Here is a 63,866-nt window from a genome sequence, read left to right on the forward strand (position 1 = left end):
ATTTAACTTTTACATTCTGAATTGAAATGTTGATGAAATAAACCTCTCAATCACATTAGATTTTCAGTGTTAGGGATGCAACACACACTTGCTTAGAAGCAGATTGCAACTGACCAATCAAGTCAAGATACTGGGCTCCCAAGTCCAAATACGAAGAACATTCCATATATATATAATTGTTTATTTATATACCGCTTTTCCGGAGATCAAAGCGGTGTACAGCAGATAAAAATTACGACCAAATGTCATGATACAATATAAAACAGTTAAAAATAATATTACAATATAACAATCAAATACAGTTATCTAAAAACAGCATAATTCTTAAAATCAGAAAATAAATACATAGCTTAATCAATTGGGGAGTACTTTCACTACAAAGAGTTGGGAGGGTAAGCTTGTAGGAAGAGGTAGGTTTTTAAAGCCTTTTTGAAGGCTTCCAGTGTCCCACTGAGGCGGATCTCCTCCGGAAGCACATTCCAGAGAGTGGGTGCTATTGCTGTATAAGCTCTTTGGTGGGTAATCGCCAATCTCCCCTTAGGGTGTTCGAGTAGTAATTTCCCTGTAGTTCTGAGAGTGCGGGGTGGATTATGCAGGGAGAGGCGTTCCCTCAAGTAACCCGGGCCCAAGCCATCATATATATATGATACAAATCTTCTGTCTTTCTACAGCCATATGGGCACTGTCAATTGGAGTTTGGTATGCCATCATATCTCCCTTTAGGTGCAAAATATTTAATCTGCACATAGTTAAAAAGGTCTTAAAGTCATATGGGCCTTAAGGAAATGAAAAGGCTCAATAAGGGGACAATCTTGCAAGCTAAACTGTGAAATTCTTATACAATCCCTTCCCTTACACGGGGGTCCATTCCAGACACCCCCCTCCCCCGTGTAAGAAATAATACACAGATGCAAATAGTTAAAAGGGTCTTAAGATTGTATTCACTAGTTATCCACTAGTGCAGTATTTTCCTGGAAATCAGTACAGTATTAGCTGAGGGCCTTGCAATTTCTAGTTGAGCGCCGTTATAGGCTTTTGCAACACAGTAGTTTATTGAAAATCCCAAATTGGATACAAGATGACATATTGTTTTAGCCCATGAGTCTGGGCACATTTCTTCATATGCCACTATGCAGAGACGTAGCCGGGGGGGGGGGGTTCTTGGGGTCCAGACCCCCCCTTCCGTTAGATAAAATGAATGGTGTGTGCTGCTGCACCGCTGCACCCAAGTCCCATTATAATGGTGGCACTTAGTCTGGCCCCCCCTTCCCAAAATCCTGGGTACGTCCCTGCACTACGACTAAATGGAAAACCAACGGAAAAATGACTTTGAGCCAATAATAAATGGCTGTTCTCTGAGCCAACATTTTAACTGAGCAGCATGGAGATTCCATATATATATAACAGTTTTGGGGGAAGATTTGGGGGCTCTCAGAGCTCTTCTTAGAAATTTATGCTGTATTGAGTCAAAAACTGGCATGTCTGAGTGGATCCACACTTCAGCCCCATACAACAACTGGGGCAATAGCTTACTCTTGTAGAGCTCAAGGCTTGGCAACACAAACCAAATACAGTGTGCCTGTACCATATGCAGGTGCGATATATGTGGCTTTCAGCATACACTGAAAGCCGTGCTGAAACATGCGGCACAGCACACCAGAAAGAGCAAGTATCTTTAAAAAATGTAATAGAGGGCTATCTAATTACACTTTTCAAACAATAATTTTAAAACACCAGGTGAGAGAGCCTGAGAAAGTCCAATGGAAAAGGAATTCCTGACCACAGGCACAACCAAATAGAAGACCCTGTTGCTTGTCAAAGATTACCTTGGGAACACTATAGTATTACACTTGTCCCTCCAGATACAATGGGGTTAGGGGCACAGGATCCGTGTGAATGTGGAAAAACCTCAAAAAACAAAAACACTATGTTTTTACCTGAGAGAACACCTCTCTAGGAATCTCTAGGTCTTTCAGTGCAACTCTGTGGTCAATATCTGTCAGACACTGACCACAGAATTGTGCTGGAAGAGCTACAAATGCCTAGTGGAGGGTTCTCTCTGGGTACTTCAGTGTGACTTTTGGTTAAAGTTGACCACAGAGTTGTGCTGGAGGACCTAGATATTACTAGAGAGAACATATTAATAAAATCTGTGAATAATCAAACCCGCAAAAGTCAAACCTGCAAATGTGGATGGATGAGTTTAGGTTAGTTACCCTAAGACCAGGTTCCTGATCACCTCTCCATTTTTAATATCAATTTAATACTATAAAAGATGCTGAGGTCAGTGATCTGAAAAGGCAACCTCAAGGTGGAACCCTGGTCATATCATATTTGGAAATCCAGTTGGTTCTAGCAAGGGAGGAAGCAAAGGCACCCACCACAATGAGCTCACTCAAGGCATCAGCATATTCTCTTTTGTCTATGGAGGGCACTGTGGAGATTCTGGCTGAAGACGATGGCTGTGTAAGCACAGACAAAAGAAAGTTATCTAGGAGTAAAAGTTTCCCTTTGTCTGAGATATTCACACCAATCGTCTGAACATTTACTCTCATCTCCTGACTCTTTTTCTCTCCTGGAAAACCATTTAGCAATAAGTTAATCAATTCATTACTGTTAATCAATTCATCCAAAATTACTGCCCCAGGATATGATTTTGAGTATATAGCACAATCTAGACAGTAGCAATTTGATCTAGTTTGGGACTGAGCCGATACACTGTTTGTTCTACTTGACTCCTCAATAAGTTGGGCACCTCACTTGCCAAGGCGGCTATTGCACCATCTCCATTCTGGACACAGGGACGTAGCTAGGATTTTAGGAAGGGGGGGGGGGGGTCCAGACTAAGTGCCACCATTATAATGGGGCTTGAGTGTGGCGGCGCAGCAGCACACACCATTCATTTTTCTAATGGAAGGGGGGGGGTCCAGACCCCAAGAACCCCCCCCCCCCCTTGGCTACATCCCTGCTGGATAACCATCAATTGGAACCATACTTCAGTATTGGAACCATATCACTATTAGAAAAGCCTTTGCTTTTCCCTTCTCCCATCTCTCACTTCGCTAGTTCTTGTGTGTGTGCATGAGTGTGAGCATGTGTGTATGTGTTGCTTATTTTCTTAATACAGCTACAAAACCTATTTGGAATTGCCTCTGGAGTTCTGAATGATTTGGAAGCAGTATACAAAGGATTAAAATCTCAAGGCTGCCTGTTGCTCCATCAAAAATATAATTTCATTTGAGCTAGTAAAATTCCCCTAAACATATTAATTAGTGGGTGTGCTCCTGGGACCCTAGCATTTTGGATAACAAGTTCTTAGGAAGAGGGTGAGAAATGTGGAGCAAAGTATTCTTTTGGATTACTTGGACTTAGAGACCATTATGCCTTTTTGTAATGATTGAATTTGAATTTTGCCAGATAAACTGGTAGCCTGGCCCCTGGCTTCAGTGAGATGCAGGCTGCTGCCCTCAGCTATAGTTTCTGAATGTTGTTAAAGGGCTACCCACATACAGCCCATCGCTTTAGTCAATGCTACTACAACATGCTAGAGATTAACAATTTTCTAGAATTAACTACAGGTAATGATTGCACACAGGACTCCTATGGTTAAATTCCAAGAAATATTGGCAATCTGGTAATAATAAAGCAATCAAGATGGGAAAGGTGAATCAAACTGGAGATTAGTCACAGAATGAGTGGGTTTTGGAGAGGCGTTGAATGCGACTGAATATGTAAACTAGCTTGGAGTCCACCCACCATCCCACCCATAGCAAGAGATGCTTTTCTTGCTAAGAAGGAAACGGGATAAAGCGACTGGCTTCTTACCAGATTTTCTGCAGTTACAGGTCATCCTTTTCTGTTTGCCTGAAGAGTATTCAAGGACGCTCTGATTAAAACCCATAGACACAGGAATGGCAGGAATGTTCTGACAAATTGTTCTGAATATGAGTAGTTCACCATTCAGCATTAGGTTACATCCAGATTTAGTCATTCATTTCCATTTATTAATCTTAGGATTCTATCATGAGGTACATCAATTATTTGATAAAATAGAGTGGGTCCATAGCATCTGCTGAGGTTTGGTTCAAGGATGCCCCATGGGTACCAAAATCTGTGGATGCTCAAGTCCCATTATATACAATGGCATAATGAAATAGTATCCCTTTTATATATAAAAAAAGTCAAATCAAGGTTTGCTTTTTGGAATTTATACTTTTTGGAATATTTTCAACCCATGGATGGTTGAATCCATGGTTAAGGAATGTGTGGATATGAAGCCAGCTGTAATATCAAACAGCAATTTAAAACCACCAACAGAAGATCAAAACACACATACAATACAAAGTTTCTCTAGAATGAAAACACCGTTTTTCTCTTCAACCCCTTTCAAAGGCCTGAATAAAGAGCCTTGACTTGCCGACAAAGAGCATACAATGAATATGTTAGATGGACCACAGAATGGTGCAAATTCCATGGTTTCAGGACAACCACAAACAGGGCCCACTGATTTCAATAGGTCTACTCTGACTCCAAATCCAACCCAATTATGTCCAGTCCAAACAGGGATGTATGGGGAAAATATCTTCCAGATTCTGTTCAGCCTTGTAATCCCACCTATCCTCTTTTAAATGCACACCCTTAGGCTGAGTCTACATGAGGGTTGTATCCCAGCTCCACTTCATAATATCCCTGTCCTGGTTTGACTCCTTTATTGTCACACAAACCTTTTTTAATCCAGACTGAAATCAGTTTGGAAAGCTACATAGGAACCCCATATAGCCACATCAGAGCAAGTGGGTGCTTCTACTGTGTGCATATGGTCACTGTATCAGGTTATGTCTGGTCACATGCCCATATTACATGCAGTGGGGGTTATTCCTACAACACATGCACATATTTGCATATTTGCATAATCAAATAGCCTTTGTTTTTCCTTCATTTTGATTGCCCACCCTTAGGAGTATAAAGTGAAATCTGTAGAAAGAAGAGAGAGGTGAAATGCCAACCTACAAATGTGTCCAATGGTACATCTGCAAAGGTTCACATACAAACATCAGTCCAATTGGGGGGGGGGGGAGGAAAACCACCCTTTCTAGATTCAGATATAAATAAGGGAGTTATTGTTCCATGGCAGGAACGATTAGGTGACTTAAGTGAATACCTGACCTAGGTGACCACCCACTGACTTGGTCCCAATCTCCCCGATTCCCCACTCCAAATTTCACAGCAATCCCAATTCCCAAAAAAACAGAGTAAACTGGAGGTCTTTTACAATCCCCTTAAAGCCCCCAGATATCAAAACAAAGTGGTTTCACAACAGAAAGAGAGAAACATTGCATGTTTCAACAGGACTGGGAACAAGGTAAGAATGCATTATTTAGCATATGTAGATTCAGCCATAGTTCTTGTGAAATTACCTTTCTTTTTAACACAGTGGTCCCCAAACTTTTTCAGGCTACTGTCCCTTTTAATCTTGGGTGACAACCCTAGCGCCCCCCATGCTAGCTAGCCAACGCAAGGGGGAAAGGAGGAGAGCTTGTGCGCTCCTGCCCCCAAATTCACTTTTGACTTGGCTAGCTGGCTTGAGCTAGCTAGCCAAGGCAAGAGGGAAAATAAGAGATTGTGGCCGGTGTGCAACTACCCCCATTCCCTTTCATCTTGGCTAGCTGGCTTGAAACAGCTAGCCAGGGCAAAGAGGGTAGGAAAAGAGAGTGTGGGGCCAAACAGACAGGCCAAAATAAAGCTGCTTTGGGTCACTTTGGGGGTAAGGAGTTTAAATGATTCAAGCATCTTAAGAGGCCAGAAGCTGTGCCAAAGCTGCGCTCCAGTCCTTAGGCTACATGGCTTTGGCATAGCTTCCAGCCTCTTAGGCCACATGCAGCATTTAAACAGTATATCTCCAAAGTGACTCAAAGCAGCTTTATTTTGGCTTGACTGTTTAGGTCCATGTGCCTGCTCCTCCCTTCCCTTTTGTATTGGCTAGCTGGCTTGAGGTAGTAGCTAACCAAGGCAAGAAGGGAGGAGAGCTTTCACACACCTGCCTCCTCCCTTCCCTTTTGCCTTGGAACCAGCCCATGTCTTTCTTACCCAAAGAAGCTTTCCTCCTTGTAAGGAAAAGCCCAGCAGTTTCTGCAAAAAGGTGGCAAGTATTTTGGAGCGCAGAGATGGGAGGGACGGAGGAAAGGGAAAGGACAGGTCATTTGCTCTGTTTCAGGGCAAGGCAAAGCCGGAGAAGCCATGGTGGGTCTTTCGCCTCGCAGCCTAGCCTAGATGGACAGACACATGGACCTAGAATGCCCTGTCCCAGAATGGTGCACAAAAGAATTTTCATGCACCCCTCACCCCCAAAATTCCCCACCACCTTCCCTTTTTTCCTCACCACCCCTCTGCTGCCCTCTTTCCCCCTCAGTGCCCCCCTGGAGCTGTCTAATGCCCCCAGAATAACTTTAGGAATCACTGTTTTAACAAATCCCATATAATTCACAAATAGTTCCATGTCTTCACCAAAATACTGAAAATATGGTGTATGCTGCACAAGGAGACAGAGTGAGGTTGCTGCCCTAGGTCGCCAGTCTGGGTGCCATTAAAGGGTGGTAAATTCTTATTTTGTTATTTCAGGGTTTGAACTACCAGGGACGGGCATAAGGTGTTTTCTGTTGCAGGTACTAAAGTAATGGTGGTCAGTCTTTGGTATCATACATCTTGGCATGGGGGAGGGGAGACATTCTGTGCTTTGTTGCTGTGTGCCCTCAAGTCATTTCCAACTTATGGTGACCCTAAGACAACTCTATCACGGGGTTTTCTTAGCAAGATTTGTTCAGAGAAGGTTTGCCATTGCCTTCCCGTGAGGCTGAGAGCATGTGACTTGCCCAAGGGCACCCAGTGGGTTTCATGGAGTAGGGAATTGAACCCTGATCTCCAGAGTTGTAGTCCAACACTCAAACCTCTCTCCCTCTGGTAATAAAATGTCTTGGGTCAAACCTGTCATGGCACCTTAGTGTGTCCCGTTTTTCAGAACAGCAATAAGGGACAGTCAAAATTCATGGCATTCAGGAAACAGTTATTAATAAGTTTGTTTTCTACCAAACTACCAAATGAAAATATTGATTTTTAGCTAACTTGGTCATCTGTGTCTATATAAAATTAACAACTTGCTTACATTAATAAATTTCATGATGCAAACACTTCTGAAGGCTCCAAATGCCACAAAAATGATTTTTTTTTGGCCTCTTGTTCAGATTATTGGCATCTTGTTCAATCTATATAAAAGGAAAATTTTCCAAACCTCATATAAGAGGCTTCTCTTATAATAAGGGACACCTGACAATCTTATCCACCCTCCCCTAAATATGAGATTTCTTGGAATCTTGATCAGTCTATATAAAAGGGGGGGGGGATCCATCTCTCAAATGGGTCACATTCATTGCAAAAGGAGACATCTGCCACTGTTTTGAGGGACAAATTCACAGTTCAAATAACAAGCATCCCTTATAGTATAGGATATCTGGCAACCCTACATACCTGAAAGTAATTCTGATAACAGTGAAGGAATGGTGTGCTAGACCTCTCTCAACTGGGAAGACAAGAAGTTATGTGAGGCACCAGAATTTGAAGTTCTCTGTACCGATCATATTGGCCTTCTAGGGCAAAGGTGGGCAAAGTATAATCCCAAGAGTTTGGGAAGGTCTTTTTGCCATTTAACATCCTAAATTTAATTTCATCTGTTGAACCATACCTCACTGTTAACACCATTCTTTCCTTATCCTGCTGACTCAGGGTCCAATAGATGACACATATGGGAAAGGCACATTAACAGAACCATTTCGCCTCCTCCGTCCCTCGCTGGCTCACTGAACGCAACATGTGATTTGACATCAACAGTTGGTCCATTCCCCTGCTTCACATCACGGGATAGTGGGGCCAGGGCTAGTCACAGCATGATGGTGTCATGCAGCACCTTATGTTCAGCCAGATGTTGGGAAGGACACATGCCGATTGTTTTTATCCAGTCTTTCTTCCAAGAAGCACAAAACAGTTTATGATGGTACTCTCTGTTCTTCCCATCGTTTCCTCATATTTTTATATCTCTGGTTTAGGCCTAATAATTAGCCCTGTTCATTCATTTACAAAACTTTTTACATATGCATAGGGGAGCCTACCTCCTAACTAGCTAGTACATAGATTAGGTAAAATAAATAACTTGAGTCTTTAACTCACCATCTTGATGATCTTGAAATGTAGAGGGATAAGAGAAGAGGTGAAACTAAAAAGGGGGAGCCTCTTTGTGATGAATACCTCAAGGAAGTGTCCTGGGCCACATGGTCTATTTGCTTGGTTACAAAAGGTATTTGTGTCCATGCGCCTCAAAGGATAATAGGAGCAAATAGGAAGGTTTAGATGAAGGGAAGCAGAAGGATTTCATATGCAGGAAATGTTGTCGTATCTAAATCCTAATTGCTCTAAACAGCAGGGGCGGGGGGGGGGGGGCAGCGGGAAATGCTGGACTTTTGTCCAACAGGCATGAGCAAATCTCATGAGAGGAAGTCCTCTTGTATGACTCAAGGTGGGCTTTACATTGGTCAGCCTCACAAGTCTAAAAAGACACAACACAAAACGAGAAGGGCAATTGGCTATGGACGTGCTGGTTACCCTTAACCCTTCCCCCCTATCCTCAGTGGCCTTGATTTCTTCAAATGATCCCCCCGACAACACCCCCCCCACCACCAAAACTGGTACAGAATGGTGGCGACAGGACAAAAGAAAAAAACAACCAAGTAGGAGGGTCAATAGAAATGTCTATAGGAGGGGAGCAGGAAAAGAAACCTAGGTTTCCTAGAACAGGTCTAGAGAAAAATGTCTCACTGCCCCAATAGACTATCTTTTTTATCTCAAACTGAGGGGCTGTTTTCAAGTTTCCCCGGGAACAGAGGCATCATTAGGGGGTGCTGGTGGTGCAGACCACATTGGATGACACATCAGATGGGGGTGTACCCCTGATAAGGCGGTACACCTGGTGGGACTAGCATAAATGCTGAGTACATGAGAAAGGGCAGTGCCTCCCTTTTTTGCTCACCCAGCAGCTGTGCCAGTTTCTAAATGGACCCTCTGGAGACTGCGACACCAGTCCTTCAGCAGTGGCCATTGCTGGAGGGTGGGTGGGTATGCCTTTCTTCCAGAGCCTGGAGTGGCAGCCACACCAGCCTCTGAATGGGACCTCCAGAGGCCATGGCACCAGCCTCTCCCCAGCAGTAGTCTGGCTGGGCTGTGGGCTTGCTTGGCAGGGAAGTGAGGCAGAGGGAGAGGGAGAGAAAGACAGTTTCCCCCAGCATCTCGTTCTAGGACCCACACCAGATAACACCAAAGGGAGTAATGCCACTGCCTGGGGACAGATGTCCCATGCATCAATGAAGGTATCAGATATTTTATTGTGTGTTGGGTTGGACACAAGATTATTCATCCTACAGCTCTCCCTCCAAAAATTAAATGGCAGAATCAGGGAATGACTCAAAACAGGACAATAAGGATTGGGCAAGTTCATCGGGCACAAAATATTGCCTTTTGGAGGAAGAAAAGGGGGTTCAGAACTGAGTGTCGGGGAATCCTGAACAAGAGCACTCCATACATTGATGTTTACTTAGCCAATAATGATAAATAAATTAAACTTTGTAAGTATCAGGTGCACTAGACTAGCCATTTCCTCCACACTCTGTTTGTGACCCCTGAGATGCTGCTGACAAGTGAAAGGGCCGATTCAAAGGAGGGCAATTCTTATTATCTTAATTATTATATTTGAATGATTGATCTTTAAAATTATTGGTCCCTTTCTGGTACACTGAAGGAAAGATACAATAGATTCTCTTTACTAAATTGCAAGTTTCCAGTCACTGCTAGAAGGGAAACAGGGTGAAAATTTAGTATTTCACTACCTTTTACACTAAGTACACATCAAACATCTTGCCTTTAAAGTTTCAGTTTCTCTGGTTAAAATTGTCCCCTACATACTAAAATGGTTATGTGCTCATTAATCAGCTCAGGTTTAGGACAATTAATCTAACAATTAAACTGAGCAATAACTTAATTAGATGGATTATAGTTATAAGAATCTGATTATCTTTCTGGTCATTGAAAGCTCGGGGCAGAGGTCTCTTGGTCTCAAAATATAAATGCAGAACAAGGAAAATTAAAAGGTAGAAACTGCATGTTTGTTAATATTTTTAAATATGTGCCAGCCCATCTGTGGCTAAATTTTTTTTGAAAAAAAGATGTAAATAGATGACACATTGTTTACAGTATGCCATGTGAGTACTCCATCTGTCATAGGGAAAGTCAGTTCTCCTTAGTCCTTAAGATACTCATGGATCAGAGAGAGAAACATTTTCCAAAACTTTTGGTGGCTGTACTTTTTGGGAACAATCCTCCTTTATCTCCACAAAGATTCCCATATTGGCCAACTAATATCAGAGATGAAACAACTAGCATGACTCAAGGAGAAAGGAGTTTGTAATAGCAAGCTTTTTCCTCCCAGGGAAATGGTTCAGATTAATCTGCAAGTCATCCAGGAATAAGAAACTGAGTTGAGTGAATCAGGATTGGAGTAAGATGCTTGTCTCTAACAAGAGGCTTGATGTATAGGACTGGACTGTCGTTCAGTGGTAGAATACATGCCATGGATATGGAAAGTCCAGGATTTAATCCCGGGCATCTCCAGACAGGACTAAGGAAGATTACTCTCTGAAACAGAGTAACCAGACTCTATTTCCAGATTTGAAAACATACGATTCCAAAAAGCAAGCCTTGATTTTGCCATTAAGGGGCATGATTTTACTATGCAAAATGTATTTAATGGGATTTGAGCATGGTTTTGGTATCTATGGCAGATACCAAACCCCAGCAGATACTGAGGGCTCACTGTATATCATCACTATTATTGTTGTTGTTGTGTGCCTTCAAGTTGTTTCTGACTTGTGGCAACCCTAAAGCAATCATATCATAGGGTTTTCTTGGAAAGTTTGTACAGAAGGGATTTGCCATTGCCATCCTCTGAGACTGAGAGAGTGTGACTTGTCCAAGGTCACCCAGAGGGTTTAAATGACTGAGCCAGAATTTGAACCCTGGTCTCTAGAGTCGTGGTCCAACACTCAAAACACTACACCATGCTGGGTTCCATGTATATTCTACCAAAGAGAAATTCTCCTGCTCAGAATTCCTTCCAGTTAGTCCTTTCACTGAGATATTATAAACTGTTATGAAATAACCAACTGACTTTTCCCCATTAGTTTTCTGCTTATCTTTTCCAAATGATAGTCGACATTGCATGATTCTTGGCAGGTATGAGCATGCTTAGTCTTTATGGGGCTATTTATTAGAAGGGTTGACTCTGCTTTTTAAAATGTGGCTTCTGTAAACTTTGGGGTTACCCGAGCATTTTAATAGTTCCCATTTTTTCTGCATTTGTTGGCTCCATTTTAACTCTAGATTTGTGAGCATGACAGCACTGAATTTATTCTTGGTGAAGCCAGTGTAGGACATGTGACTGCCTCTCATGGAAACAAGAAATATGGAGACCTTATTTGTCTCTCGTTTATAAGGTACTGACGTGAAGTCATTATACCGTGCATATTCCTAACATCAGAGTTTTCAGAGAATCAATTTGGGGACTACAATTCCAAGAATCTCCCAGCCAGCATGGCCAATAATCTTGCTGGGGAGGTGGCTTGGAGTTTCCTCAAAAAAGTAATTTCACCAGTTTCTTCCCCTTTTTCACTTGACTGCCATTTAAAAGTGGTGGGAGACTAGGTAGATCTGAGATGTTCTAACATGCTTTTTTATTATCACATATTATCGAGGCTCATTCATTCATCAGAAGAGTGACTGCAATCAAGAAATCAGAAGTCTAGGACTTGGAAGGGCAGGTATGAAGGAACTAGACAAGATCCTGAAGTATCTATCACTGAATACTAAGGTCAGGATTGTCCGTGCCATGAGAGCTGAACAGTGAAGAAAGCCAATAGGAAGAAAGTAAACTCATTCGAAAAGTGGAGATGGAGCATTCTAGATATATCATCCAGTGGAAATATATGGATCCTAGAGAGCGAGTGTGATGCAGCTGTTTGAGTGTTGGACTGTGGAGACCAGGGTTCAAATCCTGTCTCAGCCATGTAAAACCACTGCATGACCTTGGGCAAGTCACACTATTTCAACCTCAGAGGATGGCAATGGCAAACCCCCTCTGAACAAATCTTTCCAATAAATCCCATGATAGGGTCGCCATAAATTGGAAATGACTTGAAGGCACACAACAACAGGGGAAATCAGGGCTGAATTCTTCCTAGAAGCCAAGATGACTAAAGTGAGACTGTGGTAATTTGGCCATATAATGAAAAGACATGACTCACTAGAAAAGACAATAATGCTTGCTAAATTGGAAGGCAGTAGGAAAAGAGGAAGACTACATTCCAGATGGTTAGACTCAACCAAGGAAGCCACAGACCTGAGTCTGCAAAACCTAAGTAGGGCTGATCATGATAGGATGACTTGGAAGTCTCTCATTCATAGTATCACCACAGGACAAAGTGACTTGACAGGCGCTAACTACAATAACAACCAGGGAAGAAAGGTAAATATGACATGGAACTTCAGCGCACCGTCCCTCTCTCCTGCAAAGTTTAGTAGTCACTTCAGATGGTTATAACCATAGGTCACCACAATATAAAACAGTGGTTCCTAACCTTTTCTATGTCCCAGACCCTTTGGAAATGTTAGATTAATGTTCGCACCCCCTACAAAAGCAAAGCTCAATTTCTTCACCCACAGTAATATATGTGTTTCAATTTGTGGTTCGAAAATTAGCAATTACACTTCTTCATCTTCAAATGTATTTTGTAGGGGTTGTGAACATTAATCAAACATTTCCAAAGGAGTGTGGGCCGTAGAAAAAGATGGGAACCACTGTTTTATATTGTGATGACTTATGGCTATAAGAAACTATAATGTGAACCGAAGAAAATATCCCATCTGAAGTTGAAGAGACTACTCAACATTGCAGGAGAAAGGGAACTTTAAAAAAATAAACTTTTAACTCAGTGCATTAAATGTAAATCTAAATAGAGAATTTAGATTCTAATTTATTAAGAAAAAAATTGAGTGATGACTTGTGACTCTCCATTCAAAGACACAGGCCATTCTTTGTCGCACCACCTGAAGCTCCATCTTGCACCCTTGGGGGTGCAAACACCCCAGTTTGGAACCCCTGATATAAAATAGATTATATGAATGTCAAATAACTAAGTTAAAATATAAAAATATAAGGTATAACATCGAATTTCCAACACCATTTTTAATGCTGCTAAATTTACCAGTAAGAATTAGGTATACAAAATGAAGCCATAAGGACAGTAAAACCTCAGACTTTGGTTAAATACCTTATAATAACTTGCAAGGGCTTTAGCTAATGCCATTTCAAAAAGCTGCCAGCTCTCCCAATAATACTAGAATCTTAATTAAAAAGCAAATATTATTTTTTGGGGCAGACAGACCAATTGTTTTTAATAGATAACAACCTTACAAGGTATTTTCTCTAATCTCCTTTGTCAAACGACAACTGAACAAATAGCAGAGAAGAACTTCAGTTTCATCCAGACAAAAACAACAGTAGCCAAAGATAAGGGAGTTTAGCGAATCAGCCATCTCAAAATTGTGGAAGGCATTAGCTGAAGCCTTGCTAACATTAGCTGCCTTGTGAAACAATATCTTTGGGACATTTTTCCATAAAGGTTAGGTCCAAATTAAATGTGATTTTGACAGTTGGTTCTAGCATGAGGCAAAGGGAAGGTCAAGCAAGTTTTCATTTAATTTGAAAATTTCTGCCATGTTGAAAGCCACTGGGACTTTTTGTGTCAGGCTTTAAAAGGTTTAGAGAAAGTTAAACCCATTCTGATCCAGTTAAACCCATTCTGATCCAGTAAAGTGGCAGACCATACCCGATCTAAACGGGCCTTTGCGGCACCCCGGTCACATGTTTGGGGTTGGCCAAGGGCGCACCGCCCATATTGGCCTCACCCCTAGCACATGACGGGGGCATCAAAATGGTGGTGCCCTGTACACATGGGCGCCGCCATTTTGACGTGATGGACGCTTAGCATCCGCACGTCCCAGCGTCATAAGGACATCACGAGTGCGCCATTGGCACACTGCGACGTCCTTATGGAGCCACAAGAAGGACCTGCTTTTTGCAGGTCCTTTTTGCTGTGCGAGGGAGCTGCGCGGTGTGTCCTCTGCGGCTCCCTCGCACAGCAAAACAAGGCGCGGATAGACCGCCCTTTTTGGGCGGTCTGTATCCTGATAGTTACCTGTTACAAGTTATCCTCTGAAGGGGAATGAGGGCATATTGAAGTTACATGTGTCAGGTAGCATAATGTAGGGAGAATGATGTAAATGTGGGGGGGGGGGGGGTGTGGAGAGAAATATTCTCTACTTTCTTTTTATGGCACCTTTCAAGGCATTTTGTGTGGAATCTTTTAATTTTTATTCCATTCTCGAATCAATCCTCTTCCCTCACTGCCAGAAATAACATATGAGTAATGAGAAATGCAATAACTTACCAAAAAAAGCAGCCATAATGGCAATGGGTCTCTTTTTGTAACCAGTTGCATAACTTACATTTTCAAAATGTTAATTTTTAAGCTCTGTCCCTTGGGTATAGTCAGCTAAGCTAAGTCTAATAATATTCAGTCGTTGACACTCTTTTAGGAAGAGTGGTAAACCAGATGGCGTTAATAGTGGTGCAATATTTTAGTAAATACAAGCAACCTCAGGAAAGAGATAGGGACAACTGGCACATGCTGAACCCCCTGAATCCTTTGTTATGAATTAACCAAGACCAAGGACATGTGATCTTTAAATGTTGGTAAACCAGATTTCCCATTTTACTTCATCATTGTCGAACTGGATGGTTACACATTCCCCATCCTGTCCAAAAAGGGTTTTTCTAGTTGTAGTTACGATATGGCCATACTCCAACATGCACTTCTAATTCTGTACATCTACTATAGATTTAACTCCAGCCAGCTATCTTGACAAATTACATACATTGGCAACGGCCAAATGGATCGAGCCCACAAAGTTATCTGAGCTTATGGATCGAGCTTATTCAGCGTAGCACCCTGACCAAATTAGAATCAAATATAATGAAAGCTTTCTAATTTTATCACAATGTTCTCATGCGCCACTCCAAAATGGAAAGGACCATTTGGAGAAAGCAGTTTTGCTTCAAACTGATGCTGGCCTAGTATCATCCAAGTGCATATGATCCATGTGTGAATCCCCATTGCAAGGTGATGGTGGCAGTTGTTATTATGGGCCTTCATATTGATTTCAACATATGAGAACCTTTATTCAGATTTGCATTGATTTCTTCTGAGATTAAAACAGTGTGACTTGCTCAAGGCTACCCAGTGGGCTTCCATGACTGAACAGGGATTTGAACCCTAGTTTCCCTGAAACCTAGCAAAAAACAACAAAAGGGGAATTAAAACCTAACCATTACAAAAGGAAAAAAAGAAATGAAGTTAGGGATTACAAAATATTGCTCCATCTATGAAAATTAATATTGAAAAATATTTATATGAATGTATATATGCTGTTTAAAAACTCTCACATCACCAAAGAATACAACCAAATAAGTCAAACTGTCCAAAGAATATACGATTTAAAAAAAACCAAGGTCCTGTGAGGAGACCTCTAGTTTCTAGAAATGCAACAATCTTCTTGTATATTCTTGTATTTTCTTTGGCCAGTGAAACTTATTTGATTGTATTATTTCGTGATTTGAGAGTTTTTAATGACATATATACATTCATATAAATATTTTCAATATTAACTTTAATCAATTGATTAATATATTATCACCCCTAATACTTTGTTTCTTTTCCCCTTGAATTCTAGTCCAATGCTCGAACCATAGCGATGAACGCAACCAAAAAAAAACCCCACTGGAGTGTAATGAGCATACAAATAGAATAAATGAACACATAACATATAAAGCAGAGGTATACCTATTTACCTAATAATCATCAAATATAAGCTAAGTATAGCAACAACAGTTTTAACAATTTTAGCATTATTAAGTCAAAAGCAACCACACAAATACTATGAAAGCCAATATTCTTTAACATTAAGTAATATCACATAACATTACAGTGTCAGGCTTTTTATTATGGACAAGGGAGCTAAATGTTCCCAGACACCCTTGAGATTATCACATGGGGTAAAGGAAGGATCACTCTTGTCCTTACCCTGTCCTTATCAAGCCACACTTATCTGATCCTTCTCCCATCAGTGGCCCCATCATATTAACTTCAGTGACGGGAGAAGGACGGGGTTAGTGTGGCATTATCTGATAATCTTATGATTGTGCAATAAGAATGGCAGAAGGATGGGATAAGGACAGACGTTGTATGACAATCTTCGCGCAATCACGCCTTAAGGATGGATTAAGGATGGGAGAATCCCTCCTTTATACGATGTGATAATCTCCGCAAACTGACTGTTTCATATATCCACTGACAATCCACTAATATGCAAGAATAATGTCTGAACAGAAATAGAGTTTGGGACCTGGCGTCAGATCAGTCTATATGTTTCCACTCAAGATTCTGTTGCTTTGGACATGTCTCCTTTGCAAATGACTTTTCCAGGACTGGGTTAATTCTCACTGCCTCCACAAGCAGAGCCTTGTCTCCGCGCAAACTGCATCTCCACCCTGCCCAGGACACCCTTCAATTATCTGCCAAAGTACTTTATGGGTAAATATTTGTTCTCCAGTCCCAGACACTACCTCATTCCTGTTTGCCCAAGATCTTAATCCAGTGCTTTGAATATTGTGTTTAGTCCATCAACACCCTGAGGTGCTTTAATGCAAATGTAAGTATTTAGCAACAGAACCCCCTGTGTGTCGATTACTGTGTGCGTTTTATGACACTTTATTCTATTATTTTAGGACTCCGTGGAGACCACAGTACTTGTCCGCCTACGACAGGTGTTAAATTAGCACAGCAAGACCCAAAGATGTGCTATTGACCATTTCTGTTGTAGAAAGTGGTCATTAGTCATTCTGCTTAACTTGGCATCTGGGCTTTTGTGTTTCTTTGGCCCCAGTGATACATCTGCCAAAGACAACACTGGGCAGCAGTGCTATTAACAGTCAACGAAAGCTATCACTCTGAAATGATCTTGCCTCTTATTCACATTTGGGAGTCCTTTGGCCAAGCCAGCATGGCATAATGGTTTGAGTATTGGACTATGTCTCTGGAGACCAGGGTTTGAATTCCCTCTCTGCCATGGAAACTCACTGGGTGACCTTGGGCAAGTCACATCCTCTCAGCCTCAGAGGATGGGAATGGCAATGGCCCCCTCTGAAGAAACTTGGCAAGATAGGTTTGCCTTAGGGTTGCCATAAGTCAGAAACAACTTAAAGGCACATAACAACAACAACAAAGTCCTTGGGCCCACTAGGGGTGCATATAATGCAGTTTGACACCACTTTGTGTTCTGTAGCTCCATCCTAGGGTATCATGGGATTTGTAGTTTTACAAGGTCTTTAGCCTTTTCTGCTGGTGCCTCACAAAACTACAAATCCCAGGACTATGTAGGAGGGGGCCATGGCTGTTAAAGTGGCGTCAAACTGCATTACACTCATCCTTCCACATTTGCAGCTTTGATTTTTGTGGATTTGATTATTCATAGATTTTATTAAAATGTTCTCTTTAGGAATATCTAGGTCCTCCAGCACAACTCTATGATCAACTTAAACCAAAAGTCACATTGAAGAACCTAGAGATTCCTAGGACGAACACTCAGCTAGGCATTTGTAGCTCCTCCAGCATAATTCTATGGTCAGTGTCTGGCAGATGTTGACTACAGAATTGTATTGGAGGACCTAGAGATTCCTAGAGAGGTGTTCTCTCAAGTGAAAACATAGTGTTTTTGTTATGTGTGGTTTTTCCACATTCACAGGGGTCCTGTGCCCCTAACCCCAGTGAATGTGGAGGGATGAATGTGTTTCTACACTGTAGATCACCCCAGAACTTTTGGACTTCAGCCCACAAGATCCCAGCCAGCCTTCTTAGTGGTGAGGGATAGTGGGAATTCTAAGCCAAAATAATCTGTGTTGAGGAGGAAAGATCTTGATATATAAAGAAGTACTGGATCCTGCTTGCATTAGCAACCTCCTCTACCACTGCTAGCACTCCTAGCCATAAGTGAATCTGGCCATGATAATAATAGCATAAAGTTCTTAGTCTTCATGATACTAGTGTGCCAAGGGTGATGATGCAACTTGAAAAGTGAGGGTAGGGACAACTTGAAAAGTTTAGCATGCAAGGATCACCCAGAAGAGAGCAGCACAGGAAAGTGGGCCTTTACAAACCCAGAAGGCAAGTATTGAACAACCATCTGCTTTCTTCTCCCAAATTAATATTGAGAATTTGCCTGAAAGGTGTTCAGATTCCAAGATGGTTACCATAAAATGTAGAGTGGAAAAAAAGTATAATCAAGATGTTCATCTTGTGTTTCTGACCCAGATTTAACCCAACGCTATACCTCCTGTTGTTATGATAGATTGGCAAAACAATCTTTATAATTTTGAGATCTCTATATGTCAATATGAGTGGGTGCTTCTGAATGCAGTGACAAGATTGAAAGCATGACAGCATCTCTAAAGAAAGCAATGCTAGCTATGAATAGAACCAGGGGGCAATGAAAAGTAGGAGTGAAACATTACTGAAGATAAACATAACCAAGTTCACCTTTACCATCTGTGTCTGCTGGCCTTTGTGGCCCAAACTGGTAAAAAGAGGGGAATGTCACTGTAATGGTTGGTGGGTTGCCTTTGGCTTGGTGAGTTACAAGTTGTGCACGTCTACTAGTTACACAAGTAGAGTGTGGTTTGGTTTTTGCAAAAACTAGAACGCAATGGCTCATCCTCTTATCCAGGCTATATTACTATTCATGCATTGGATCGTGGTTCTGGCTGCTGCAAGTACATAATGGCGCGGTACAGATGTGCCTTTTGCGCCGTGCTGGCGGCGTAGTAGGGGTAAGGGACCGCACGGCAATCACACAGTCCCTAACCCTACTATGCCGTGGCGCCGTAACAATGGTGGTGCCCCAGTTATACGGGTGCTGCCATTGTGACATCACAAGTGTGCCATTGGCGCACTCAGGCATCACAAGCGCGGTGCAAAAAGAACCCACTTTTCGAGGGTTCTTTCTGCTGGGCAGGGAAGCCATATGGTTTGGTGGCTGCAGCTTCCCTGCAGAGCAAAACTAGGCGCCAGGAGACCGTCCTTTTTGGACGGTCTGTACCGTGCCAATGTCAGCTTCACTAGCTACCAAGTTACTTTTGGGCCCAATTTAAGATCAACCTATTTGACCTTCAAACTCCTAAATGGATAGGACAAAGGTATCTCAGGAGCTACCATCGCTGAGGAGCATGTCCAGCTGTTCAAATACTTTATTGTTCAACTGGCTCTGTCCCAAAAAGAGTTTCTTTATCCTTTGCATCCTGAGGATATACCTATACCTCCCAGCTCTCATCCTACATTTATTAAGCTGTGGTTTCAAAGATGTGGAAGAGTACCAAATACATATCTTTGCCCCCTCTCTACATGTTATGCATTCCTGATACTGTAACCCAGAGTATGTTCTAAGCCAAGTCAAATCACAAGTTGGATGTGGACTGCTAAAGGCAAGCAGGTATGGGCTGACAAGTAGCTCCCGGGGAATAATATATAAGCTGCTTTGAGCTCCTTAGAGGAAAGTGGCTGGGGATATAACAGACAAAGTAAAAGTGAACCATTTACGAGATCGAGATGCCTAGCCTGGGGTGGAAATCATGCAGCCTTCCATATGCAGTTGGACTTCAAGTCCCAGCAGCTGTAGCCAGTATAGCAAATAGCAAAGTATAGCAAATGCTGGGAGTTACACTCTTAACAACAGGATCTTTTGGTTCCCACCGCTAATGTAAATTCCAGGATCCATGTTTATTATTTATTTATTTATTGCAATTCTTAAGACCTTTATTAAGAGATGCTTGCAGTTTGACCTGAAAAAAATCAGATGTATATTTCATACAAATTAAAACTGTGGTTCTTAAAAATCCCAACTTGACCACATATGGAACAACTGAAAAACCTTTAAAGGATCCATGTTTATGATATTGTATTGAAACCAGTTCTACAGAATTTAAATATTATTGACTTCTAAAGAGATAATCACAGTGAATTTGAGAGTATAACTTGTGCGCATTTCTTCTGGCAATGATTTTACAGAAGTATAGATTTATTTCAGTGCTTTCACTTTAACAAGGCAAAATAAGTAACATCAACCAAAAAAAAAATGTTATGAATATAAAGCCATTTTAATGTTCTGATATTTATATCAAATACTCCGTCAAGTATTTATACATACAGTATCTTATAAACTTAGTTTAACACAAACATGTACAAAATTGCACATAGCAGATTACAAAGTCATAAATGTAATCTTTATTTTCATGTAAACAATTTCAGCACGAGAATGTTCTACATTCCAGAACGCCTACGCCTCTTTTAAAGAATATTCATTTCATTCTCCATTAAACGTCCTAGTTACCAAGTGATAAAACCAGAAAATGTCCATGTTAGCCACTGAAAACACATACAAGGCAAGTCGCCTTTTAGTCATAACTGCTTGACACAAAGATTTGGAGATCTGAACCTATTGTTCCATAAAGTGCCCACTGTAGTTTGCAATGGCAGCAGGACTAAAATTAACATCTCAGGATCTCCAACTGCTGTACTGCACAAAATAACCCACAAGTTCAGTTAATAAGAAAACAGAATGTGAGTGCTGTCTGGCAGTTGGGAGTACCTTTATAAATATGGATTTCAATCACTAGTCAAGTTAAGAGGCATGACATTTTACCTCCTTAATCACATACACAACACAAAATCAAATTGTACATTTAGCTGAGTTGAAGTATCTGTATTTTCTAAAATATCTCTTTTATGATAGCAACAATTACTTTTAATAACTTCTAGCTCTATGCATCATCAATAGCAGTGCTGGAAATTCACAATGGGCACGCCCCAGGCGCATTTTTATTAAGTCCTGTGTTTTGTGTGTGCCATATTGCATACCCTTTCAAATTTTTCAACATGAGAACTTGCTGAAAAGCAACAATACAAAGCAGAAATCATGAATGTGATTTACTTATGCTGAGCTGTATTTGCCATTTTAATATCTATTCCCCCCCAGTTTGGAGACAACAGTTGGGAGCCCATTTTGATCCCATTCTAAATAATTTTGTGTCACCAGCAACCTTGATCTTACTGCTAATTCCCAAGTCTAGACATGAACAAACTTAAAACGCACACCTCTGGTCCCAACGTAGATCCTACTGTTCACATCCTTCCACTGAGACAATTGGCCATTTGTTCTTACTCTCATAACTTGTTCTTCTTTAACTAATTGTAAGAGGATCTTTCCTCTTAATTCCTTCTTTAAAATGGTTGTTAATTTTGGAGCCATGGCAAGACAACTCAGCACTGGGCAGTCGAGAAGCAACTCCTCTGCCACCTCTTTGGAAACTAATTTGCCCTCTCCAGGACCCATTAATTTTTTGAATGATGCTGTTTTGTTGGGTGAACAACTTGTGACCCTCAAGATATTTTTAGCTTTCATCTCCTATCTCCCTTAGTTAGCATAGCTACTGATGATGGATGACGGACCTTGCAAGGTCCAACATCTGAAGGCCACAAATTCTCCATCTGTGTGCTATGCAATCTAATTGGCAGCTATAAAACATTGAATATGAAAGTAATGAATTGAGTACTTTCCGCCTTGTGATAACACTAAAGAAATTGTATCAACAGTCTGCCTTTACTGAAGATTGCCTCCGAAGGTAAATGGTACAGTAGAAAGACATATATCCTTCTTAAAAGAACAGGGCTTATCTCCAGTTTAGATTCTGCTATAAATAATAAAGTAGCAGCATCATTACAGAACTTGCACTAAAACAGCACTTGACTTCATTTCAGTGTGAGTGTCCTATGCCTTTTGGTAAACACTACAAAATCACCAGCAGTTAAGCCATAACAGGGGGGAGACTCTTACTTAAAAAGAGTAAGTGAAGATGTCAGTTACAATGACTATCCTCTGCCATTTAAACAAAAACCAGCCCCCAGTTTATTTAAAAAATAAAAACAGTTTTCATCTTAAATTTTAGGACTAAATCAAAGCATCACTCATATTTTAAACATGAAGATGAAAGACCAGCCAACAGATAGCAGGCTGGCATAGTCTGAAAGGTTCACAGATTCACATAGAAACTAGGTTTTCCTATATTCAATTGCACATGGTGACTGGATCACTCATCTTCCATCTAATAACTAGTCTTGAGTTCAACTTGTCTCCTGGAGGACAAATGTGACACATGATGTTTGACATTCAAAACTTGGTTTCCAAAAACACCTGCTTTTGTGAACCTGTCAAGATGGTTCCATTAATGTCTTGAATGGAAACTGGGGTGGGAGTGAGAAGCACATGACTGAACATGTAATTACAACCTTCCTCCTGAATTCTGGGGCACAACATAGCACTTTCTAGCTTTTGGTCTTCACATCCATTGAAGTCCATCCTAGCCCACAAGCAATATCTAAAAGAGTACCATATACAAGTTTTTTTAAAAAAATCACAGACACCAGATTGCATCCAAACTTTGTCATACTTACAGTGGGACCAACTCAGTGGGAGTGACTAAAGTCTAACTGACTTCAATTGACCTACTCTGCTTGCTGACTGAGGCTGTAAATGCATTGCAGAAAGAATGCAACCAGACACCGCTTTAATTGCTATGGTTCGATGCTATGGAATCCTGGTATATGTCATTTTGGGAGATATCTACCTTTCTGTCAGAGAATTCTGATGCCACAACAAACTACAAATCCCAGGATTCCATAACACTGAGTCATAGCAGTTAAAGTGGTGCCAGATTGACTTATTTCAGCAGTGCAGATGCAGCTTAAGTTTGGATCCAACCCAAGCAAGATGTTTCATTCTTTCTTGAATGGTTTCTCCTCTAAAATGGGGAGTTTTCTGCTTTTAGAGCTATTTCTCAGTGGGCTTTATCAAAATCCAGCAAGAGATACACATATCACAGTTGACTATCTAGAAGTCTCTCATCCCAACCTTGATTTTTAGACTCAACTACAATTTCATACGACATTTTAGTTTCCCCTTTGGGAAATTTCAAATCTCTTTTTTGCACTGGTGGTTGAACCCCCGAAATTATGAAACAGCAATTAGCAATAGCAATAACATTTCTATACTGCTTACCGATAAGCAGTTTACTAAATAGTTTACAAAATGTAAGCTAAGTGACCCCAACAAGCTGGATAGTCATTTGAGCGACCTACGGAAGGATGCCAGGCTTAGTCAACAGAGTCCTGGCTATATTGAACTCACAACCTTGTGGTTTGTGAGTGAGTGGCTGCAGTACAAGCGTTTAACTACTGCACTACCAGGATTTTAACCAGGACACACAGATCACTATTCTAAAATTTCAATAAGAGATAAAAATAACACTCACTCTGTTGAAAGACTGCACATGGTTAGCACTGGCCTATTTGATAAAGGGGAGGAAAAAGAGGGTAATTTTATGTTAAGAGAAGCACAAGCACTCAAAACTGCACACTATGCAGCTTCTATGTAAGCCTAACTACTTTCTCTTCTGAAAAGGTAAGGTCCAAACATTAAGAAAACAGGACAAAAGGGGAAAGCTGTTAATTCAGGAACAAGAAGAGATTTGCTTTATCAAGCGGTGTACAAGTATTGTAAATAAATATCAAATAAATAATGTTAAGCAAGATTCATCAGTTGTCCTTCCATATTCAAGATGAAACATAACGTGGCTAATCTTGGATTAGGCTTCAGTCCTATCTCACGAAGTCACCTTGGCAGCCATAATCTCTTGGCCTAACCTACAAGATCTTTTAAAGGTGAAGAATGCTTTGCCTCCTACAGGATGCATGTTAAGAAATGGCCTATATGCAATGTGAAATGATATAATCCTTAAAAAGCTTTAACACCTGATTTTGCTAAATCTTATAAAACTGTACCCTCTTTAAGAGTCTAGTCCTAAAACTTACTGTAAACTTTCCAGTTCTGAAGGAGAGGCATACTACCTACCTACTATGCAAGAACGTAAGCTGTGAGAAGGCAACGTTTCAGTAAAATGCCAGCATGTAAAGCCTTGAATGATATTTAGAACTACCGGTATTTGTCATGTAGTATCTATAGCAACTCCTGGATGGATTTCTTTATGCAAATTAAAATTAAGCTTGCACAGCAATTGGGAATCTTGCTGCAATACTGTCTAATGCAAAGAAATAAAACTGATGCTACTTCTGCAAATAATTTAGAAGTATATTTGTAATGACTGTAATTGGTGGAATGTATTTGAAATGCATGGCATACGGTGAGCAGACATAAACTGCGGTGCTCAAAATATCAGCACAGAAATATGGGGAGGGGGGATTAACATGATAAATTATTCCTTCAAATGTCTTTCAAAAGAGCAGGTAATTCGGTCAATTTTTCAAAATGTGTGCCATCTCAAAGAAATTTAGCAGCAGAAGAAATGTTGTACTTTGCTCCGCTAACTTATTAGGAACGGCTTACATAGTTCTCTTTCACATACTTTGGTTTAACCTTCTCTCAAAAACAGTGAAGTGGTGTACATGAGATGTACTCATTTTATCCTCAAGAACTTTGTGAAATGGTTAAACTGACAGGCAATGACTTGCCCAAGATCACCATGACAGCTGAGATTTGAATCCAGATATTCTGGCTGAGCCCAGTTTTATTCCTTTATATGTAGCTATGGCAGTTCCTGTAAGTATGGTGATGGGGAACCTGTAGCCTTCCAGATGGTGTTAGACTCCAACTCCCATCACTTTCAAAAGCATGATAAATGGTCAGAGATAAATGGAATTGTAGCCTAACAGCATCTTGACCCCCCCCCCAGGACCCCTGCCCCTGCTTTACTATATAAACATTATTGACAGTATATTTTTGATGAATGTGTGTGAAGTATATTTAGAAACTAACTTGCTCATTATAAATAATATGTATAACAGTTGGTTGAACTTGTTCCACAAATTCAAGGCTTACTGTCTTTAGATAGTAAAGACATTCATGTACACTCAAGGATGGTAGTAAACTCCCTTCAATATAGCAAACCTTACTTCTGACTAATCCGAATAAATAAAAAGTTCGATGGGACTCAAGGACAAAGCCCTTCTTTTAAAAAATGCTTTCTGCTTTGCTCAGAGTAACACCAGCATCTGCATTCAATTTCTATCCATCTTTATTTTCTTTGCATCAAGCATAGCTATATGGTAATTTAGTATAGCTATTTTATGATAATCTAGAATTGCTTTCACTCCCTCCCTCCAAAATTAAGCTTTCATGTTATTATTATTTCGATTTGGTCTTACTCTAGTTTACTCTGGCTAGAAAGCAAAACAGAATTAAACATTGCCTTCCTTGACAAATGTAGAGCAGCAGATAGCATACAAAAATTAATACTCGCTTGTACCTTACAAAACAGACTTCATTCTGTGACCAGAGCAAGTTGTTATCCTCTGTGTCAAACTTTACAAGCAACCAAAACAGGGATTCTGTCTCAAATGGATCAGTCTCACCTAGCATAACAGGTTCTCTGGTTAACACCCTGATCATGTAAAATGTTTATGAAATGGAATGAAAATACACAGCAAGCTAAATTTTATGGGTAGCTTGAATAAACAATGCATTTTCTCCAAGCGTATCCCTGCAAATATGTATCTGCCCTCCATCTTAAGTTTTCCAGTTTCACAAGTCCAATAGAAGTACCATTCAGCTGACCCCACAAATGCCTTATAATAATCCTGCCAACTCAAAATTTCTAGACTTAAGTATTCACAGAAAATGTGGAACCTTAGGTCAAAAACAATTATCTTCCCACTTCACTACACAGTTTAAAAATAACAGGTGCATGTCATTATTTGTATGACCGAATCCAAATGTTGGATTAGAAACATCTGCATTTAACCATTTAACTTATGGTTAGTGATAAAAATAAGTGCATCAAAGAGACAGGTGTCTGCTTATAGTATAAATTACTAAACAGGATTTTTACTGTATATGTTGGCTCAGTTAAACTGAGCAATCAGAGATTATACTTTTAAACATGCAGCTAGTGAGCTGTGCCATCTCTTCCAGGGTAATTTCAATATTCAATAGCATTCTTAACCAATATTAACACTGTTTAATGAAAAATGGGTCCAAAGTAAAAAATTATAATAAGCTTGCCTCATGTGCATGTGAGCTTCACATCTCCTTCCTCCCTAGAAAAGTGTTATTAAAATGCATTCTGGCTGCAATATAAAAAGCCAGAGGGTGTTCTGGTGAAAGTTATTCTACCCCACTCATTTCAACATGTTTAAATCCCTCAGATTGAAATCAGTGGGACTTAAAAGTACTTGGATCTAGCTAGCTCTTGCCTCAGTGCCTAAGAAGTCTTTTAGTATCGATCTGCTTTCAAGTTCTTCCAAATTAAAAACACCACAACCTGCATCTTCCACTCCTGTAAACAGTTCAGTACTGGTTAAAAAGGGAAAGCATCTCTAACCTCAGCTGAAATCATAAAGCCAACCTTTCATTTCTCACAGCTGAAGCACCCACGTGCTATGAAAGCAAGTGCCACCCTTAACAGCGGCCTACAAATAATTTTAAATGAACCATTTGCTGATGCAAATCCTACCAACTATATAGTAAGTTAGTCCATACCTGAACTTAGGCTTCCACCCAATGACTTAAGCCTTTCAGGAGAGCCAAACCTACCCCATCAGTATGTTTAAAAGAGGCATCGGGTAGGAGTTGTGACACATCATCACTCACCAAGTTAGCAACAAATTAGTCAGCCCCTTCAACCACACAGCCATGTGAACACCTGAGTGTTCATATGGGCTGTGCAAATGTACAAGGAAGCCAGCTGCCAATGAACAATTCTCAATACTTATCAAAAAGATTTCAAAGCCCACAAGGACAACCTGTTTCAGTCAGAAGGCTTCATGTCAGATCAACAAGGGATCTCACTTGAACCACCTACATCACCAGAAAGCATGGGATATTTGCCTAATGAAGAGCTGAGGCAGGTGAGTAATATTCAAGGCTAGGGTTTTTTTATCTCTCTGTGTGTGTTTGTGTTGTTTTAAAATGATATAAAGGGAATACCTAAAGTGCAAGAAACAAAGAGCCAAAACTCAAGAGTTTTGCAACAAGGATTCATGAGCACAGAAGAATCTGAAAAGAGGAACAAAGGTTGGTAAACATACCTCTTTAAAGGAATGATTAATCAAATATTAACTTGTGTTTCCAAGACACACCCAGAATTGTATGGGTGGGTGATTCAAACCACAACATTGAATGAGTCTGAATGCTCATTAGCCTGGGGAACAAGAAGCAAAAAAGATTATTGGTTGATGAGAAATTAAAATATTCAGCCACAAGTGATGCAACCTTTAAATAGGGACTTCAAAGATACAGGGCTGTTACTATTATAAAGCTACATAAGCAACAAATTGAAACAAAAGGAACCAACTATGTTCAATGTGAATTATGTTCAGAGAATTTTGTAAAGTATACTTTGGAAAGATGACTGGAGAAAAAGACAGGGAATGAAATGCTATTGGCAAGGCTAGTAGAAAAGGCTACGGAAAAGGCAAGCAACACTGTAGATATTTCCAGAAACACAAGATGATTTGGGCCCAAATGATGCAGGATGCAGTCTTGTCAATTGCAACAGACATAATGATCAAGCATAAAGAATTGTCGGAGTTCCAGCCACTCAGATACTATAGTAATACTATAGTTACTCTGTTCCATATCAGAGGAATTAACAGACTGCTGTTTGAATCAACTTCCAGACACATCTGAGAAGGAAGAACAGGGATTTCTCTAAGCCCAAGCTTGTTTTCTGAGATTTAATACAGAGCAGAATGCTAACCAAGTCTTCTTGACTCAGTATAAAAATGTAGTAGCTGCTTTGATCCCATACAGGGGAATGCCTTTTAATCTAACTCATTATCTATTTTGCATCACTGCTCAGGTATCAGATTTAAGACTATGAAGGTTACCACCCCTGTTACACTTTCATTTGAGACTTAACCCATGTTTTGAACCTCAACGTTTCTTCCCGGCCACAAGAAAACATTATGAATTAGAAAACTATCAAACAGGATCAGCAAAAAGGGATAAGGAAAAAAAATGAGCAATGCTGATATAACCAGTCATGTCTTTTATAGATGTCTTCTATAGAAATTTGCAATTTGGATTTTTAAAATGTCTTTTTCCAACCACACAATGAATACAGTTTACTGTCAGAATGAAAGAAAAATGAATATAGAAGTGAGGACCTTACCCTCCCAAATGAGAAAAGCGATACAAAAAACAACAACGTTTAAGATTTGTTTAACGAATTAGAATTAAAATAGTATAAAGGAATAATTTTCAGTTAATAGAAGCTGCCCTAATCAGTGTGTCTTGGATTTTCTTCACAGAGTTTTACTTCTCTGTTCCTAAACAGGCAAGTTGAATTATTTAAAATGTTTCAAGTGATATGATTCCTAGTAAAAAAACAGAGCTTAGCTATGAGTTCTTTTGGAAAGTACTTTGAATCTCTGACAGACTTAGAAACAGGACAATATAATTAATGTATTTGTTTCAAATATATCTTTTGCCTGTGTACTGCTTTATAAAATATGCATCCACTCAGCCACAGGCTCTTTCTGCCTATTTTCAAGCAAGGACTTGCATGAACCTTTAGAGCAATCTCAACCTTCCTAATGCCAAAACCCTTTAATACAGTTCCTCATGTTGTGGTGACCCCTCAACCATAAAATTGCAGTGTCTTGGTTCCTAAGACTATTGGAAATATGTGTTTTCCGATGGTCTTAGGTGACCCCTGTGAAAGGATTGTTCGACCCCCAAAGGAATCACAACCCACAGGTTGAGAACCGCTGCTTTAGAGGGAAAACTGGACACAAATCACAGGACGTAATAAAACTGCTTTTGGAGAAACGTCTATACAATGAAGTGGGAGGAGGGACATCACGCTTGACACACTTTGGCCTGTTCCAGACTGCCAAAATAAAGCTGCTTTGGGTCTCTTTGGAGGTATGCTGTTTAAATGATGCATGCATCCTAAGAATCCGGAAGCTGCACCAAAGCTGCACTCCAGTACTTAGGAATGGAGTGTGGTTTTGGTGCGACCTTCGGACTCTTAGGACCCATGCATCATTTAAACAGCATACCTCCAAAGAGACCCCAAGCAGCTTTATTTTGGCAGTCTGTAACAGGCCTTTGTTAGAGATGTGCAGAATACCATCTAAACTCTCGGTTAAACCATATTACAGGCAACAGTTCCTTTTCTGATTCTGCTTTAAATTAAAACCCAGCCAGAGCTTTCAACCAAACTGCTTCTTAAAACGATGCTAAAATTTCCCTTTCCCCCTCCCACCTGAGAACTATAGAATACTTTACAGCTGAGACAACAAGAAAATAGCTTATATGCAGTTCTTCTGAAAAAATACAATTATCCACACTTCTATGAGTTATTCAAAACATATTACAATAGAATTGTGTTTAGTCCTGAAAAAGCCAATCTGAGCCTTTTTCTGCATAGCACAAAAGTCACCGTCACTCCACAAAGAGAGAGCGATCTAAGCTGGAATGTACGCTGTGAAGGATAAAACGACCGATACCAATTCTTTGAAAACCACTTAAAAAAAAACCCATCTTGAATGTTATAAAAATAAAAAGGGGACATTCTAAAATTTCAATAAATAAGCCTAAAAGCTCCCCACAGTTGTGCTGGTGCGTGTGCACAAACACACAAAAACACAGAGCTTATAAATCTAAAGGGGGAAAAAAAACATTTTCAAACAACACGAACTGTTAAATAAATATTATTTACATGGCACACCCATTTCTGCTGCTGAACGTTAGCAGTCCTCGTTCTTAGGAAACAAAGCCAGAAAAGCGAAATGCGGCTTCAGTCTGAAACATTCTCACTGCAGCTTATCACTTTCAGGCTTTCCACATGGAAAAACTGCCGTGCCACATCTTCTATAACATATACAGGCAACTCCTAAAAGTTTGAAACACTGGGTCTCAAGCCTTGGGCAACTTTAAAAAACACCCACAGCAGGAAAATAACACATCTCTCTGTACACTAGGCTGATTTAGCCCCGGATTAGATAGAGAACTCTTAGAACGTTTCACAAAACTACCCAAATGCAAAACTGCAGAGACTGCTATCTCTAAAAAATATTAATGATCTATTGAAAAGCTTAGCAATATGCCTGATATAGAAGTGCCTTATCAGACACTCAACACCCTGTCTTCAGAAATCTACTCCTTTATATTTTTAAAAAATAAAAATAAATAAGGCTGCAGCCCTCCAAATACTGGAGTTTTCAACAATCCCTGGTAATTTTTGCAAAAGGAATTTTCCCCCCCACAAACACTTGTATCATCGACCCACCTTCCACTTAAAAAAAGAATAAAATTGAAGGCTCTCTAAAATGTCAAGTCTTCAATAAAGATAACTTCTACTCAGATCATTAGCTCAGGTGGGACCTCTGAAACAAGCTTTGGACTTTCAGAAACAATAAGCAATTTCTTGTGTGTCTGATCAGCAAAGCTTTCCCATTATAAGTATTTTCAAGGCAGGCAATGAAAGACAGTGAGCACATTTCCAAATTGGAGCTTTTTTCCAAGATGCCAAGCTGCAGAATTTACACTGATATAGCTGAGGACTATTAGAATGGCATCCATTGGGTATCGCTTGACACCGGCACCCCACCTTTCCCCCTGGAAATGTTTACATTTGCTGGTTGCAAAGAAATAGAACACACTACCATCATCACAATATGGTTATCAACCACTTCAGTGTCACTTTGATTATTTGAACTGGCAGGAAACCCAAAGGATTTCTTGGAGATGCTGGAAAAGATTGCAGTTTGATTGATGAATGAACAGTACGTGGAAAGAGTTGCTTGTAGCTTCCCAAAGGACGGAAGCAACTTAGATCTCAAGAAGAGCATCTCTTTTTGCCTTGCTAATGGAACTTAAATTTTTGTTATTTCCTGGAGGTCCTACATGGCCAGGAGGAAGGGCCGGCTTGTATGAATATCCCTCCATTACCACTTGAACCGAGAACAGACACATCTTGACAAAATGCAGGTTTGGGACTAAAAATCTTCCTTCTGTTTTTCCTCCTCCTTTTTTAAACACCTGATGAAGAAGCCAGAGGAGCTTCGAAAAGTTACGACCTGTATTTTGTACATTTTTTGTCAGCCCCATAAAGATATCACTATTGAGGATGCTCTTGTTCTTTCTGGAATGGATGACACACCCCCATTTGTAAAATAAAATAAAATAACGTCTTTTGCCCATCAAGGCCCAGAGATTATTACTCTCAATCAATCTCTTCTTTTGTACCCTTGAAGACCAGAGACTGCTAATCTCCTCCCCAAAGAAATGATACCGAATTTCCATGTATGGCTAACCAAGTTTCTGTCTCTAAGTTTCCATCTCTGGCTAACCAAGTTCTGTCTCTGGCTAACCAAAGTTTCTGTCTCCATCTGGCCAACTAGAGGGGTCTCTTGTGACCTCCTGGAGGGAGCGAGTAAGAAGGTGCAGAGAGGGTTGTGTGTGGGGTCCAGATACCTCTCCTCCCCTGCCTCCCACAACTTCGCAGGTAAGTGGAGGCTCCCCTCAAGGGCCAAGGAGGATGGGACTTCAGAAGGTGGCTCTGGTCCTTCTCCGCATCCTAGGCCAAGTGGTGGTCCTCCTCCTCCATCCCTCCCTCCATCAGATGAGGCAAGGGGAGCTTGGATCTCTTCCCCAACAGAAGGGATTCTTCAGCAGGTGCTGCTCTCTGGTTCAGGGGGTCCTTCTCTGCAGGGGGGCTGGACCCCTACCACCGCTGAGGTCTGAGATGATGACGACGACGATGGGGCTGGGGCCGCGGCGTTGATGTGGCACCCGCTGGACAGGTGGCTCCGGACCCTTCCTTGGAGCTGGGTGACCTGCGCCCGGAGGAGGCTGGCGGTGGCCGCCAGCTCGGCGTTCTGCCCCTTCAGGGCCTTGACCTTCTCTTCCAGGCGGGCGATACGCTCCAGTTTGCGCCGCCGACACTTGGAGGCCGCGATCCGGTTCCGGAGCCGCTTCCGTTCCGCTTTGAGCCGCTCTTGGCTCTCGGCGTCGAGGGGGGACAACGAAGACGACGACAGCGGCGGAGGGTGTTGCTGCGGCGGCGGTGGCGACTCTCCGGAGGAAAGCGCCGATGGAGGGCCCACCGAGACCCCTACCCCCGGCGTCTCCGGCACCGTCTGTGGCTCCTCTAAAGGCCGTCCGTAGAAAGCCCCTGCGCCGGCGGGGCTCCCGGGGTTGTATCCCCCCAGAGTGGTGTAGATAGCGGGGGGCTCCGGTTGCCTCGCAGGGGGGCAACAAGGGTGCGGTGGTGCAGGTGAAAGTGGGGCCGGAGGCGGAGGCGGGACCCCCAAAAGCTGGTTCTGTTTATGTAGGTCTGCCAAGGCCTTGACGAAGCCGTCTGCGAACCCTTCCTGCTCCTGGGTGACCTGGGCTGCGGAGGATGAAGAGGAAGGCGGAGGAGGAGGAGGAGGAGCAGGGGCCCTGTATAAGAAGGGCCCCCCGGGAGCGTTGCCTGAGGGGGCAGTGGGGCTGGAGGGGATGAGGAGCTGCTCCAAGTCGGTGGCCGGGGGCAGCTTGAGGAGAGGGGGCTGGAGGACCACCCCCGAGGGGCCTCGCATCGAGGGGGCGGAGAAGGGGCCCTTCTTCCTCTCTGCCACCAGCTCCTCCTCGTCCTCCTCCTCTTCCTCCTCGGGGGTTCCTTCCACGAAGCCTGGGAGCTGGACGAAGCCCGGGAGCAGCTCCAGCCCTTCCTCGGGGTGGAAGAAAGGGGCTGCTGCTGCTGCTGCTTCCATCTTGACCGAGACCCGGGGGGCTCCTCCAGGGCGACCCCCGACGCTGCCCCCTGCTGGGCTGCTCATGCCCACAAGGAAGGGGATAATGGCGGCGTCGGCGGCGTCGGCGTCGTGGGAGTTACTCCCCGTCTCCCTCAGGGAAGCAGCAGCAGCAGCAACCGCCGCCCTCCCGGCTCCTGACTGGAGGCATTTCTGAGGGGGAACAACAACGAGACTCCTTCGCCGTCTGAGGAGGAGGAGGAACTGATGTCAACACGCTTCGCCTCAGCCGCTCCGCCTCTCCTGGCGCTGAGGCCACACTGCCCTCTAGGCTCAGGAAGGAGGGAGGCCTTCCAATAGTGTTAATACCGCTCTGGCAGACTCCTCCCGTTGCATTTTGGGGTTTGTAGTTCAGGGGGTTGGCGTTTAGAATGCTCAGCCACAGAGGTTCTAGGCCTCAATGGACTACAAGCCCCAGAATGCAACGGGAGGGCAGGCAGAACAGTGAAAGTAGACTCTGAGAGAGTGCTGCTACAGCACTTTAATATTGCTTTGCCTGCCTCCTCGCGTTGCATTCTGGGGTTTGCAGTTCGAGGGATTGGCGTTTAGAATGCTCAGCCAGAGAGCTCTTAGGCCTCACTGAACTACAAGCCCCAGAATGCAACTGGAGGAGGCAGCCAGAGCAGTCAAAGTGGAATAGCAGCGCTACAAGAGGATACTGTGGCAATGTAGTAAGACTAAGAAGGTTATTATGGCACTGCACTCTTACAGTTGGGCTGTTATTCCACTGCTCTGGCTGCCTCCTCCCGTTGCATTTTGGGGTTTGTAGTTGGAGGGATAGGCGTTTAGAATGCTCAGGCAGAGAGGTTTTAGGCCTCACTGGACTACAAGCCCCAAAATGCAACTGGAGGAGGCAGCCAGAGCAGTCATAGTGGAATAGCAGCGCTATAAGAATCCACTATAACTGCCCTGGCTGCCTCCTGTTGCATTTTGGGGTTTGTAGTTCAATGAGGTTTAAGAGGTCTCTAGCGGAATATTCTGAATAATTTCCCTCCTTAAACTGCAAATCCCAGAATGCAACAGGAGGAGCCCAAAGTGGAGTAGCAGCACTATAAGAGTGTAGTGCCATAATCTCCTTAGTTTTACCACATTGCCACACTACCCTCTTATAGTGCTGCTATTTCACGTTGACTCTTCTGGCTGCCTCCTGTTGCATTATGGGGTTTGTAGTTTAAGAAGGGGCATTTAGAATATTCAGCCAGAGAGCTCTTAGGCCTCACTGAACTACAAGCCCTAAAATGCAATAGCATGCAGCCAGAGCCAGACTTATATAATGCTGCTATAATTCCACTTTGACTGCTCTGGCTGCCTCCTCCTGTTGCATTCTGGGGTTTACAGTTTGAGGGATTGGCATTTAGAATTCTCAGCCAGAGGTCTTAGGCCTCACTGGACTACAAGCCCCAGAATGCAACAGGAGGCGGCCAGAGCAGTAAAAGTGGAATAGCAACACTATAAGAATAAAGTAATGTGGTTTGTGGCTATATAGCGGGATGAATATGCACCAGAGCATAAGGGGAGAAGAGGAAGAGTGGGAAGTCTTCTCTTAGATGCAGTGATCCCCAAAGTGTGCCTTTAAGAGATTTTGGACTTCAGCTCCCAGAAGCCTCAGCCATGTTGGCCAATAGTCTGGAATTCTGGGAGCTGAAGTCCAAAATCCCTTAAAGAGCACTTTGGGGACCACTTTCTAGAGGGAGAGTGCCTGGGGAAAGTGTAAGTACACTGCAGAAATAATCCACTTTGAGACCGCTTTAACTGCCCAGGCTCAGTGCTAGGGAATTTTGGGAACTAGTTTTGTGAGACACTTAGCCTTCTTTGTCAGAGAGCTTTGGGGCCACAACAAACAACATTTCCCAGGATTCCCTAGCACTGAGCCTGGCCAATATAAAGCGGTCTCAAATTGGATTATCTGTAAAATGCAGACTAAAGGGATGGATGGATGGAGAGTCCATGGGACAAGAAACAAACAGTTCTCTGTATCCCAGAGGGTACGTCTGCACGGTAGAAGTGATCCGAGTTGACACTGCTTTAACTGCCCCGGCGCAATGCTAAGCAACTCTGAGAAATGCTAGGGAAATTCTGGGAACTGTAGTTTTGTGAGTTCTTTAGCCTTCTCTGTCAGAGAGCTTTGTTGCCTCAATAAACTACAGTTCCCAGGATTCCTTAGCACTGAGCCAGGGCACTTAAAGCATCCTCAAACTGGATTATTTCTGCAATGTGTTTTGGTCCTTTAGCGGCCATCGCTTCATGCTATGAAATTCTGGGTACTGAATTTTGCTGAGGCACCAGGGCTCTCTGACAGAGAAGGTTAACAGTCTCACAAAACCACCCTTCCAAGAATTCCGTAGCATCAAGCCATGGCAGTTAAAGTGGCGTCAAACCGGATTATTTCTCCAGTGTGGATGCAGCCTTGGTCTCCAGGAACAACAGTGGATCTAAAAACACTTCTAAACCATAGTAAACCAGATCCCTTTGAGCTGTGGCCAGCACAGACTTTCCACCAGTCCATAAATCAGCAGCTCAGTTGACCAATAGTACCCTTTTCTAGTTTGGATTAAGCCACACATGTATCTGGTCTGTTTGCTGCTGAAAACAAACCACCTCTGCAGCTGTTGTGTGCCTTCAAGTAGTTTCCAGTTTATGGCAACCCTATCATAGGGGTTTCTCGGCAAGTTTCTTCAGAGGGGGTTTGCCATGGCCTTCCCCCGAGGCTGAGAGAGTGTGACTTGTCCAAGGCCACCCAGTGGGTTTCCATGGCCAAGCCAGGATTCGAACCCTGCTTTCCAGAGTCACGGTGCAAAGCTCAAACCACTACTACACCATGCTGGCTCTCAGCTCATTCTTATCTATGCCTAAATGTACAGTAACCGCTTTAAATAAAATGGATACGGTTTTGTTTCTATTAATGGCAGGCAACACAGGCAACTCATGAGCAGCAAGTAGTGTGCAGAGTTCAGATGCTGAAGAATCAGCCAGTATCAAACACAGTAACATGCATAATCGGTTGTAAAGTTCAACACTTCCATTGTTTCTGTGGTATGTAGGGTTTTTTGTTTTTTTAAAAGGCAGGGTATAAATGCATACATTTATTAAAACACATAGGGCCCGAACAGACAGGCCAAAATAAAGCTGCTTCAGGCCTCTTTGGAGGTATGCTGTTTAAATGCTTCATGTGTCCTAAGAGGCCAGAAGCCACACCAAAGCCATGATCCTGTCCTAAGGACTGGTACACAGCTTTGGCGCAGCTTCTGGCCTCTTAAGATGCGTGTGTCATTTAAACAGCATGCTTCCAAAGTGGCCCGAGGCAGCGTTATTTTGGCCTGTCTGTTCAAGCCCAAATTTGTTGTTGTTAGCGGTCTTCGAGTCAAGCCCAGCTCATGGAAACCCTATGGATGAGACATCTCCAAGCCCCCCTGTCCTCCGCTGCTCTGCTTAGGTCCTGTATATTTTGTGTGTTGCATGCCTTCAAGTCGTTTCCAACTTCTGGTGACCCCTAAGGCGATCCTATCATGGGATTTATTGGCAAGATTTGTTCAGAGTGGGGTTGTCATGGCCATCCTCCGAGGCTGAGAGAGTGTGACTTACCCAAGGTCACTCAGTGGGATTCCATGGCTGAGCCAGGATTTGAACCCTGCTTTCTGGAGTCATAGTCAAACCCCTACACCACATTGGCTGTCAGCTCATCCCTATCTGTGCCTAAATGTACAGAAACAGCTGTAAATGAGTATTTGAAGGGATGTCATCTTGAGGATGGAGCAAGCTTGTTTTCTGCTGCTCCAAAGACTAGGACCTGGAGCAAAGGAAAAGATATTCCAGCTCAACATTTGGAGGAACCCCTGACAGTAAGAGCTGTTCGACAATGGAATGCATTCCCTCAGAGAGTGATGGAGTCTCCTTCTTTGGAGAGTAAAGATGGGAGAAAAAAGGGGAAGATTTTGCAGAAGATTTTCAGACGACATCTTATCCCGGGAAGAATTCATAATGATTCATTCGTGGCTATGTGCCGAAAGCAACTGCACTATTATTAGGGTTTAATGGGGAGCTTATATAGCAAAAACATTGGCCTGTTACAGATTGCCAAAATAAAGTTGCTTGGGGTCTCTTTGGAGGTATGCTGTTTAAATGATGCATGCATCCTAAGAATCCGGAAGCTGCACCAAAGCTGCCCTCCAGTGCTTAGGAATGGAGTGTGGCTTTGGCGCGACCTCCGGACTCTTAGGACCCAGGCATCATTTAAATAGCATACCTCCAAAGAGACCCCAAGCAGCTTTATTTTGGCAGTCTGTAACAGGCCATTGATCACTATAGTGCTACTGTTGCTTTTTGTTTTCACTACCGTGATTATTGCTGAATTGGCCCTTTTGTGATAATCTCCTTTGGAAGTTTTTAAACAGAGGCTGGAAGGCCATCTGTCAGGAGTGCTTTGACTGTGAGTTCCTGCATGGCAGATAAGGGTTGGGCTTGATGGCCCTTGTGGTCTCTTCCAACTCTATGAAATGGGGATTGATTGGCAAGATTCGTTCAGAGGTTTGCCATTGCTTTCCCCTGAGGCTGAGAGAGTGTGACTTGACTAAGATCGCCCAGTGAGTTTTATGGCTCAGCTGTGAATCTCCGACATTTTACAAGCTTGAAATGCCTCTTAATAGTAATATTTGATCTGAACTCGAAGATACAGTGAGCCCTCCATACCCATGGTTTTTTTATCCATAGAAGCAACCATCCATGGATTGAATATATTTTTTAAAAAATATACAAATTCCAAAAATCAAACCTTGAATTTGCCATTTTACATAATTTTACTATGTCGTTGTACTGACTGGGACTTGAGCATCTATGAATTTTGGTGTCCAGGGGGGTTGCTGGAACCAAACCCCAGTGGATACTCTACTGGCATTTTGTGCCCCCCACCATGGGAATACATGCCCCAGAACCTCTCTGAATTTAGCTTGGCCCTAGGGTATATTAGGGTACATCCCCTTCCTTGCGGTAAATAGTGGGACTTTTTGTTGTTATGTGCCCTTAAGTTGATTCCAATTTCTAGCCATCCTTTCATAGGGTTTTCTTGGCAAGATTTATTCTGAGGAAGTTTGCCAACGGCTTCTTCTCACTGCTGAGAGTGTGACTTACCAAATGTCGCCCGGTTGTTTTCCATGGGCTGAATGGGAACTCAACGGAGCTCTGGTGCCACAACAAACTACACTTCCTGGAATGCCATCGCATGGAACCATGGAAGCCTTTAAAGCGCTGTCAAACTGGATTATTTCTGCAGTGCTGATTCAGCCCTAGATTCTTAGTACAGCACTGAAACCACTATACAGTACTGTACTGCAGCACACTGGCTCTCTCACATAAATGAACCCAAGAGAGCAGCCCCATAGGGACTTATCTAGACACCATACAAGACCAAAAATGTATCCACACTACACATGTATAGCAGCCTCACACCGTTTTAACTGTCTTGGCTCCATCCTGTGGAAACCTTGTCTGTAGCTTAGTCTGGGTCTTTCAATCCTTTGCTGGACAGTTCCATTCAACTCCCATGAACTATAAACTAGATCTCTCTTGCAGAGAATTCCAAGTGCTTCGCCAGATTAGAAACCCCAAGATTTCAAGGACGGAGCCATGGCAGTCAAAGTGATACTAAACTGCAGATGCACCTGAGGAAATAATCCAGGTTGACACCACTTTCTGTGGATACCGAGGCCTGACTGTACTCATAAATCTAAAAACTATAGTCCAAAAATTGACCCCCCCAAAAAAACCCCCAATGCATCTGCACTGCAGAAGTAATCCGTTTTGACACCACTTTAAATGCCATGGCTCAATGCTATGGAACTATGGGATTTGTAGTTTTGTGAGATATTTAGCCTTCTCTGTCAGAGGCATCTGGTGCCAAAAGCAAACTACAGTCCCCAGAATTCCATAGCATTGAGCCATGGCAGTTAAAGTGGTGTCGGACTGGGTTATTTCTGCCGTGTGGATGTAGTTTTAGTAGTGCGCTTTTGACACGTTTTACATTTTAATTCGTGGCTGTTTTTAACTTTTAAAAGCTTGTTTGGTTTTTTAAAATTATTACTCTTGTTCATTTATATAGCACCCTTACTAAACACGGTACTTTATTATTATTATTATTATTATTATTATTATTAAGCTTTATTTAAAGAGCGCTGTAAATATACACAGCGCTTTACACACAATCATTTAAAAACAAAAAAAGCCCGCCTATGGCGTAGATTCTATAAAAAATAGTTTTAACATAATACACATTAATACATCTTAATATGAAATAACGAAATATAGCAAGTCACAAATAAAAATGAACCTACAATAACTATCAAGTGATCAGGACAAAAATATTTATAACTTGCCATGTTGTTTATTTATAAGCTCCAGTATAAAATACTAAGAATGTAATAGTAATAATAATAATAAAAAAAACCTCTACAAAAATACACATTAAAATAAAAATTACATACAAACACATCAATAAAATACAATAACAGTGATAATTCCAGTTAAAAACTAAAACATCATCAAGTATTAAGTATTATATTTATAATATTTACAATATTTATAATAATAATAAATATTTATACTTATATATAAATATAAAAATATTTATATTTATTATAATATAATTATTATATAAATAATATATATATATATTATTTTTAAAATATAATATTAATATAAGTATTAAATATTCATTTTAATGCTTCTGTATTGTTTTTAAAATAGTTTTTTTAAATTTATATTTATTCATTGTAAGGCTTCTGTAGCTTTTATTTTTAAAGGTACTGGTTCAAATTTGCTGTTGGCCGCCTTGAGCCCCTCTGTTGGGAGAAAGGCGGGCAAGGAGCAAAAACAACAGGGCAAAAAGTCAGTGCGCAGGCGCAGTTGCGTAGACGGGGCCCAACTGCCAAAACCCGCGCGTCAAACCCCGGAGCCGCGCTTCCCCATTGGTCGCGGCGGGGCGTGACCAGGAGTTCTCGCGAGATTTCAGGGCCTGAAGCTGGCGCCGCCATGTTGGAGTAGGGAGAGGCCGCATCCAGCTTATGTCGTCCCTCCGCGTTGGTTTTTTAAATTTTTTTAAACAGGGACGTGAAGGTACTGCCTTCCGGCTCCTGAGATATTTTGGCGGCGAGCGGCGAGGACAGGATGGTGCAGTCCTGCTCTGCCTACCGTTGCCGGAATCGATACGACAAAGAGAAGCCCATCTCTTTCCACAAGTGAGGAGGGGCGGGGGAGGGAGGGGCCATGGCGCATGCGCGGGCGGGGTTCGTTATACAGGGAGATGCCTCTAGTAGGAGAGGCGGCTGAGGGAAGCCTCTGCGCAGGCGCACTCACGCGGAGGAGGGAGTCTCTCATAGGGAGCGGCTTGGGATATCGCGCATGCGCACTCGAGCGGAGGAGGGAGTCTTGAGAGGGAGCAGCCTCTTGTGAAAAGAGAAAACTAAGGGAATTGCGCATGCGCCCTCACGCGGAAGAGTTAGCAGCCTCTAGAGGAGAGGCGGCTGAAGGAATCGCGCATGCGCACTCGCGCAGAGGAGGAGTCTCTTTAGACTGGGAGCGGTCTCTAAGAGAAGAGAAAAAAGAACGAGGAAAGCGCGCATGCGCTCGCCTTCAGCGCAGAAAAACCGTTGCGCGAGGCGTCATTTAGCGGAGGGCGCATGCGCACCTTTTTGGAGGACAGTTATTTTATTAATTTTTAAAAAGACTGTCGCCTCATGGCAGAAAATAATAAAACAGAATATTATTGTTGCTGAGCGCCTATGGCGGCCCTAAGGTGAACCTATTATGGGCTTTTTGCTTGGCAAGATCTGTTCAGGGGAGGTTAGCCATAGCCATTGCCTTCCCCTGAGGCTGAGAGAGTGTGCCTCCTTGCCCAGAGTCACCCAGCGGGCTTCATGGCTGAGGCGGGATTCGAACCTTGATCTCCAAAGCCATAGTCAAAGCACTACACCAGACTGGCTCTCTCAGTGAAATAAGTGCCATTTCTTGTCTTTCTCATTCCGAAATCAAAGAGACCAGAGATATAAAATACCCAGAAAGGATCAGATAGTGACACTTTTGCTTTCTGTATACACAAGCATTTGTTTTCCCACACAAAAGTTATTACAATGTATGGTGTATAAAAATTACCATCGGGATACGTGTATAAGGCGTATACGAAATTTAAATGAATTTCATATTTAGACTTGACTCCTGTCTCCAAAATAACGCACATATATGCAAATAATAATATTTATTTGCAGATATTAATATTAAATACTAAACATTAAAATTTTTAATATTTAATAATGTTTAATATTCAGTATTAATGTTTAATATTTAAATATTAGATAATATTCAATATCAGTGTTGATATTTAAATAGAATATTAATATTTAATACTATTTAATGTTATAAATAAAATTATTTATCATTTTATTTATTAATTTAATGAATATTTAAATTAAATATTAATATTTAAATACTAACATTTAATATTATTTAACATTAACAGGTAGTGAAATCTTGCTTTCCGTTCTGCATCCATATAGAATTACAGTCAGCCTTCCACATTTCTGATTTTGATTTTGGGAGATTTGATTATTTGCAGTTTATTAATGTGTCCCCTCTGGGGATTTCTAGGTCCTCCAGCGCAACTCTGCCAAACGTTGATCATAAAGTTGTCGTGGAGAACCTAGAAGATGAGAGAGAAAACACTTCTCTAGGCATTTGTAGGTCCTCCATTGTGATTCTATGATCAGCTCCTGGCAGATGTTGACCACGGAGTTGTACTGGAGGACCTGGAGATTCCTAGAAAGGTGTTACCTTAGGTAAAAAGAATAGTGCTTTTTTTATTTGCTGTTTTCCACATTCACAGGGATCCTTCGCCCCTAACCCCAGGGTAACAATGACTGGTTGAGGAGGCACTTGGAGAGAGGGCAGCATAGGTAGGGCTATCTGCTGCAAGGTGTAGTGGTTTGAGCATTGGACTAGGACTCTGGAGATCAGGGTTTGAATCCTGGCTCAGCCATGGAAACCCATTTATCACACTCTCTCAGCCTCAGAAGATGGCAGTGGCAACCCTCTCTGAAGAAAATTGCCAAGAGAGCTCCATGACAGATCACCGTAAGTTGGAAACGAATGGAAGGCACACAACAACAACTGCTAAAATGTAGAATTCAGTCTGGGTAATACTAAAAATATTTGGGGTGGAATCTTGTTGGGCATTGTGCCAGTTTAAAAACTATTGCACATACATTTTCCCTTTCCCAGACTCTGTAAATGTAATCCCTGGTGCATTCAATCATTCTGCAAGCACACATGCATTCCTCTCACTTTGCATTTGGTGGGTGCAAAGGTAAATAATGGTTGCAGAGCCATGGGATAGAACATAACTATACTGCCATAGGTTTTTGGATGCATAAAGTATATAGGATCTTGTGCTGGTGAATAGTAGGGGGTATTCATACACATTTCCGTTATGCACAATCAATTTTGTTTTGGATTAGAAGCAGGTTCCCAAGAGGTCAGCCCCTTTTCCTGGAAAGCTGACTGGTTCAATTGGCACTCAGTCTTCTTTAGCAGAATTCACAACTGGAAGCACTGAACCTCTTGGCTCTGTCTGAGACTAGTTTTAGCAAAGTCAGGCACACAGGCAGTATGCAAGTTTCATAGATAAAAGCTTCACTAATTAAGGTGCATTCAGGCATATTTACATGGAGTGCTTAAGCCCTGGCTAACTATAGGAAAGCTTCAAGAAGAGGAGCAGCTCAACAGAGCCTGCACACACCTTGAAGGAGGAGTGTTATGTCCACAGCCCCCCTGATGTGGTTGTTTTGGGTACATTCCCATAATGGGCGATTTAGCAATTGGGAAAAGTTATAGAGGCAGCAAGTATAGGGTAAGAGCATGCAAGAAATCCTTACTGTCTAATAGCGAAGGTGGGAAGGAGGTTGAAGAGAATGTTTGGCTGGGAAGCATTTCCCAACAATTAGGATAATCAAATAAAGAATAATTAGAGTTCTGATATATTTTGAATTGTTATGTGTCTTCAAATTGACTACAACTTGCTGTTATCCTATCATAGGATTTTCTTGACTATTCAGAGGGTGCTTGCCATTGCCTTCCTCTTAGACTGAGACAGCCTGACTATCCCAAGGTACTGTGGGCTGCCATGGCTGAGTGAAGATTTGAACCCTGGCTTCCCAGAATCCTGGTTGAACATTTGCGCCACTGTACCACACTGACATATGGTATTCTGAATTGTCTAACTTCAAAGAGAGCTCCTGTAGTTCCCTTACAGGCATAATAAAAACTATGAACTCAGTCCTTAACAGGATAAGCTGTAACAAGGGGAAAGGCAAAATATGTCCACATCTCCTGTCTAATGCAGTGTGAGGTATTAAGGGACTCCATGAGAGCGGGCAACATTTCTCTGAATGTAGCAGTGTCCCTCTACTATTCTTTATAAAACAAGGAGTCTCTGTGCCACCCATGTCATTTGATGGAAGTGTTGGTAGTAACTTAAAAGATGCTCAAGGCACATTTTGCTTGCAGGTTTCCTCTCACAAGACCTGATCTCTGCAAGAAATGGGAAGCTGCTGTTAGAAGAAAAAACTTCAAGCCAACGAAGTATAGTAGCATTTGTTCTGAACACTTTACTCCAGATTGCTTCAAAAGGGAATGCAACAATAAGCTCCTAAAAGACAACGCTGTGCCGACAATATTTTGCCACACAGAACCAAATGTGAAGGTAAGCGAAGTGTGTGGATTTTAAAAGCTGTTGTTCACAGATATGTTTGTTTATATATAAGCAATAGATTATTATCTCTGAGCAACAGATATAACAGATCTTCTTGACATGCTAACTTAATCGTATGTGTCTATATGCATTCAACTTGCCTGTTGATTTATTGCAACCGCATGAAAATTTCATACTTTTTTTAGACAAGGAATATTCACAGGCAGTTTTGCTAGTTCCTTCCTCTGAAATATAGCCTACAGCACCTGGTATTTGTTGGTGGTCTCCTGTCAGGGTGACCTGTTGCCCTCCTTTTCCAGGACATGTCCTAGCATCTGTTCAGGAGGAATTCTAAACATTCCCTGTTTTGAGCATGGCAAAAGCATGAATTTATCTTTATATGAGTGTTTTGTAATGGCCTACATTCTCTTGAATGTCTTACATTTTACGGTACCTTGTCCTCCTCTGCAGTTATATCATCTAGTCACCCTGTCCACCATCCAAGTACTAACCAGGTCTGGCCCTGCTAACTTCCAAGGTCCGATGAGATCTGGTGCCTTTAGGATATTTAGACATAATTACCCAGAAATTTTCTCTCATTAACCAACCACTTGGTTGTTGTGCCTTCAGATGTAAAACATAAGAGACATAAAACATGAAGGAGGGCCAGTGATTAGGCAGAAACTGGAAAAGTATTGTTGTTCTTAAATACTCCCACATCTTGCCTAGGATACTTTGTATGTATGTGTGCCTTCAAGTTGCCTGTTGATTTATGACAACTCAGTGGATTTCATAATTTTTTTTAAACAAGGAATAATCAGAGGTAGTTCTGCCAGTTTCTTCCTTTGAAATATAGCGCTTGGTATGCATTGGCAGTCTCTCATCCAAGTACTAACCAGAGCTGACCATGCTTAACTGCCAAGATCAGAAGGGGTCTGGTGCCTTTAGGATACTTAGGCCCTCATAATTCAAAATGACCTGAATAGACTAGAAAGCTGGGCCAAAGCTAACAAAATGAATTTCAACACGGAAAAATGTAAGGTACTTCACTTAGGGTGGAAAATGAAATGCACAGATATAGGATGGGGGACACCTGGCTGAATGAAACTACATGTGAAAGGGATCTAGGAGTCCAAGTAGACCACAAGCTGAACATGAGTCAACAGTGCGATGCGGAAGCTAAAAAGGCCAATGCAATTTTAGGCTGCATCAATAAAAGTATAGTGTCTTGATCAAGGGAAGTAATAGTGTCACTCTATTCTGCTTTGGTCAGGCCCCACCTGGAATACTGTGTCCAGTTCTGGGCACCACAATTCAAAAGGGATGTTGAGAAATGAGCATGTCCAAAGGAGGGCCACCAAGATGGTGAAGGGTCTGGAAACCATGGCCTATGAAGAATGACTTAGGGAGCTGGGGATGTTTAGCCTGGAGAAAAGAAGGTTAAGAGATGGTATGATAGCCCTGTTTAAATATTTGAAAAGATTTCATATTGAGGAGGGAGCTAGCTTGTTTTCTGCTGCTCCAGAGAACAGGACCCGGAACAAGCTACAGGAAAAGAGATTCCACCTTAACATTAGGAGGAACTTTCTGACAGTAAGGGTTGTTTGACAGTGGAACAAACTCCCTCAGAGGATAGTAGAGTCTCCCTCCTTGGAGGTCTTCAAACAGAGGCTGTATGGCCATCTGTCGGGGATGCTTTGGTTGTGATTTCCTGCATGGCAGGGGGTTGGACTGGATGACCCTTGTGGTCTCTTCCTACTCTGATTCTGTGATTATTTCCTATGGGGCTTGAGCATAGGTGGATTTTCCTTTACGTGGGGGAATCTGGAATTGATCCCCCGCATAAGGAGAGGCCCCACTGTATTTAAAGGATTGTAGCCCAGATGGGTAAGAAGACCCGTTGGAGAGATTTGATCTCCTGTTACAGAAAGTATTTGTCTGAGACTTGGTGATATTGATATATCTTTCCCATTTTAAAAATAAGGGGTAAAACGTGCTTTACTGTTTATTTGCTGCAGATTGTATACCATGTTAAGAAACAAGTTTTAGATGTGACATCAATGACATTTACAGTCCTGTTAGCATTGGGTCACCGTAGTTTGGGGGAAATGTTTTTAAAACAGTGTTGGAATAATCTCTGTGTATACCATGTTTCACATATCCCAGTTGTGATGTTCCTTAAACTCATACCTGACTTCTGTTCTTTAGCATGCTCAAATATACCAAAGACATAAGAGAGAAGGTTGGAACTCACTATTAAGTTGCTCAGCCTTTTCTAACCTTATGCCCTCCAGAAGTGCTGGACTGCAGTTCCCCTCAGCTCTAGTAAGTATATTGGAGTTCCTGCTTCACAAATCTAGTGGAACTGGATTTCCAGTGTGCCACAATGCTGAAAGCTGAAAAGGGGTAGTATTGCAATTTTTGTCAAACAGGCTATGTTGAAGTAGCAAACTGCTATGGTTGTTGCTTATTTTTTCCCCCTGATCCCTTTTACATAATAAATTTAAATGTATACTCTTGTCTTGCTGTTTTAGTCTGGAGGCACTCAAGAACCACTTGAAATACCAACTCCCCCTTCTCCTTCACCTCCACCACCGCCACAAACTGACCCAAGACTAGTGGATCCAAGCATTGGATTGTTAATGCCACCACTTCACACCCCCAATAATATTGCTGTTTTTTGTGATCACAACTATACCGTAGAGGATACAGTACATCAGCGAAAAAGAATTCAGCAACTGGAAGAGCAGGTGGACAAACTGAGGAAGAAGCTTAAAACTGCACAGCAGCGATGTAGGCGTCAAGAGAAACAGATTGAAAAACTGCGAGAGCTTGTTCAGTTTCAGAAAGAAAAAGACGTGTTGTCAGGCAAAGGTGGCTATGTGATTCTGCCTAATGACTATTTTGAAATTATAGAAGTACCTGCCTAGGAGGCTAAGATTTATATTTATGAGGCACTGCCAAATTTAGCCTCCTCAAACTAACTCAGAAGTTCATTTTAAAAACGCAATGCTTTCTACTTCTGTGTATATATTTCACCCCAACAGAATGATAATAAAAATTGCTATATAATTTTTTGTCATTGTGATCTCTTGGCATTTTTTTTAAACCAGTGCTTCAGTGTGTGCGTGAAGAGGACTACAGATATCTGAATTCTGTGCTTGTTGCTCATAAATAAAATTCTTTGTATGCAGTGGAGCTTACTCTCAAGTAAATGTGAACGTGTTTATGTGAAATAATGTGGAAGCTGCAGCCCTGTAGTGACTTGGGAGCAAGATACATTGAATTGGGGCTTATTTATGAGTAGAAATGTATAGGGTTGATCTATTGATTTCAAAATGTAGAACCAGAATGCAATGTAAGAATGACTGTTGATCCATAGTAATGATATTGATTTATTTCCGTATCTATTTTGCCCTTTCCAGCAATTTCTAATATGTATATACCTGAAACAGAATATTCAATTTATAGTATTGTATTCATGGGAACTGGTGTGGTGTAGAGTGGTAGCTATAATCTGGTAGTGATTAAATTCTAGGTTTAATTTTTTACCTTGATGGTAGACTTACTTGAATAGTTTCACAGAAGTCACTGTCTCATTCACTGAGATGGACTTTCTTTGGCCTTGCTGTTCAGTTTTGGTGCATGGATGATACAATCAGACACCCTTGATTGGTCTTTAAAGACATGATGGAACAAAGGAGAAAAGAAAGTGTCAGCAATATGTAAGGCTTAAGCCAGCAAAGTCAAAATTAGCTCCAGTAGTAGTGTCCAGAAAATAATGGGATTTCAGTATAGATGCTAGAGCAATGTGCTTGATTAGCTCATTTGTCAAGAAGGGTTGCTGTGTCTGAACCTGAAATTTTGGAACAACTGCCAGGTGTAGTCCTATGGAAAATATAAGTCTAGCTGCAAGATTATGAAGGTATGAATGATACTTGCTAGATCCTGATCAGATATATAGAACCATAGGCTTGTGAAAGACAAATTAGGCACTGCTACAGCATCACAAGGTTGCCAATTGGAGAAGTGGAAGTTGGATCACCATATGCAATGGATGTCTATATCAAGTGTTAAGACTCATCAACCAGAATCCTCTCAAATAATAGCCAGATTATCCTCCATTTGGTACTCACAGTTGGGTAGATTTTAGGTACATACCATTACTTCAGGATCTCTGTTACTTGGCGTAGACATCACCTGGCATACAGTTTTCCCAGCAGTGTCATACACACCTTGAAAAAGGAAAGGCAAGTTCTTGAGTATGATAAAGATGGCTGCTTCTGTGACCATCTCACAGACTAGTGAACCATTGTGCATTTTTTAAAAATCAGACTGTCAACATCTCTTGAAACTAACCTTGTGGCTTCATTAAATTCAGTGTTTTTCCTTTTAGTGGTGGGAAGCTCTTTCCCTTTGAAAAGGTTCTCCTGTTTTCAGATGTGTGCCAGCAACACCAAAGTGATGAATTTGGAGATTTTGGCAAAAAAAGGAGTCAAAACAAAATGATTGCTTAGATACCTAAATTAGTCAGTGCTACCATATTTGTCCTGCAGTCTAGTTTTCAATAAATTAATGCCAGCATGTATGGGAAAGCTCTTCATAAGCCATACAGGTTAAGATAAAGCTGCCCTGTAACTTAAAGCAGTGCTACTCCAAATAGTGATCCATGGACTACTGCCAGACCCTGTGCCATTGGCTGCCTGTACCTGGCAACTGGCCAGGAAAGAATGAAAGCTGTGATAATGGGCCAAAATATTATACTGGTCCCTGACACATGGGCTGGAAATTGCCAGCCTCCAACATCAGATAGCTTGAGGTGTACTGGCTGATAATGGCTGTATGAAATACAGATAACTGATATTTATTCAATTCAGTGCCTTTCTCCTGCCATGGGCCCCTGGCTAGCAAAGTACATACATACTGAATACATTTGATACACAAATAGCATCCCTTACCAATAAGAGGATGCAATGAACATTTTAACATGAATATTATTACCTATATATTAGGGCAGTAAATAACAGAACACAAAATTATGTGGCTAATGTTCTCATGGCTACCACATACACTGGTTGTGGATTATTGGCATAATGATTAGATTAGTAACACATAAGGGATTGTGTCATTCCATGAATGAGCAGTATATATATGAAGAGTAGCAACAAAACTACATAATCTCTAGAATGGTTGGAGTTCTACCCCCTCAACAGACTACAATTTTGACAGATCTCGCCTGTTGTGAAGTAGAACATGAACAATGCCGCATGTAAATACAAAATACAGGAATAGAATCTGACATGTATGGGCTTAAATTGAGTGGTTGATTACCATTTTTTTCCTTTGGTCAATTGACAACTTGATCTTCATGTGTACATGAAGTGGATATTTCAACATATGCTATGTGGGTGTTGGAGGTGGAACAGATGTCCTCAGGGCAGCTGTTCTGCTCCTCTTTATGCCAGTTCAGGGGGGGAAGTATTCTCTGATTTGCTCAGTTATACCCTTGATTTTCTGTATATTCTTTAATCACTGTAATATTGTTTGGTTTGAAGCTGATTTCTACTGGTTTCTGCAACAGAATTTGTTAAGTGGAAGCAAACAGTTTTGCTAATTGATTGTAACTAAATGTACACTTATGTTGACAATATTTTCACTATATTATGTATTCAGTATGTATATACAGAGCAGAAGGAACTAACTACCCACTGTAAGTTGATCCCACAACAAAAGTTGAACACAGGGGAGAAAATGCCTGTTTGGTTTACACTAGTGAGTGTTGCTAAGGTAGTATTAAGTCAGGATGGGAATCAGATGCTCTCCAGGTATTGTTGGATTGTAATGATGAGCATTCCTCATCATTGAGTAAGGTGGCGAGGGTTGCTGGGAGTTGCAGGCGAACAACATTGGGAGTGATGCATGATTCCCACTCCTGTAGTAAGTGATATAAATCGCATGGCAATTATCAGTAAACTGGCACTGTTCAGATCAACAAGGAAAGAGACAGATTCAGGAATTAAAGAGTAATGGAGTCATAGAATCATAGAAACAGAGTTGGAAGAGACCACAAGGGCCCTGCAGTCTAACCCCCTGCCATGCAGGAAATCTCAATTAAAGCATACCCAAGAGATGGCCATCCAGCCTCTGTTTAAAGACCTCTAAGGAAGGAGACTCCACTACTCTCCAAGGCAGTGTGTTCCACTGTCAAACAGCCCTTATTGTCAGGACATTCCTCCTAATGTTGAGGTGGAATCTCTTTTCCTGGAGCTTGCATCCATTGTTCCAGGAGCAGCAGAAAAGATGCTTGCTCAATATGACATCCATTCAAATATTTAAACAAGGCAATCATATCACCTCTTAACCCTCTCTTGTCCAAGCTAAACATACCTAGCTCCCTAAGTCACTCCTCATTGGCCATGGTTTCCAGACCCGTCACGATTTATAAGTACTCATACTATATTCAGAAAACTTGCTTTCTTCTTCCCAAATTCTAACTGTGTGGGGGGGGGGGGTGGGGGTGGGGGTGGAGTTTCTTCAAGTTTCAACAAAAGTAACTCCCAGATATCATCAATTATACAAACATGATGCTGCCAAGACATCACACAATGGCTAGTTCTAAAAATGTTTTTGCTGGATTTTTTTTAAAGTAAACAAGGCAAACATGTAAAGCTTTGTACTTGTGGCTCTTGTGGAACTGTAAAGATGAAGAACCCATTTGAAGTATAAGGACAAGATTCATAAATGGCCCAGTGCCCCACTTCATACAATGTGTCATGCAAATTTTGAGGCTAGGAGAAAGTTGGGTTCCCACAGTGGATGAATTCATCTAACTGCTCTTTAATACAAAATGTAAGTTTTAACCCCCTTTATTCTCCAGCTCAGTGTTGCTGAACATTCTTGGAAGAAGATCTTTTACAATAAGGATCACTTTGAGGAGTTGTTTATAAGGTAAGTGTGTTCACAGGCTTCAGACCTGCACTGACTGTATATTTTTAAGCAAGGATGGTACTATCATCCAGCAGGATAAAGATACCTGCTTTTGGTAGCACCATGAAGAGAGGAAAAGTACAGCAGGATTATGTCTGAATGGTGTAGGAAGATTTTTTTAAAAGTTGGCCATTGAGAACGCAAAGCACCATTTTGGCCTTACTTCAAAAAACAATCATTGGTGCTGTGCTTAAACAAAGTGCATTGGGAAGCTGTCACTTTTCTCCAGATGGGCCTTGTTTGAAAGTCCTTGTTAATGATTTTAACACAGAAGAAACAATGGGATTTCCATAAAACAACATATTTGGTGTTAGGTGACCCATGTGAATGTGAGATTATAATGATATACTCCCATGTTCACCCAATGCATTTAATTACTATTGAATGAACAAAAGCTACTGTTTATTGGTCCCTGAAGTGATAACTCTGAGAAGAGCAGTTTGTTGCATACAGATTTTCCTTTCAATTTCCTCTGATGTTAACAAGACAGTACCAAAATAGCTTTTAAAAAAATCAAGGAAATGTGTAACTACTCAATACTGTACTCTAATGGCTAAAATTTCATTCTACCAATAAAAATTTATTCCTGTTTGATTTTTAGTTGGTTAATCTTCTGATTCAGCTGACTATATCTTGTAGCTTGTGCTATTAACTCATCAACATGAACATCAGACTATAGCTTTGCTGGGGAAGATTTTCTTTTGCAAGAGAAAAAATAGACAGTAACAATTATTTTCTTTCTCATTCAGTGAACTTGCAGACAAAGCGTGGAAGAGACATTTATAGCAACAGCTTAGCTCCTTTGTCCCAGAAGAACAGAGTGGGAAGAAAGGCGAGGAAGATCAAATACAAACAGTATGATGGAAGAAGATTCTTGTGATCTTGAGTCTTCAAGTGAAGAATCTGATGTGTTTTCTCATGACAGTGGAGGTGAACAAAATGTTTCCCATAAAAAAGCTAATGTTTCTATAGAAGATAATGCAGAATATCTGAGGGATAGAGATACACCCATGAATCTTTCCACCTCAGTTTGTTCTTGTAAAGGTGACCTAAGGACCAGATCCTATAGAAGAATGAAGCCTCACACCAACAGAGCAACACATTTGGTTCGTGAACATCAGGATCCATACTACTCTCGGAGTGACAGTAGTGTGAGCGTGGATGACGTTCTAAACCTTTTACCCATCTACCCGCGAAAAACACGCCAGCAGTTTCGACGAGAAAAGGAGGCAGCCATCACAATTCAGTCTGCCTGGAGAGGTTATCAAGTCAGAAGGGATATTGACAAAATGAATGAAGCAGCTACCCAGATTCAGGCAGCTTTCCGAGGCTACATGACACGGAAGGAACTGCCCTTGGGACTGTGTGGGTACGGCAGGACTGACAGACAAAAATTAAAGAAGAAAATAAGAGCTGAAAATGAAAGCAAGTGTTTTCCAGCATTCCTAAATTGCCTTCAGCAATTTGGATTGGCATCTGGAACACACGCGGAAAAGCACAATGTCTCCCTCCCAAGTGGCAGATCAAGAAGGTGTCACAAACACATCATAGATGACTATCCTCTTTTGAACCCCAAAGTATCCTTCTTTGAAATCAAGTCAGCCCTCAGACCCAACAGGGAAGTGTTCACATATACTTCTTTAAATGTTTTTGCCCCAAGGATACAGACACAAAGATATCAGGATGCTGCCACTACAATCCAAGCAGCATGGAGGGGGTACCAAATCAGACAGAAAGCAAGGCCTATGATATCTGTGGTGAAAAGCCCCATAAAGTCCTTTACTTCTAACTTCACCATTCAAAAAGCCTCTTGGAAACGTGCATTCTCAGTACGTACTATTGAGGCACGTGAAATCCAACAGATCTTTACAAGTTCTATATTTGGAAAGGCACCACGAATTCGAAATATTAACATAAGTACAGTAGTGAATGGCATGCCAGCTTCCTCCCAAAAGCCAAACATATCCATACAAGTATTGTGCCCTAAAGGTGTGGTCCAGGGATTTCAGAGAGACATGAGCAGAGGCGCACAGGCTGTCTACACAGTTGAAAGCGAAGGTGCTTCAATACCATCTCAGATTCTTATTCATGTCAATATGAAAAAGGGAAAGGACGTCCTCTCAAAAACTGAAAAGAAGATGTAAAAACTCAGGAGATGTCTAGTAAAGACCATTCTTAGAAGTTTTACATAAACTGAACTGTGTTTGTAGATGCACATTAGTCATTCACATTCTGGACTTTACACACCAGTGTGCCACAATCACACTAGTAAGAATGGAAGCATGCCAGTTTGGCATAGTTTGTTATCATGCCACCATGATAACACTTTGGTGATCCATGGTTGTGTGATATGTTTTCCCCACTGCCAAATGGCTACTTCCAGGAGGGAGGGTAGGAATGAGTGATCGAGTCTGCCAACTGTCTCCGAAAGCCAGCTGCTGTGTGAATGTCCATACACTCACACCACATGACTCCTTAGAAACAGAACTGTAGCAGAAGGGACTTATCACATGAAGGTAGTAATGGAATAGCAATGAGATTGAAGTCCTATCGACGGATTTTGCCTGTCACTTTAAAGGTGCACTCTAGTAATGATTAAAATGCAAGGCAGCAGCATGATGGACACAGTACTGTGTGATAGGTACTGACCAAAGACACTTTTATCCTGGTAAATTTCTGCTTTTATAGCCTTTTGATTGGTTTCCCGCCCTCCCATGCTTTTAGCTGTCTCTGGGGAGGGTGGGAGAAAGAGGAGGAACATGTGCATGCCTCTTCCTCTTCTTCCCCCAGCCCTCCTGGGCCTTCAGTTGTCTCTGGGAAGTCCCACCCCCAAAGGTGGATGTGGCATACCCGGCACTGGGTAACACTTGGTGTGGGAACACCTTTCAGTTTGGGCGCTCGGTCTCTAAAAGGTTTACCATCATTGAACTAGGTAGACTTGTACAGGAAAATACATTCCTTCAAACAGCCTGGACCTATGTTAATATTAAGCATTATAGGATATAATCAGTGCTTCAAATTGTTCCTGAAATTAAACAATGAGACTAATAATGATGGAGTCTTTGTAAGTAACCCGGATTGAACCAGGTTGTAACATTTTAGACTAGATGAAGTTTCAGAATGTGTTGCAAAAGCAGCTCCATAGGGAACATGTTACAGGAATTTAAAGGCACAGATCTACATGCCTGAATCACACATCTCTGGGTGGTGCAGTTGATACACTAGGCGTAGCAGTCAAACACCACTGCTGAAATAGGACATCCAGGATCAGGGCTGATTCCAAACGTCCAAACTCCGAGCATGAGTTTAGGAGAGTGTAATCTTATTTGGGACAGACTGGATCCCTTGTCTGGATTAAGTTTGTCCTCAAGTCCAGTACTGACATCAGCCACTTCTGTAGAACCCAAACAGATTCCCTGGACTTCATTGCAAGGATAGGGTCAAGTGCCATGCAGATAGGCATAGCACTGAGCCTTCCTGGTTCCACACAGTCTTCCCCCATATTAAACAGCATGTGGAACAATTTGGGAACCTACAGGCTAATGTCTGCCTCATTGAGCAGGCATTTAATATTACCTTCAAGGTTAATTCTTCCATGAACTACTTCTGTTAAACAGAACCTCCTAAGTTTCATTCCAGAAGAGGCAGCCCAGAAGACTACTGTAGCTGATGGTACTGAAGCTATCAAAATGTCGAGCAGAATCAACCGGGACACACTCCTCTGTCTGCTTCCCAGCATAGATTGTCCATAAGGTTGATCAAACCCATCTGTGAAGGGAGAAGCTGAGTAAGCCTGGTTGGTGCCAGTCAATCACAGCTCAGGGAATGCTGTGAAAGGATGGCTATGAGAGAGAAAGGATAAAAAGCTGAGGCTTGTCTCTGTCAAAGGGAGATTGTTAAAGATAGCATGTTATTGTTAACTGCCCTTGAGTCAACCCCAACTCATGGTGATCCTGTATAAGAGACATCTCCAAAACCCTCTGTCCTCCCTTGCTCTTCCTAGGTCCTGTACAGTCATACTTGTGACCTCCTTAATTGTCTGGTCTTTCTTTCTATTTCCCTCCACCTTCTCTTGCATTATTGTCTTTTCTAATAAGTTGTGCCTTCATGATGAATTATGATGAGTCGTGATGTGGCTGAAGTACAGTAACCTCAGTTTGCTCATCTTGGCTTCTAGGGAAATTTCAGGCTTGATCTGTTCAAAGGTCCATTTATTTGTCTTTTTGGTGTCCACAGTCCACTGTTTGCCAGCACCACATCTCAAATGAATTGATGTTATTCTTATCATTCTTATACATGGTGATGGGGAATACAATGGCTTGGATGATTCTAACTTTAGTGCTCAGTTGTATATCTTTACTCTTTAGGATCTTATCTAGCTTTTTATGGCTGCCCTTCCCATTCCTAATCATCTGATTTCTTGACTGCCGTCACCATTTTGAGATGGCATAGAGAGAGGGAAAGGATTGTAGAGAGATAGGGGAAAGCTGTAATAGAGATAAGACATTCAGCCAGAGGGAAGTAACCAGACCTGAAACCAGATTATTACTATGGGACTAATACATTTCCTTGTTACTGGGGGAGACTATACTGGAACCAGGGAGGCTCAATGCTATCCCTATCTGGATGACACCTGACTCTGTCCTTTCAACTGAAGTCAAAACATTGCCCCCAACAGATCCCTTCCAAAGTTGTAATTCTTGACACTACAACTTCTGCAATTGAAACTAACATTGTGGATGCCTTGAGGGTATGCCTATTAAGATCTGACTAAATATCTGGTAACATTCAGGTGACCTGTTTCAATGGAAGCAAGGTTGGACCAAGGAGGAATGATTAACAAGTGTCTCATCTTTCTTCCCTCTGACCTCAAGGGAAGTCTCTCTGTGTAGCACAAAGCCAGTCTGTGCTGGAATTGGTTTTGAAAAGAAAAGAAAAACCAAGAAATTCGATGGCACTCAGGGCTTTGCTAGAAATCTGATGAGGCGCAGGTATCTGTTGGCATAGTAATGTTATGAGACTTCATCTTCTGCTCAGTCTTTATGTATCTGCTAATATAACTTATACCACAGAAATGACATAGCCTCATTTATCCCCAGCCCTGCACAGCTTAGTTGAAAGAGCTAGGAATGATTAGCTTGAAGATGAGCAGATTTACAGAAGAGGTTATAGCTATCTTCAGAATGCATGGAGAACTGAAGGCAAAAAAATGGAGCCAACTTGTTCTTTGTCTGTCCAAAGGACAGACCTAGAATTAATAGGGGGAAATGGCACAGAAACAGATTTCAGCTAAACATTAGAAGAAATTTCCTGACAATGAGAGATGTTCAATTGTGGAACAGACTGCTTTGAGAGGTGCTGAACACTTTTGAGAGAGAGATTCATGCAGACTCTGAACTGTCCAGATCCCTTACATTGGGCAGCAGGTTGGACTAGATGATGTTGAAAACCCCTTCCAATTCTTAACATTATGTGATTCTGAGATTTCCAGTCGGGTAGGATGTTTCCAGTAGAAATAAGTGATGGGTCACTATGGCCTGTTACAGACTGCCAAAATAAAGCTGCTTCGGGTCTCTTTGGAGGTATGCTGTTTAAATGATGCATGCATCCTAAGAATCCGGAAGCTGCACTAAAGCTGCACTCCAGTGCTTAGGAAGGGAGTGTGGCTTTGGCACGACCTCCGGACTCTTAGGACCCATGCATCATTTAAATAGCATATCTCCAAAGAGACCCGAAGCAGCTTTATTTTGGCAGTCTGTAACAGGCCCATGCTTCTTGGATCACTGAGAGATGCTGCGAATGTTTCAAAACCCCACTAGGTGTCCCCATTTTCTTTTCTAGTTGTGGCTATGCTAAGCTTTCTGTTTAAGAGTTCCTGCATCAAACTCTTAAGCCCCTAAAAATGTATTCTTTAAAGAGTTTGTTAAACTTTAAAATACAAGACTTTGGGGTTTGTTTGGTTTTGTGTGTGTGTGTTCTGAACAGTGTTTCTGCTATATGACAACATTCATTGGGGAGAAGACCTGTACAGAAGACAGAAAAACAAATGTGAGAGGTGGGGAGTGATGGGCAAGGGACATTGGTGTGAGGAAATAACAGGAATATGAGCAATTCAGGAAGACATCATTTGGCATTTTACTGACAAAGAAATACTCTTTTGGATAATGCTTGTGTAATCCATTCTTCCTATTAGCACCCTGTATAGTGGTGGCTATCCTGGGTTCATGTGATAGTGGAATGCTTAAAGGGAGAAGATAATGTGTGATGCAGAGGCTCCCATCTGTCAACCACCACTGAGCAATTTAGTGGGGTGTAAACAGCAAGAATTAAGATTTATTCAGTGCAGGGAGAAAAGAGAAAAAGGAAAGAGTAAGGGACAGCAAGTGAGTGTACACAGTTAACTGGAGTTTCTAACCAATAAAATTCAAAATTCTTAGATGGAGAGTTATCAAAGGTGACCATGGCCCGGTCCAGATGGATGCGAAACGACGCCCTTGTCACATGTGAGGAGCGGGGCTTCTAGACACCCCTTGCTCCTCGCCCATGACGAGGGTGTCAAAATGGTGGTGCCCTGTACAGATGGGTGCCGCCATCATTACGTGCCGGATGCATAGCGTCCGCACGTCACAACTCCATTATGAGTTCGCGAGTGCGCCATTGGCGCACTGCGACATAATGGCATCGCAAGAAGAACCTGCTTTTTGCAGGTTCTTTTTGGTCCGCAGGGAAGTCCCACAGTCTGGAGGCTGTGGCTTCCTTGTGGACCAAAACTAGGCACTGGGAGATTGTCCATTTTGGATGGTCTGTCCCGTGCCCATGTCAGGACTATTCCAGGAGCAAAAATAAGCTGCTCTGGGCAGCTTCCTGGAAGGGGTGCCATAGGTGTGTTGGGGAACCCTGATGACACCCCTTCCAAAGAGTGCCGTTTGGGCACTGCGCCACATGTGCGTCGTCATGGCGTATGCCATATGGACAGGTGCATGTCATAATAGTGCCGGGCAGTGTAACAAGGGCTTTAAGCCTGTGAACGCTCAGCCCTAGCTTAACCCTAATGCATGTACAGGCCAGCACAAAGTGCTGACTTGTACAGCCCCTAAATTTATAGACACTGCCCCCAAAGGAGCTTGCAAGTTCCAGTAAGAAATCGATTGTTCTTGTGCATCTTTAAGTCATTTCCAACTTATGGCAGCTCTAAGGTGAACTTACCATGGGGTTTTCTTGGCAAGATTTGTTCAGAGGGGATGTGCTCTTGCCTTCCTCTTATGCTGAGAGTATATGACTTGCCCAAGGTCATCCAGTGGGTTTCCATGGCTGAACAGGGATTCAAAATGTATTCCCCAGAGTTCTGGTCCAGCACTCAAGCCACTGCACCATGCTGGCTCTCTTGAAGAAATCTATTCAACCTTGGAAATAGTAGCAAGTTGCTGCTCTCATAGCTGACCTGAAGATTTGCACACAGCCACTTCCTCTAACCTGAGGAAAGGCAACCGGGGAGTTTGCACACTTGTCTCCTGCATGGAGATGACCTATGAAAACTGGAGACTCAGGTCCAAGCCCTGAGATTTGGCAACTATACTAGTTGAAGCAGCTGCTCAAGATGTGGTAAATCATGGCATAAATTATTCAGAGAGTGTTTGCCATTGCCTTTTTCTTAGACTGAAAGAGTATGTTTTACCTAAGTTTGCCCATTGGGTTCCATGGCTGAGCTAGGTGGGATTTGAACCTTGGTCCAACACTCAGACTATTACACCATGCTGGCTCTTACGTTTATTGTTGCTGAAATGTTTTAACATGATTTGATACTGATACTTCAATACGATAGTTTATTGAATTGCTTGTCAACTTTCTATCATTAGATTTTTGTTAAAAGTAATTGTTGTTGTGAGTTGCCTTGTAGGGAATCTCACGAAGGGAGACAGGAAAGATGGAAATTGAAGGAACAGATGAATGAATGAGTAGCTGGAGATAGGTAGGGGTATTTTCCTAGTGCAGTTATCACCCCCAAAGCGTTTTCCTCTCTCCAGAGTAACACTGACAGTAAGAACAGAAACTATGGGGATAAAGGGTTTCCTCTTTGGTTTGTTTTGATCCAAGTTTCCATCCTTTCCTGCAGTTCAAGAGTTGGGAGCCAAATCCAATGACTTGTGGGATTTGTTAAAAAGATTTTGATCTTATTTGTCTGAAAAGGAGAGACAGTGACCAGAAGCTGTGAATCAGGGGGCCTGAGTCAGTGGCAGCTGGAAGCTTTTGTGTCATTGAAGGGGTGATTCTGCTCTGGATTTTATTCTGAGTTTTCAAGGAGTGCTGAACCCAGTTTGGGGGTAGGGTTCATCCCCTTGGATAGTTCCTTTAAGGTTTGCCCTAAAATCTTAATTTACCACCTCACTGAGATGGAAGTCACCAACCACCACAGGTTTCAGATCATTTTTGGCCACCTCCAGTTAAAAGATCAGCGCCCCTTTTCACACTACACAATGATAACACTTTAACTTCCATGGCAGCATCCTATGGAATCGTGGGATTTGTAGTCGGGTGAGGCAACATAAGAGCTCCCTTGCTGAAAATTCTGCATGTCCCTTCCTATGCTGCAGACCTCATGTTTCCATAGGATGGAACCATGACAATTAAAGTGGAATCTTAGTGCTATAATTATATAGCGTGAAAAGACCCCAGGTGAAGGCAAACAGTTTGATCTGAACAAATCATCTGGTATAAGGCAGCTTCCTATGTTCCTAACCTTGAAAAGAATCCTGTCATCTTTTGTATTCTACTTAACACTGTCCTTTTTCTCCTCTGTATTTACAGATGATAATAACTTTGCACATTAAAAAGAACTTGGTGAGCTCTGGTTTATGTCTCATTCTGCCTTATGCTCCTTAAAGAAAAAATAGAATATCAGTATAACCAAGAAACAACAACAACAACAACAACAACAACAGCAACATTAATAATAATAATAATAATAATAATAATAATAATACATGAGCCAGTTGACTGTGCCCTGACATGATATGAATGGAAAGTGTGAGGATATGTGTGGCTGTTCCAAAATTCTTGCCTCATATTGGAGATGGGAAACTTTCCCTCCAGATGTTTTGGCCTAAAACCTCCATCAACTATTGGTAAGGAATTGTTGGAGACATTGTCCAAAACATATAAAGGGCCAAAGATTCCCCATTCTTTTTCCTGTTCCTGAAACTGATTACATTTTAAAATCTGTTGTTGTTGCTGTTGTTACATGCCTTCAAGTTATTTCTGACTTATGGCAACCCTAAGGCGAACCTGTCATTGCCATTGCAATCCTCTAAGGCTGAGAGTGTGTGACTTGTCCAAGGTGAGTTTCATGGCTGAGCTGGGATTCGAACCTTGGTCTCTCAGTGTTCCAGCCCATTATTCAAGCCATTACTCTCATCTTTTCTCAAAAACAGCAAGAAAATGTCCAGAATCAAAGCATTCATCATCGTGTAATAAGACACGGGTTGGCCGGTGTCCCATGCCATCCTCAGAAAGCTGACAGACTTTGGATGTCATGCTCATGAAGAAAGTAAACATGAGATGTGTCAAGAGAGTTCCCCTGCTGGCTGCCCCATCTTGACTGCTGTAAGATAATGGGCAGTCAGTGCTGTCAAACCAGGCTGGAAGTAGAGAATAGACCAGTGGTACCAGGAATCTGTCAAAGCCTTTCTCCCAGTGGGGAATCCTGCTAAGCACCACAGGGCCTGAAAAGTCCACACAACTCAGTTCATTTTCTTGTTGTCATTCATTTTCTGCATAAAGCAGAGCAGTATGTCTAAAATGATCTGAGTGTAGACCCTACAACATCCAGCTGGTGTTCCTCATAAGTGGAGCCTGGCTAACAATAAAGGGAGATATAGTCTAAGGGCTCATCTTGCTGCTGTTGTGTGTGTTCATGATGTTTCCGACTTATGACAACCCTAAGGCGAACCTGTTATGAGGTTTTCTTGGCCAGATTTGTTCAGAGGTTTGCTATTGCTTTCCCCTGAGGCTGAGAGAGTGTGTCTTGCCCAGGGTCACCCAGTGGGTTTCATGGTCAAATGGTGAATGGGCCCCTGGTCCACCGAGTTGTAGTTCAACACTCAAACTTCTATGCCATGCATGGCCCATCCTACAGAAACCTGGGATTTTCAGTTTTATGAGACACCAGCACAGTTTGGCAGAGAAGACTAAAGGCCTTGTAAAACTGCATATCCCACTATTCAATAGAATAGTGTTGAACTGCATTCTTTCCACAGTGTAGATGCACCCTAAAACATCTGGAGAGCCAAAATTTCCCACCCATGTCCTAGATGATAAAGGTCAATTGTAGGCAATAACCTACTATCAGGATCAGCAAGAGAAACTGCACTTTTAAATCAGTGGTGGCTTGAAACGGGTCAAAACTTCATCTGTACCAAGTGTAAAAGAGACATGCCCTAATGGTTATGATCAAACTTCATTTCTATGAGATATAGAGTAAAAAGTGAGTTTGACAAGAAGATCGCTCGGTATTATTGGAGCTCCCTGTCTGTGGGTGTGAAATGGGAAAGATAAATCTTTAGTTTAAATGGATTTCCACAAAGCCACCAAATATAGGCACTGTTTTCTGAGAACAGTACAGTACAGAAGGTCATGGATGGAATAAAAGAACATTCTTAGCTTGGGGCAGGGTCAGCCCTACCATTAGGCAGAGCGAGGCTGTGGGAAGGCAGAGCAGTGGCAAGGTTTCAGAGAAATGTAGCTCTTCATTGCATTTCTGTCCTTTTGAGGGGACAGCAGAATACATCTGAAAACAGCGAGAAAAGGCACAAGCTTTTATGAGGATGGCAAGATAAATTTAATAACATCAGTCGTGATCATCAGCACCAGCATCATCTTCTCAAAATGTCCTAAGAATGCGTTCTAGCTGCTAAAATAACAAGGGGAAAAAAAGTACCTATTTCATGGAGAAAAGAATCTAGAAAAATAACAAGAAAGAGTAATGTTTGTTATTTAGAGGAAATTTTACTTGCAAAAGGAATGTTGATATGGACTTGTTACCTGTAAACATAGCATGTTCAGCATATGCACACACATTCAGCACCTCATAAATTAGCCTGCTGTTTTCAGATGCAGTGAAGGATGCTATCCTCTCACCAGTGCCAAAGAAAGAGTCAGTTACCAATTGAACCAGTTTGTGTGTGTGGAACTGGAGAGTGAGAGGAAGGGGTAAGGGATGCCATCACACCTTTGGCCCCAGGCGGTCAAATATCTGGGACCAGCCTTCCTTAGAAATCACAGACAGGCCCAGCTATTTTTGATATTAGCATTTTTATTCAGCTCTAGCAGGAGATTAACATAAATTTCTCTGGTATTATCAGTAAAAGCCAACCGTATTATTATCTCTTGAGTAAGCAGAATCTCTATCTCCAAATCCTCTTTCTAAACACACCTAACTGAGTATAATTATTAGAAAGGGGCATAGTGTGTTTAAGCCAAGGAGGAAACAGAACAAACATAAAATGTGGGTGTATGAGACCTTCCTTTGACAAATGAATGCGATCCAGCCAAGTGAACAATGCTTGGCAAAACTTGTCTGGAAATTTCTTCCAAATGGATGGACTCTCTTCTCCCTATATAATTTTCCTGCAACAGATAAGGAGGATCATTTAAAGAGAAAGACACACACACACACACACACACACACACACACACACACAGAGAGAGAGAGAGTCATCATTCAAGAATTCAATTGTAGGTGAAAACAATAGCTTCCAAATGTGCAGCACTGCAATTTATGAGTCAACAGTGCGATGCGGCAGCTAACAAGGCCAATGCGATTTTAGGCTGCATCAATAGAAGTATAGTGTCTAGATCAAGGGAAGTAATAGTGCCACTATATTCTGCTCTGGTCAGGCCCCACCTGGAATATTGTGTCCAGTTCTGGGCGCCACAGTTCAAAAAGGACATTGAGAAACTGGAGCGTGTCCAAAGGAGGGCGACTAAAGTGGTGAAGGGTCTGGAAACCAAGCCCTATGAGGAACGCCTTAGGGAGCTGGGTATGTTTAGCCTGGAGAAAAGAAGGTTAAGAGGTGATATGATAGCCCTGTTTAAATATTTGAAGGGATGTCATATTGAGGAGGGAGCAAGCTTGTTTTCTGCTGCCCCAGAGACTAGGACCCGGAGCAATGGATGCAAGCTGCAGGAAAAGAGATTCCACCTCACCATTAGGAAGAACTTCTTGACAGAAAGGGCTGTTCGACAGTGGAACACACTCCCTCGGAGTGTAGTGGAGTCTCCCTCCTTGGAGGTCTTCAAACGGAGGCTGGATGGCCATCTGTCGGGGATGCTTTGATCTGGATTTCCTGCATGGCAGGGGGTTGGACTGGATGGCCCTTGTGGTCTCTTCCAACTCTATGATTCTTTATTTTACCAGTAGTGAGTCTTTGGAAGCACCATACATGCAGCACAGAATGAGATGACCAAAAGATAAGCACGGCTTCTAAGATTCCATCAGCCAGAGCTTTGACTCCTGCTTCATTCAAGGGTTCAGTTCAAAGAGCTGGTTATTCCAACAGTGTTTGCTCAACATTTCTTTTTAGAGCAATAGAAATGTTGCTTCAACTTTAGCTGCCCCAGAATCAGAATACCCAAAGGATCACTTCCATATGAATCTCTGCTAGAGCTCAGAAAGGCCCTAAAGTGTAACTTTTTGCAGTCCCCAAAAGTAATCCACTGCTGATATTATAAAAAATTTTAGCTCTTCATTGCATTTCTTAATACTTCTTTCCTATTGGAGAGACAGTGGAATACATCTAAAACAGTGAGGAAAAGTCACATGCTCTTATGAGGATGGGCAGAATAAATTTAATAATACTAATCATGACCATCAACATCAGCAGCATCTCAAAATGCTGCTAAAATAACAAGAAAAAAGGGAGTAAGTGTTACCTACTGAATGGAGAAAGGAACTTGGAAAAATAACTAGCAGGAGTAATATGTTATACCGGGAATTTTATTTGCAAAAGGAATGTTATATGGTC

The 63,866-nt window shown here is 41.9% G+C and overlaps 3 protein-coding genes across 5 annotated transcripts; 2 read left to right on the forward strand and 1 right to left on the reverse strand.

Moving 5' to 3' along the window:
• Positions 1–29,365: 29,365 nt before the first annotated feature.
• LOC149323265 (transcription factor JunD-like) lies at positions 29,366–33,239 on the reverse strand. Its single transcript, XM_089488665.1, has one exon. The coding sequence runs from the start codon at positions 33,156–33,158 to the stop codon at positions 32,007–32,009; it is 1,152 nt and encodes a 383-aa protein (XP_089344791.1). The 5' UTR covers positions 33,159–33,239; the 3' UTR covers positions 29,366–32,006.
• Positions 33,240–40,127: 6,888 nt separating this feature from the next.
• On the forward strand, positions 40,128–46,932 carry LOC149323266 (THAP domain-containing protein 1-like). Of its 3 annotated transcripts, none has more exons than XM_089488666.1 (4): positions 40,128–40,357; positions 43,677–43,872; positions 46,069–46,185; positions 46,395–46,932. In XM_089488666.1, exons 1-4 carry the CDS (start codon positions 40,287–40,289, stop codon positions 46,788–46,790), a joined length of 780 nt encoding a protein of 259 aa, XP_089344792.1. In that variant the 5' UTR covers positions 40,128–40,286; the 3' UTR covers positions 46,791–46,932. The 3 variants fall into 3 exon arrangements, with proteins under 3 accessions (XP_089344792.1, XP_089344794.1, XP_089344793.1); XM_089488667.1 differs by lacking the exon at positions 40,128–40,357 and adding an exon at positions 40,490–40,914; XM_089488668.1 differs by lacking the exon at positions 46,069–46,185 and having other exon boundaries at positions 40,131–40,357.
• A 4,668-nt stretch (positions 46,933–51,600) lies between these two features.
• On the forward strand, positions 51,601–53,074 carry LOC149323267 (uncharacterized). Its single transcript, XM_089510549.1, has one exon. The coding sequence runs from the start codon at positions 51,705–51,707 to the stop codon at positions 52,989–52,991; it is 1,287 nt and encodes a 428-aa protein (XP_089366675.1). The 5' UTR covers positions 51,601–51,704; the 3' UTR covers positions 52,992–53,074.
• The last annotated feature ends 10,792 nt before the right edge of the window (positions 53,075–63,866 follow it).

The sequence above is a fragment of the Sceloporus occidentalis genome, unplaced genomic scaffold (genome assembly GCF_023333645.1).
Source record: "Sceloporus occidentalis isolate IW3139 unplaced genomic scaffold, rSceOcc1.0.p SCAF_1, whole genome shotgun sequence".
NCBI lineage: Eukaryota > Metazoa > Chordata > Lepidosauria > Squamata > Phrynosomatidae > Sceloporus > Sceloporus occidentalis.

What these genes read in the sequence shown, in the direction of transcription:
- LOC149323265 (XM_089488665.1), bottom strand. Translation starts at nt 33,158, where the DNA reads ATGAGCAGCCCAGCAGGGGGCAGCGTCGGGGGTCGCCCTGGAGGAGCC.
- LOC149323267 (XM_089510549.1), top strand. Translation starts at nt 51,705, where the DNA reads ATGATGGAAGAAGATTCTTGTGATCTTGAGTCTTCAAGTGAAGAATCT.
- LOC149323266 (XM_089488666.1), top strand. Translation starts at nt 40,287, where the DNA reads ATGGTGCAGTCCTGCTCTGCCTACCGTTGCCGGAATCGATACGACAAA. An exon ending in AAGCCCATCTCTTTCCACAA is followed by an intron (nt 40,358 to 43,676) that starts GTGAGGAGGGGC and finishes TTTTGCTTGCAG; the next exon opens with GTTTCCTCTCACAAGACCTG. An exon ending in ACACAGAACCAAATGTGAAG is followed by an intron (nt 43,873 to 46,068) that starts GTAAGCGAAGTG and finishes TCTGTTCTTTAG; the next exon opens with CATGCTCAAATATACCAAAG.